Source organism: Thermobia domestica, chromosome 2 (genome assembly GCF_964235325.1).
Source record: "Thermobia domestica chromosome 2, izTheDome1.hap1.1, whole genome shotgun sequence".
Taxonomy (NCBI): Eukaryota; Metazoa; Arthropoda; class Insecta; order Zygentoma; family Lepismatidae; genus Thermobia; species Thermobia domestica.
Window position 1 is genome coordinate 62,830,289 of NC_137455.1, and position 72,089 is coordinate 62,902,377.

General features: G+C 36.1%; 1 pseudogene; it reads left to right on the top strand.

Annotated features, from left to right (window-relative positions):
- Window positions 1-3,588: 3,588 nt before the first annotated feature.
- On the top strand, window positions 3,589-29,191 carry LOC145679032 (MICOS complex subunit Mic60 pseudogene; annotated as a pseudogene).
- The last annotated feature ends 42,898 nt before the right edge of the window (window positions 29,192-72,089 follow it).

The window sequence follows — 72,089 nt, forward strand, 5'->3', positions numbered from 1 at the left end:
ATTAGTTAGTTAGTTAGGAGGGTAAGTGTGCCTAAAGTCAGCCGTCTCCAGTAGTCAGCCATTTTTCAGTAAAAAGCATATTAAATAAACATACAGTAGCTTGTTATCAAACAAATAATCAACTACAACTTAAATCAGAGCTCCAGTATTCAACCTCATTTGTTATGGCCTGGTGTGACTCCTCGTGGCAGAAAAGAAAAATTATCATTTGATGTCTGCTGATGCAAGTGAGCAAAGTGCGCATTTTGTTAATAAAAAAATAAGGAAGAAGCTTTACTTCAAAGTTAGGTTAAAATTATATTATTGTAAAATAGTACGAGTTATTGCTTTCTTCTATGCATGAATGTATCGTAGCTTATCAAAAATTCGTGGTTTATGATACAAAACAAGATATTGCGAAAAAATAAGGAGGGCTGACTACAAGTTGCATTTTTGATAACGTTTTCCGGTAGTCAGCCATTAGGGGCTGACTACTGGAAATGACTCTTCACTTCAATTTCCAATGGTCAGCCCCCTATTACTTTCAACGACGACTACTGGATACATATACTCCAGTAGTCATCCACTTATCATTCATTCAATTTAAATGACACATGACATACAACTAAGACACTTAACTAATACGTAGAAGACTTTTCTAACGATTTAATGAAAAAGTAACTGTTATGATGTCACTAATTGCATCATACAAGTATAATACAGTTATAAAGTACGGGACAAAGTTAAACGATCGAAAATGCCATTAAAACTTACGACGATGTTGGTCGTTTATTTTTGTCCCGTACTTTAATATCAGTCTGGTATTGTAACCATTTCAATTCTTGTATTTTTCTAGAACTGAGGGAAAAAAGGTTAAGGATTTATGGCTGGTCTGAATTATTTCTCTAAAATTTAAAAAGGACAGGTAATGAGTATTTATTTTACCCTAAGCATACGCCCTACATAAGCTTTGGGGGCCCGGGCCCCCTGGCCCTAGCAGGATCGACGCCCTTGACCCTGATCATAGCTTAGACTTTTAATCTAAGGTAGCTATGAGGAAGTAAGGGTTATCCATATCTAATTGATTTATTTTTTTTTAAATTACTCCGCACAATGTCGCGTTTCTGCACGTTTTTAATTCCAAGGCTGCAATTGCTCTTCATCTATTATTATTATTATTATTATTATTATTATTATTATTATTATTATTATTATTATTATTATTATTATTATTATTATTATTATTATTATTATTATTATTATTATTATCTGTTCTTATCTGCTCTGTTCCTAGAGTTGCCTGATTGCCGAAACAATACAGAATAATCATAAATATTTACATTCTAACTCACTATGAGTGTGAGGAAAATGTGTCTAACAGTTTAAGAACGCGTGATTTAGCGTTTCTTTCAACCAGTCCAAAGACATCTACTGGAATAGACTCAGTGTCAGATGTTTTTGCAATCAGGTGCGTTGAGGATACTCTATCCAAAGAGTCTTCTTATTCTACACACATAATGAACACATATAAGGCTATTGTTCTGTCCGAAGAGGATCGAGTTGCTATCAGGAGATACTTGCTAGTGAAATGCTCGATATCTTAGTCCTGGAACATACCAAATTTTAGCAATTGGCCGTCTAGAGCCTACAAATATATCTTCGATATCAGAAATAGACGTTACGTCTGACTCAAACCAGGAAAACAACATATCCGTTATGGCATCTTGTACTGAAGCGACGCAAGGTGAAAGGTCTGCTTCTGTTTCTACAGTCAGTAGAGCCAGAAATAACTCCATATGATCTCAGAAGAAATTCAAAGAAAACCTTCGTAAAATACTTCCATATCATCTGGCTTTGATTAGCGTCTTTTCTGGCTAGCTCCAATCAAAAACAAAACTACCAAACATGTGCCCAGAGAAAAAGTTCAAAGTGCAGTATCCTCCCAAGCATGGAGAAATTATCAGATGGTAAAGAATGAAAAGAAAAGAAAACTAGAAGAGGAATGTCTAAAATGAAAAAGGGAGAGAATACAAAAGAAAGGAAACATTTTAAGTCAAACAAAAAGAAAAGGACTGTCAAGCCAAGTAGCACTAGTAGTTAAAAAGACGAGACGCAAGAAGTTGTTGAAATGCCGTCTAAGGCCTGAAGAAGAATTCATAAGTGATATTGAGAACGATACACTTAAATATATTGGGTGTCACTTTTGTGATCACTGGTACCACTTAAAATGCACGTGCCTCAGTGTATTATCGTACGAGTAACCTGCTAAACAAGTGCTTATGTGTCCTGAATGTGCTTAATGAACTTCATATTAAAGGGTTAATGTCATAGCTAAATATAAATATCAATGTAAATATAAATGTAAATATAAATAGGCCTATATATTAGTTTTAAATAGGCTAGTCTAGGCCGAGGCACATTTTTCTTAGTTTATGGTAAATATCATACAAGAAGTCTTTTTTCCTGTATCGCAATATATTTTCCACCAGGCCTGCTTCTAGCCACAGAGGTTTGGGGGGGCATAGATATGTTAGGGGGGCAAGTCATTAAAAATCTCTTACACATATCTAAATTGTGTTTTTTGTGTTGAGGTCTGGAGGGGCCACGAAAAGTTTAGGAGGGCCAGGCCCCCTAGCTCCCTCTAGTTGCGGGCCTGTTTTCCACGTAGTTTTTCTTTGTAGGAACTCTGAGTGCAATATATTTGTCCCTTAATTTTCTACTGAGGAATTGATCTCTAAAATTCCATTAAAAAAGTCAATTCTATAGTGTGGCTGAGTACTGGTTAAAGTAATGGCTGACCTTTGGTTTTCATAGGCCGACTACTGTTTTTTTTCAGGGTTTCTAGTATTTTCTTTTTCCTGTGTAATTATGTATAAAAGATTTCCTATGCGAGCTACACGAACGTAAAATTTAAACACTGTTCTTTCTAATGACAAATGCAGTAAAAGTTATTAGTAAAAATGATTTTTTTTATACTTTAACAAAGTTTAAAATCTCCTTAAATGGTCGACTACTGGCATATTTACCCTATTACTTGAGATGCTAACTATAGTTGCAATTTTTTGAAGGAATGGTGCCTAACTGGAAAATAGAACTTTACATATTGTTTTGTCTGTGAAACATATGCTTGTTTAGCTTTATTTGAAAGTGTTAATTTTGCCCAAAATATTGAACGTTGGAAAACCGCAATAGCATTTCCTTATAGGGGCCAAAAAAAAAGAGAGCTGATATTTCTAAAGGAGGCAATCGTAACAAAAACGGATAGGAGATAAACATAAATCGAAAATGTTATGTTGAAAACATTTTCATTGATTTTGTCTTCTGCCTCAGGCACTGACAAGGTCAGACAAATATTGTCTATTACGTTTAAAATTGCCTAAAGGAAAGTTGAACAGAATACCACAGATCTTATCACTCAGTAATCAGTTGTGAAGTGCTCCCTTGTAGTCAAACAACATATATCGAAATAACGTGTTTTCTGCCTCTTAGCAAATAAAAACTACAATCTTACTAGCTCTTGGAGTAACCAACTGCGCATGTCGTTTAATAGCTTCAACTAAAAGGGGTCCTCATTCAACCTGCAACTCGTGAAAAGGGTAGAAGTCAGAAATGGCTGAGAATAGAAAAGAGCGTGTTCTTGCTTTAGTGCAAGAAGGCTATTGCGCTGCACAAGCCGCTGAAAGGTGTGGAGTTTTACCAAGAACAGCACAGAAGTGGATAAAGCGTTTTCGAGAGACTGGAGAAACTATGCGGCGCCGAGGTAGTGGTAGGCGTCGTGTGACAACACCTGAGCAGGATGCTCAGCTTGTTGCTGTTGCGCGACTTAATCCCAACATGACCGCCAGACAACTTCGGCACGCATCAGCTTTTCCAGGCTCTCGAGATACTGCTGTACGGCGTCTTAGGGAAGCTAATCTTCACGCCCGTCGTGCTGCGGTGAAAGAATTCCTCTCGGAAGAGCATATAAGACGACGGCTTCAATTTGCGGAAGAAAATGTGAACCGTGATTGGAGACATGTTGTCTTCACAGACGAATGCACATTTTCTTCCTCAAATAATGGCCCAGTAGTCGTGTATCGTCCGAGAGGCTCCAGGCATGATCCCAGATACGTTTTCCACAAACGTCACTGTGGACGCGTATCTGTATCTGCTTGGGGTTTCATGACATTACAGTGTCTTGGAGTACTCCATAGGGTAGAGGGGCGTCTTACAGGTGAGCAATATTTACATATCCTTCGGGATGTTATGTTGCCTTCTGTGCGTTTTATCTACCCCGATGGAGTAATCCAGTTTCAGCACGACAGGTCTCCGGTTCATATGTGTCAATTAGTTCAGAATTGGCTCTCGCAGCAGGCTGATTTAGAGGTCCTAGATTGGCCACCGCGTGGAGCCGATATGAATATAATTGAGACAGTATGGGCAGAGGTCAAAAGGGTGATGAAGGAGAACTGGCCTAACCCGCCTCCATCCACAAAAAATCAACTATGGGAAATCGTTGAAAACAGCTGGGAGGAAGTCTCCCGTAGTGAACGCTTTCTCCGCAGACTTACCGAAAGCATGTCCAGAAGGCTCCAGGCAGTCATCGATGTAGAAGGTCATTGGACCTCCTATTAGACACTTATATATAAACAGCCCTTTTCAGGGCTACGTATTCCCTTCCATTCTTTTTTTTTCTTTGAATGCCAATGAAAATGTATCTACGTCACTTTCACCGTTAAACAATGAAAATGAAAAAAAAAAACATAATAGCAGTGGACAAGATTCGATCGTGCGAACTTGTGTATTGTAATCTCCCACTTATCCCCTGAGCTACGAAGTAACACGTAGATTTTTTGAAAAAGATATTAGTAGTTCATAACAACACACTCCCTTTTTATGTAATTCATGTGCCCCTTGCTGCTATCGATGGCGTGAAAAAAAATGCTACACATTACCCCATATCATTTCACCAGTAGATTGCTGTTTTCTGATCAGTTAAAACAGGATTCCTGGATATCTAAGCGAAAAATTATTTCTTTTTCATGTATTCTACGAAAAACCTAAAGAGTAAACAAAATCGAGACAAGCAACTTTCTCGAACAAACCACTCAATGTATCAGTGTCATTGCAAACAACGTCTCGCTGATGTAATGAATAACAACATGTAGTAAAGATCATGGGGTCTTCAGATCAAATACAGCTTGTCATATGGTTTTGTTTCCTTCAGCACAATAGAATTTTTTAAAAAATTATCCAGTCATGTGAGAAAAACAAATTTTGCAGAAATATAACATTTCGTTGTGAGAGGCGTATTAGCACGAAGAAATAGTTTTATTTCTTGCAATCCAAACCGTGAAGAATGAGCTAATGAATAGCGTTTATGGGTCTTTCAATAAGCACCATCCAGTGTGTTGTCGTCGGCAACGTTACGTTTTTCTTTTTCTTTTTCTCTCGTTTTATCGCATCACATTCTGTTTTTCAATGACTTCTAATGCTAAATTTTAATCCGCTGTTACTTCGTTCGTCGTTTTCACTTCCACCTACAATATTAGATTTAGGCATAGCTGACTATCCTCTAATTTGTATCGAAGTTTTGTCAAGTTTCTAGTGAACGTCAGCTAACCATTTTCTTCCAGGTACTAAAGGTATTCAAATATTTATTTCAAACGGCTGATTTGATTTCCCGTGATGATCGGACAGACAAACACGACGTCACTTTTACATATTGACCGCCTTATTTGGAACTTGCCCCATTTCCCCCTCAAAAGTGGATTTTTAAGGACAACGGAAGATGGGCTCACATATTTTAAAATAAGGTGTTTATATCCATCTGTTCTTCTTACGACATATGTGTTAATGAATCCGACTGGACCAAATGCTAAATACCGTATATTTAAAAGATAATTTCAAGTGCTTCATCCGTTTTGCTGTGAAGACAAGACACAATCTCGATGTCATCATTCTTAAATATTGAGCAAAAACGATACAAATTGCCCCTCTTCTCCATTTAGTACCGAACTTTCTAAACACGGTCGGACACGTGCACACTCGTTTTAAATAAGGAATTTATGTATCACATTTCATCTCACAAACGTGAGAGATTCTATTTTTGGCATACATTTTAACCCCCTCTGTTTGGATACGCATTTCAATAAAAATGGCGTGACAACAACCCAGTCCGAGGTAGGTGTTAACTATGTTAATAAAATTCATTTCAAACGGTTCAGCCATTTTTCGTTATGATAAACAACGTTTTTTTAATTTATATACTATGCAAATATAGGTTAATAGTATTGTTCTGTCTTGTTATTTATTTATTTAAGTTATTTATTGATATAAACTTGAGGTGTTACGTTTAATGTTTAACAATACCTAGCATTTACCATGTTATCAACCGTGAAGTAGCGAATTTTGTGTCTAATATTTATATTACATTCAATTTAATGTGTCACGCTAGTAGCAAATTAAGCATAAATGCGAAAACATTGTTCACTTTCAGTTCTCATGAGAATTTCTTTCCTGTCTTTCTATTATTTTGTCAATAGCTTACAAAACACTGGCATCAGACTTTTGCAATTATATTTTTTAACGTTTTTCCCATAAACTTCCCTGAAAATTTAACCTGAATCGACCATTACCGGGAATCGAACCCGAGACTACAAGAACCAAAAACACTCGTGCTAACCACTAGATTTTTTTAATTTTTATTCCACGTTAATTAGTAACCCCACGTTTCATACAGCCTCGCTGTTGAAAGTGTTACGTGAATATAGACTAGACCAAAATTAATTATTGGTGTCCATTTCAGGATCACTCAGTATTATGTTTTTAAGTGTTAGAGTGTTACAAAATCCAACACTTTTCAGTGCCTTATTAAACAACTTATTTTTAAAAAAAAAAGTCTTGAATGTGTATTCACGGATACAATAAGAATAAAAATCACTATTAGAAACAAACATTTGCAGTAAAAGGAAAAGCAGAAACTATTTGTGTAATAAAAATGTATATCTTTGTCAAAATATTTGTGACTTGGTGTAATCTATATTCACGTAACATTCCTCCACTAAAAACATGCTACCGAGTGATCCTGAAATGAACACCAGTAAAAAAATTTTGGTCTAGTCTATATTCACATAACAAAAGGAACAAGAAACTAAAAATCAACTCAACACTACTTTTATACCACCAATAGCAGCAAGGGGCAGACGATACTATCCTGAAAAAATGCATTTATTCCTTTGATCCGCATTGCAAAGCATCGGACAATTTGCAACATAAATTACAAAAGCTTGAAGAGAAAGAATCTTTATGGACAATAAGTTTCTTACATACAGTATTCAATTATAAAATGCCTACTACTTATCTTTCTTATTTAATTTATGGGGCGCGATGGTTCACTGGTAGAGCGCTTATCTTTGGTGCATGCGGTCTCTGGTTTTATTCCGTTCAAGTAAGCTTGTGGTGGACAACATTATGTCCGTGACTTTTCTCAAAACATTTCCTTTTTCTTCCACTTTCTCATTCCACCAATTCTTATATCGTTTTTCTCACTTTAATTATCTTCTCCCTTAGCCTAAAATAGCAGGATTCTAGAACACTGGTCCGTATACCAATTGAGTGGTGATGAAGAAAGCAATCAACCTGGTTAACCTGCCTTCACTCGCTATCGCTTGCTTGACATTACTATATGAATTGTGTATTGAGATTTGATAAAGAAAAGAACCAAACTGGTTACTAATCCAAATTCTCCTCTATGTGAGGACCAGCAATCTAGAACCTTCCCGCCTAAAGGGCGTAATAGTGGGAGGTTAAATATTTCATTTCATTTTCTAATTTAATTTAGCTCTTCCACATAATATTTTATCTGAAATAATAATAAGATATTATCAAGTGCTCGCAAAGCTGGGAGCGATCTCGGAATCTACCGTAATGTGCGGTAATCTTGTTAAATATGTTTCACTACTAGATCAGTTGTTGAATGTTTCATAATGCTATACTAAATTCCATAAACATTCAAGCGAAATAAGTAAAATTGATGAGATTGACAATTTAAACCGCACAGTATTGCAAAGCTGGCGGTGTAAATATTTACTCCATTACGCAAACTGTGTTTCAAATACAATCATTATTATACAGTTCATTTTCATAAACTTGTTCTTATAGCAACTATATCATTTCCTATTTAAATTAAATTTATAGATAATTTTGTGTTACATATCAGCTGATACTCATGCTATAAACTATACCATAAATTAACATTCGATGTAAATAAATAAGAAATGTATAACGTTACAGATTCTGGAATTGCAATTTAATTCAATTTTAAACTGTATACATTTTCTATATGATTGTTTCATTTACTTTATAAAAATCCAGATTATGATTTACACTAACTGTTTTAATTAAAAATACAAGCTTATACAGGGCGCGGGGAAAGTCCCGGAACGGTCCAATATCTCGCGAAATATACAGATCAGCAAAACCAAAATAACACGTGTTAAACAGTTTTGAAAAATCTATCCAATGATACCAAACGCAACCCTCCATTCCCACACGGGGGTAGCTTTAAAATTTTAAATGGAAATCCCCATATTTTGTTGCACATTTGGATTCTTCAGAATAAGTAACAGTGATTTGACCCAAAATTGAAAACAGTGCTTTCACGGATAGCACTTGAATCGACACATAAAAAATGGAGGCGGCAAATCTGTATGAAAATGTGGCCTCTCAGTGTCGAGCTCTGGGCCATGCGGTTAGCGTACGGGACTGCGGCATGAAAGGTCATGAGTTCGATTTCCACGCAGAGTAAAATTTTCATGTGATTTTTTTTACCCACATAACGAATTCATACATTTTAACTTTCATAAAATAATTCATTTGTCCATATTTATTAATTTGCAAGAAAATACAAATGGTGACAAAAATGACTTATTTTTGTTGTAAATAACCCTACTACTAAGAACTACTTCATAAAGCTACTTTGCAAAACAATTATCGATATTGTATTCCATGTAACTTCATCTTCGCACACACTGTTTTCAATTTTTGATCAAATCTCTATCACTTTTTTTGGAGAATCCACATATGAAATAAGAAATAGGGGTTCCCATTTAAAATTTTAAAGTTATCCCCCGTAGTCCCCAAGGAGGTAGGGATAGGTGATTGTGTTTTCTATTATTGGATAGCTTCTTTAAAACTATTTAACATGTGTTATTTTTGTTTTGGTGATATTTATACTTCGCGAGGTATTGGACCGTTCCGGGAATTTTTCCGCACCCTGTATACAGTATTTTACCTCCCTTTCGCACTCTCACTCTCTATATTACAACTGAGTGTTGCAATAGGTATCAAGAACATGAATAATTTTCATTTTGGACGTATGGTTTAAGATTGGTATTCAGATCACAAATCTGTTCTCATTATAACGGATGTGGTATTAACGTTAATAAGGATCGTTAACGTTCCACATTTTAGTGTCTTCGTATATAGCCTAATTGATGAACATAGTGAATAAATGTGACTGAGCTTTGAAAAGTGATTGTTCATCTGGTCTTGTGTTTTTAAGCACTTCAAACTAGACATTTTAAAAAATATTTCACTATATTGAAAAAAAAAGCGTTCCGTACTCAGGCTCGAACTGCCACCCTTCGGTTCTAGAATTTCAACAGCATTGCTAAACCCGCTTGGCCACGCAGGCATGTTACGAAATAACGCGTTCTGATATTAGAAATAGACTCGCTCCAAGCGCAGGTTTACACTTGGAGTTTTAAATAGCCATTTTCTGTTGTTTTTTTTTTTTTTTCAGTAATTTCAACTGAAGATATTGATTGATTTCCCATATTGGAACTTCACGTGAAGTGTGAATTGTATGTTCATCTCAACAATACATTATTTTCTGTTCCTTCAATTTTACGTATTTGTGAGTGCTCCTAATACCTGTGCACTGTATGGAGTGAATTTCCCTCGGGATATTCTTCGCGTAATTATCTGACAGACTAAAGATTCATAACAATCACAGTTTTTTGCTTATAATTGTCTTATTTTGCTTTATTTTTTCACAAAAATCATAAATAGTTTTTCATTACTACACTGCTTTGTTAAGGAAAGCACAAAGAAGCGATAACATATTAAGAAAACTGAGTTATTAATGAAAATGTGGAAGTTACAGTATATGCGAACTTTTTTTTTTTTTTGCGGATGACGATACCTTTGAGGGATTTTCTGAACGGATACAAACGCTTATATTGTTGTTGCTTTGTCCGTAGCAGTTTTAGGTTTACCCGTACAGGGCCTGCCTTCAACAGCTAACTTATTCCTGAGTTTCAATAGGAGTGTAGAAACTGTTTTGGTTAAGATAGGAGGAAAGTTCAGCTCTCTATCATCTTCTTGCCTATATCTTGCTAACTACTGAAACACAAGCGTAGGGATTTCGTGCACAATACATGCACGAACTACTGAATGATATTAATCGTATGTTAGTACTTTAAGTGTATGGGTATGTGTCATTAATATTACCGTTAGTACTTTGAACTTACATGGAACATCCGTAAAGTGTTGCATGCCGATTTCAACGAAATTTTGCAAGTAGATACTAGACACAAACTAAAGTGACCCGTATTTTATCGTTTCAGCGGAATAACGGTTTGAAAGGGCCTAAGCCCCGCCTGAAGTATGTTCAAAAAATCTCGAAATCTCGAAAAAAAAAAAAACTATCAATTTGCAGAAAAAGGCGAATACACATACTAGATAGAAAGTTAAGGAATACGGAATTTTACTTTTGTGTGTGGGAAATGGTTGCAGGGGGAGCAGCGGCCCCCGTTTAAATATCTTCAAAAATAATGACAAAGGCCAAAATCGATAAAAGGGCACAAACAATTCCAAGGAAACTACGAATGCAGATACTAGACTTAAAAGTAAGAAACAAGTATTTTTCATTTCTGCGGAAAAAAACGGTTTGAAGAGGTCTGAACCTCTCCCGAAATGCTTTCAAAAAAGCTCGAAATCTGCAAAAGAACATGAGCAATTTGCAGAAAAAGGCATATACACATATTGTAGTCGGGAGGCCAGAATGAACTTGACTCCCCTATCACCTTTTTATTCATAGGGGTCTATCTCTGAAGCAAATAAAACGTGATAGAGGGATTTCGTGTTCAAATGAACACAAAAGACGCACTAAGGAATGACACTAACTTTATTGTTAGTGCTTCAAGTGGAGGTGCGATATAATTATTTTATCTGGAAAGAAATAACAATAATATGTATCCATTTTCCAACTCTGCTATTCAGTTTTCGGATTATATTTCTGAAGATATTGAGGTACAAACAATGAGGTTTTATGCACAAACGATAGGATACCGAATCGCATTATTTTAATCGTAAGTGCCTGTAATGTGGAGGCCAGTGTGAACTTGTCCCTCCAGTATTTTTGAGGGAGTTGGGGTTTAGTTCACAATTGATCGTGAACGAATGACACTATTTTCATTATTAGTACTTGATGTCAACGGTCAGCAGAAATTTGGCCGCTCTACAAGATGTCTTTGCTTACACTATATCCCTGAAGTTTGTAAAACACAGACGAGGGGTTTCTTGCAGAAACATGCATAAATGATGCCGGAACCAATTACACTAGTACTGTCGTTAGTGCTTGAAGTGGAGAGGAGAATATAACGTATCATCTGGAAAGAATTAACAATAATTTGTATCCAGTTTCCAACTCTATTTTCAGTTTCGGTTTATACGTCTGAAACTATTGGGTTTCCTGCACGAACGATGGACTAACGAGTAGCATTATTTTCATCATTGCTAGTTATAGACAGGGGACCAGCACGAACTTGTCCCATCCAAACAGATTTTTCTTATTTTTATTTATTTTATTTTATTATCCTTTTTGCTTCTATCTCCAGGTCTAAGAAAGCACAAGAGATGTCGTTTTCTGAAAAAAAAAAAAAACGATCACAAACGAAACACTAACCAATGACACTATTTTACCATCAGTTCATCAAGTGGAGTGGTAATATAATCTTTTTTATCAGAAAAAAATAACAAAAATGTGTATTAAGTCTCCAACTTGGTTTTTAGCTTTAGGCTTATACGTATCCGAAAATGTTAAAGTGCAAAGAATGAGCTTTTGCATATTCGTTAGAAACGGAGGAGCCAGCGAGAAGTTGGTCCCGTACAAGATTTTTTTTCTTACATACGGAACTATGGAAGCAAAACGAAGGGGCTTTGTGCACAAACGAGCAAAACTGAGACACTAACGAATGACATTATTTTAATTATTATTTCTTGATGTCTAGAAACCAACGTGAACTTGACTCCCTTACCAGTGTTTCTGCTTGAAATAATAAAGCACTAACGATGTGGTTTCGTGGAGAAGGGCGCATAAATGATTGATTGCCAATGGCACTAATTTCATTGTTAGTGCTCCAAGACTGGAGCCAAGTTCATGCACCTTCTAATTTTCCATATAAAGTTTTAATAACAGTAACTCTTTAATTGACAAGCATTGACAGCATTATCATTAAAATATTTAGTTTGCTTTTATGGTTGAACCATGTCTTCCTGATCATAATTTCGTAATTTTTGAAGTATTTTTGTACTTTGATTACAAAATACAGGATGTTTATTTCAAAGCAACATTGTCAAAAAACAGGTCTTATATGTTGCTTCTGAGCAGCATTGCCCTAAAGTGGTCAGATATCATAAGCGTATTTTCAGTAATTAGCAGCAGTTTTGTTAAAATATTTTGCTAGAGAGCAAGAAACAAACCAAAAAAAAAAAAAAACTCACGGAACGCAGGAGATAAAGCTTCTACAATACTAAATTTGACTGTCTCCTGTTCACGAAGATTAGAAATATCCAAACAAGCAACCCGTAAATCATGTATACGAATATTGTATGAAAGCAATAATGCCAATTAAATGATCACTGAAGTTATAATTCGTGCGGATAAAACAATAGAATGCGATGTTGCTTGTAAGCAACACTGCCAAATAATGAGTTATAACTTTGAACATTGTTAAGTTTCTAATTGTAGAAAATCAAGTATTACTTGACTACTGAAAACCAAACTTATGCTAATGATCTTGAGTAATTTACAATGTAGTTGATAAAGGTATAACTGACTACATAAAGAAAGAAACTAGAGCAATACAAGCAACCAATAGCAAAGTTTAACAACCGCAATTTCTGACAGACTGAAAGTTATGTTTGTCTTACTATATCTTAAGTCCTTTTACAGTAAAGCAAATGTAAGATAAAGGAAACCTCTTTAAACAGAACATAGCAAATATTTAGTATAAATCACGATAGTCCAGACAACTACATATTCTCCAGGCAACTCAATCTTCCGTACTTATTTGTTTTCATGCACCAGAAGAAAAGTTGCGTTAATTAGTGTTACTGAGGGGGTCATTCGGAATATGTTGTTAGTAATAAACACGTTGAATAATTTCCTTTGAACTCTATCTTTGCTTCTAACATTAACAGTGTTTACTGCACTTGCCATAAATGAGGGCTTCCTGAGGCCACAATCACAAACAGAGAGATTTATAGTTTGACATTGTTAAGTTTCATCAAATCGCAATTATTCGATACAATTAAATTCATTTATACACAGCAAAAATATTAATTAACTGACAAAAATTTTATATGAAGTATTTTTTTTTATTATTATTAGTTCAAGGATTTGTAAGAGATAGCAGTCAGAAATGTAGAATAGATGATTGATTGTAGACCACGTGCAGGTAGAAATGCACGGTGAGATGGAAATGATCACTTTTTCCATTAAATTTTTAACACTTCTTATATATGTACAAACAACTTTGATGGAGCTTCTTCGTGGGTAAGTGGTTAGCGTACGCGCCTATGGCGCGGGAAACCGGGGTTCGATTCTCGGCTTGAGCTCATGTAGTTCGGACTCCACGGTTATCAGTAGGCCCACGTCTTACATAGCTTCGCTGCTGAAAGGGAAACTAAAACCAACAACTCTGAATACTGATATGAATTGTAACTTATTTCAAATAACAATACCTTAATCTTAGTGATTTCATCTCCAGAGCGATATGCTTGCTATTATATTCTAGCTTCTTATATCATAACATACATGAAGTGCATTTTCTTGGAGGTCTCCCGTTCCGTTTTCCATTTTCGCTTATTCTTTATGATTGTATAAAAGTACTTTTCCATTTTTAGCCGACTAATTTACTTCTGAAAACCAAGAAGTCTCAATGTGACTCACTGTGCGTGTGTTGTAGTAGTTCATACGTTGCTTCGAAATATAAACACCTATAATTTTTGTTTGTACGAAAGACTATGTATCGCCTTTAGTTTCACATGTAAAGTGTGTATGCTCATATTTAAGTTTAACTTGTTGATGGTTCTTTTCTTCTTTCAAAGAATATTGGTTCCATGGTCCAATGTAATGTTTAGAATTTCATTAAAGTATTCCGAGTTACATCACTAACCTCCTCAACGACTAATAGTATTAACCCTTCTACGTCCGCCAAGAATTAGATCGAAATCGTAGACTCTCACTTTGGAGGCCCTGGTGATGCCCCCTAATTAACACAAATTAGGATTTATACATCGTTGGAAAGCTTAGGGAACACTGATTTCAACGAGATTAACACTTGTGTAATTCCCACCCTATTTAAAGAAAAAGAAGAAGAAACTGTTCTGAAAATAAATGTAGTTTACGTCATAAAACTGGGACTCAAAAAGTTCGCCAACTTTGTCCGCCTTCTTCCCCATATAAGCAATAAGTACGCATATTGGGTATTACCATATAATGGACTAGTTCATTGCTTCACATAAAATTTTTATGAGTATACTCAAGGAGGGAATAGCCCCTAAAAATCCTAATGCAAAAAACAAAATACACCAATTTTACCCTCTCCTCCTCCGCCGTGCTACCCTCCACATACATAAAATCAATATCGGCGGAAAGCTTCATTCTTTAGGAATTGATATCAGAACTATTTTTGTAGCTTAGTTAGGAGTGAACTATTGAGCTTTAAAGCCTCAAGACAATAGTTTAAAGATTAATGATGTAATATGGTTTGATTTTATTACTTCAAGTTTAAGTTTCTTTCAGCATTGAACCGGTATGAAACATTGATCCACAGTGGTAGAATCTGAACCACCTTGATAAGTTCAAATCTCAATGTTCCTCCACCGGTAATTAAAGATGATACCTATACGATTGAAAGTATAATTTTATATTACACATCAAGTCGTTTAGTTTGACCCGTAATTCAAAAAGATAATGTTTCCTAGATAATACTAATAATACTTAATCAACTTTACATACGTAGATACAGTACAATAGAGGTATTTAATTATTTAAATTCGCTGTCGTTTCTTTAAAATACATAAAATTGACTAAGTATTTATATTACTATAGGATTAGTGATTTTTTCTGCTTTTTAAGGCTTGTTTATTATCTCCTTTTTAGTGCTTCGTTTATTTTCTACTTTAAGCCTTTTTCTAGAGACGTTTAATAATATTCGTACCTTATCGTGAGTTTTTACATTTTGGATACTAATTCAACGCCGAGATTATGAAAGTTAAGACCGATTATTGATGAGAGCTATTTAACTATGATGGGGGGTTAAATCCAGTAAATTTATCGGGTTGCACAGATCATGAAGTAAGATCTCACCTTACAATATCGTTCATTTTCCACCATAGTGCAAGAAAGTTGGATAGCAGGATCATATCACGAGCCCCACCATCGAACTTCATATTCTTACAAGACATACGAAATCATTCTTCATATAATATCAAGAAAATATTAAATTCAACATCAAGAAGTCTATATAAAGAACACATTGATGGGCAGGTAGTAGTGTTTTTTTTGTTTTTTTTTTCAGGAGATGAAGGAACAAATAAGTTTCCTCACCTCGTCTTGTATCATTCTCGAACTTTTCTTACCTTGTTTCGCTTCTCAGGAAAAGTATATTGTCTCGTCTCGTTTTTTAAATTTATGTGCAAAATTTATTTCCTGATTTTTTTTTTAATATTTTCAGAATTTTTATCAGAATCCTTCTGTGGTACATGAGCTCCATATGAAGGTGTGATATAAGAACATTTAGAACATTGAATATTGGAACATATTATGCAATGAATTGTGTATTCCATGCTCTTTTGGAATATGTATGCGTGAGTTCCTTTACGCTGATAAGGACTACCATCCACAGTTTCTCGACTTCGAAGTAAGGTCTGTTGAAATTTACCTTTTTTTTTTTTGACGATTTTGGACAGCCCTAGCTCTGAATCTATGCACTTATCCCCATAGGTCTATATGCACTTTCTCTCTTATTTTGATGTAAGGAATCACCTCTTACCGTTTGTCGGTATAGTTCATTAACACTCTGTATATATATATATATATATATATATATATATATATATATATATATATATATATATATATATATATATATATATGTGTGTGTGTGTGTGTGTTTGTGTCTAATTGCATGATAGCAGCATTGACTGCATTTTTCAAAATCAAGTAGAAAGTAACATCTGATATCTGGTGTCCGTTGTGATTGATTCACTTGTAAAGAGGTTCTTCAAACTTGGCATCCACTCTCTCCAACATACGTAGCTCTGTCAATTTGTCAACTCCCTCGCGAATATGTATCGGGGAGGTTAATGAATGTCCCCAAATCTGGAAATAATAAAACAAGGAAGAGAGTGGATTAACGGCAATTGATGCTCTAGCACAGGGCCGGCCTTAAGCCGATTGGACCGATTGCTCCCAATCGGGCCCCGCGCCTAAGGGGGCTCCGCGCTAGAGCCGTCTACTCTACTGTCGAGACTAATCTACACTCCAGTGCTGTTTTAACAGCATATTAGGCCCCAGAGCAAACAAGTATGTTGTGGTTCCTATGACTTTTTTTTTTTTTTTTTTTTGCTCCTAATACATGTAATTACTACATGTCATTCTCTTCGCGGGACCCCAATGCTTGCTGAGTCCCAGGCCAAGAGGTTATGGTACCGTTAAGATGGCTCTGCTACTCTCGGTTGTCAAGTACACACAACAACATATTGCATATTATATCAATGGACTCCACAAAGGAGGACATGGCTTCTCCCTAACAATTAAATTAATAGCTTGTGTTATGTTTCCGGGCATAAGCAAATATTTTCCGAATTTAATGTTGCAATAGTTTCTTTCTTTATTTTTTTATTTTTTTTATTTTTTATTAATTTTTTTACGTTTAGAGCTTCTGTTATAAAAATAGATATTATGTCCAGGGAGTATTCTGCACACCCCAAACATTTCCCCAAATTCCCTTACACACACCCCTGGGCCTAACAATATGGTTTTCTTTGAGTTTGTGCAAAAAAAGTACCTAGGTATATCATTATTCTGGGTGCACACCCTCTTTTATTTTGAGCAGCCCGCTAAGTAAAAGTTCTGGCATTCTTATTGATTATGTCATATGATACTACCGTCAAAACCGAGATGGTATCAAATAAATCAGCCTCAGTGCGACTTCTTTTCATATTCTTTCTCTTAGTATAGCTATAATAAAAATACAAAACTAGAGGACAAAACCAGAGTTTGCTCTCTTCTGCGAAAAATCCTGTGATTTTTTTTTTTTTTTTAATGAAGTCGGAAAAACTGATTGTATACTAGTGCGTATGAAGGTTTGTCTTCTAACTCGAATAATCCAACGGAAAATATGTCATCCAACTTTCATCAGTTCCTTAAGGTTTGTGATCGTCTCATCATCATTTCATTTTGTCTGCACTCAATAACGATTTCAGGCTCATTATACCTTTCATAAATAGCTACATACGATGTTCTCACTAGCGTACATTAGGTTTCACTGACTTGAATTCTCTTCAAAAAGATACAGCTATTAAGAAACGTTTAAACCAATAAATTCATATTTGCATTTCATGGCGTCTTACAAATATAAACTTATGTAAACATAGAGTTCACCATTGTATTTCTCGTACAATTCTAGCCCTATTCGATATATTACATGACACCCTTCCCATTTAATAAAGTCGAGCGAGATAGAAGATCTCCGACTTCAAGATGGCGGCCATGATCAGCATACCCTCAAATAGATGTTTACTTACTTCCTCCCGGTGTTGGTTAATGTTCTTTGGGTTTTCATACCTTCAGCCGTTTTACAAATAAAATGATTTTTTTCTCAAACCTTAAAAACATTCTTATAGCTTATTCTGATCAATGAGATTTTTGTCCACTGTGGCCATCTTTATGGACGGAAGCACTTTAAATTTTTCTCACGCTCATTTCGTGATATTTCACACTTTTTTACCAAGTTTAGTCAAGAAACTAGATTTCGACATCGATAGATTTACTTGTAAGAGAAAAAAACTATGAAATACTGGTACAACGCCTTCTTGAAAGATTGCGAGCCTTAATAGTGAAACATGTATTTTAACATTCATTCACTCTCTACATTTCCATTTGAGTTATTCCTCTGCAGCATTAGCTGCTATAACCAATGAACAGGGTCAGCGTTTTCACCAGAATATTTTACAAATGGAAAAACCTTAGATCAGTAGGGAGAACGCTAGTCAAAAGTTTCCGGACAGATCAAAAAACAATGAAATACAAAGTTTGTAATATAATGGAATTTTAGACAGAATACTTGCTAGTTTAGAAACACAGTGACAGTTTTAAGATCAGAATAGCATAATGATGTTATCCAACAAAAAAATGATAAATTATTTAAATGATCTTCTCGTTAAAAAAAATGTGTTTCGGCTCTATCACTCGTTTTACCAGTCGCGTTTTACGTACGAGTTTTCGCACATTCATCTGAAGCATTATTCCAGGCGTTCTGCAGAATGTCAAACATATAACCACCAGATATTGGACTGACTTTTCGTATACTTCTGCCAAGCTCTTCCCAGAAAAGTTCGATAGGGTTAAGATCTGGAGAGTCGGGAGGTCATTTCATGATACAAATACAGTATCTCCGTCCTCTTTATTCTTCTTAAGATGATGGGAAAAAAGTTGGACGTTTGTTCCAGACCATTATCCTACTGAAAAGAAAATCTGCGACCAAACAAACCCAATCCTGAAGGAATAGCATGCCTGTTTAAAATGGAATTATAACTATTTTTGAGCAGATTTCCTTGTATTCTGTAAAGCAAACCAACTCTAGAATTTGCGAAACACTCCCAAACTATTACAGAACCTTCTCCCGTTTAATAGTCGGAAACAGATCTTCGAACATAAACTCGACATTTTTGTACAAAAACTTAAAATTTTGACTCATCCAGTGCTCTATTCTCTAATTTTTGTTCTTCAAGGCCCATTGATGCCTCTTTCAGTTGTTTCTACTGCCCCAGCAATGAATTCTGAACAACTCTTCCCCAGAATCCAGCTACTCTCAAACGTAGTTTCATAGCAATAACTGAAATGCTTGCACTGTGACTACGATTAAATTCTGATTTAAGTTCCGATACAGTAAGCTTCTATTTCCTTTGCTAAACACTACCTTGGTACGATCTTCCGTACGTGGGGTAATATGAGGCCTTTCAGTTCGATTCTTGACCACGTTCTTTCGTGTTCGCTGAAAACGCTTGATGGAATCAGCGAGAGTACATTGAGCTAATTTCAATTTGGAACTTATTTGACGAACAGAAAGGCCTACATTGTGACGCACAATGACTCCAGCGCATGTCTCTACACTCAATATCTTATCTCCGTCCATAATTTCTAATAATCGTGACAACACTGAGAAAAGGCAGAAAATCCACACAAATACTGTTCAAGACGTCATTATGCTGTATCTTATAATACTGTTCACTAATAATGTAAACTTTTAACATCATTTATATCTAATAAGGCACAGACACCACAATTAAATTTCAGGATATACTATAAAAAAAATAATTGCTAACGTTTAACATCGATTAGTTAAAATTATTTCATAATCTTGATCACATTATATTTATTTAAAATAATAGGCGACTTTCTTTATTACTAGATGTAAACATGTCAAAAAGGGAGAGACATCCATTATCATCCTCAAGCATTATAGAGGCTTCTATCGTTGCGGACATAAGTCTTTAACCAGGTAATGGCGACTGCTTTGAAACGAATGCAGAGTATGAGAATGAAATCTGTCACATCTGTAGTTTCGTGTGGAGAAGAAACAAACTTCTGAACCAAAGGCTTAAGAATAACTCATGCTATTAATATAAACTTTGCCGAATATTATTAACTTATATAATCATAAACGAAATACGAAAAACTTTTTGAAATGAAGAAAAATAACATCCAACTTTGCAAGCGGAGGCAAAGAAACCTAACGTAGCATAACGTAAATAGTGTATGCCACTGTTTAAGTAAGAATTGCTCTGTAGACTGAAGGCGAATCATTTACAGCGTAGCGATTATGGTTCAGTGGTCACGGAGTTTGGGCGGTAATCTGGAGGTTCTTGGATCGAATCCACGTTGGGCAATTGTTTTTATTTAGGAATTTCGATGGCGGTTGATCGGCGATGACACATTTTATTATATTCAGATATTTGAATACTCTTATGTTTCAATACTTGAAGTATCAAATCTTCAGGAATAATAATAGTAATAATAATTATTATTATTTCGTAGAAGTTTAAAAATTAGAAACTTATTATCGCTCAGATCATACCATAACAAGCAGAAACGCCAAAAAACATTTCGGGTTTCTTTAATATTGCTCCTGAAAATGGGAATTTTTAATCTCGATTCTAAAACAAAACAAATAAAATCCGATGAGAATTAACATTTTACATTCGAGACTGGACAGGACTAACTCAAATTATCGTCTCGCATTGGAGATGAGAATAGGGACGAGGCGAAAAGTATCGTAAGCATTTCTCATCTTATCTTGATTCTCGAAATAGTGTATGCCACTTTTTAAGTAAGAATTGCTCTGTAAACTGAATCTTATACGTTATTTTGTTACTTTGTATTGCAGAGCTCACTGAATTAGCAAAGCTTTCATAATTACATCTGCATATTCTACAAGTTAGTTTATTATATGTTTTACTGTTCAATGATATTCATTTATTTTCATTACAGTTATTTTCCATAATACGAACAGTAGAATACTTTCTACATCAAACTTTAGTGGAATGCTTTCGTTTAAATGTGGGTAGTTGCAGAGGTGTGTCTTGAAGGTACGAAAACCCTTCTCCGAAATCCCTACGTTTAAGTAAGTTTTGCCAACTTTTAGGGCAACTTTAACACTTTTAATACCCTTCTTCTTCTTCTTCTTCTTCTTATTATTATTATTATTATTATTATTATTATTATTATTATTATTATTATTATTATTATTATTATTATTATTATTATTATTATTATTATTATTACTGAAGTGTTGTTAATTTAATGGTTCACCCTTTTTTACCCACTTTCCGCCTACTGGGCATTGTGATGAACAAACTCCTTGTGTCTAGGTTTTCTCCAAGATCCACTTTCTCCCACTTTCTTTATTCCAATATTACTTTTTTATTCTCATCATCGACGTCTTCTGTACCTCTGCCGGCATAACCATTACTTAAAACCAAATTTTCTTATCGTTCTTGTGAGTTCAGTATCCCTAATCTCTACATGAAATTTACCAAGATGCTTTCTGTTTAACATTTAGCTAGTTGTAGGGAGGTATTCAAAGGGTATGTCCTGATCGTCCTGACACTTCTCTCCAATTTCGACAATTTTGCAAATTTTGCCTAACCCTAGGGGCGATTTTACAGATTTTAATACAATCTGTCCTCATACAGAATTTGTCTTCTATATTATTATTATTATTATTATTATTATTATTATTATTATTATTATTATTATTATTATTATTATTATTATTATTATTATTATTATTATTATTATTACTGAATATTTAGGACCTCAATATTAGGTCCTATTTCAATGCAAATAAACATACTGAAGTTAATTTTTTGGACCCTCTCTAAGGATGAACTGCCTTATAAGAGAAACTTTAGAAAGGAAAGAGGGGGGAAAGAAGGTGTCACCTACTTGACAATATGAAAATCGAACTTTCGCATGTCTTAACAGAAACTAAGTAGGGTTTGTCTTCATCACGATACATAGTAACGCCTTTTCTTTGGGTAAAAGACATTGGATTATGTATGCGTTATATTGATACGTTAACAAAATATACGTACGAATATATAAAAAGCATAGTTCCTATATCCCAATTTTGGTTGAACGAATATACGGAACGTGTTGAAAATGGCAAACGATAATACTATTATTATTTCTATTCGAAGTGGTGGTACATAGAAACAATTCCACAATGACGTTCCAGACAAAGTTATGACCCATAAAAAGCCTTAAGGATGACCCTTTTCTATTCATAAATTATTTGCGAAACACACTGTTTTCAGACAGTAAGAATCGAGATTGTAAACTGTGACTTCATGTTGTTAGTTTTCCCTGTGAAGGAATTCGTTTCAACTCTAAGTTGTAAGAACGAGAGAAATTGACTAATTTTCGTCTTATTATACATCAGAAATATCAACATTGTAAATTATATTTTTTTCTGAATTTCCTCGAACGGAATCGAACCGCGGATCAGTGACTCAAGAAACGAATGATCAAGTCACTACCCCAAGATTTCTCTTTTAAGTAACATTGAAGAAACACTCGGGCATTTAGCATATTGCAAACATTTACGATTCCAATATTTTTTTAACGATGAAACACTGATTTCGGTCATGATAAAATACTATAGGTATAGTGCAGAGAATTGAAGTTTAAATTTAGAAGAAGACCGAAGATATCTCCGTAACTTATCTATACTATATTCGGTTATTCTCGTTTTACAGTTATTTCCAGTAACCTTCAACGACAGAGACAGGAACACAGATACATCGAGGACATTTAATATTTCAAAGGCTCTCCCACCGGGAATCGAAACTAAGACCACGCCTAATAAACTACTTGATGGTTGGGGTACCTGGTTCGTTCCCAAGGGAAGTAAGCATGAAAAGGGCAACATCGCGCTCGTGGGATTTCTCGGAACAATCTTACTTTCTCATTCCACAATTTCGTCCATCATAATTCACTTGCTGTAATCATAGTCTTCCTCAACCAAACAGGCATAATCATGGGATATTAAACGTGAAGATTTCATTTTCAAGCTGTTAACCCAAACCAATCCGAACCGAAAAACAGTTGTATTTTCTATTATTCATTAGCGTGCTTTCACAAAAAATGGGTAATCGTAATTCCATTCAAAAATAAAACCAAAAACTCATCATGTCTTACCCTAACACGAAACCATTACATATCGTTTGGAACTTTTCCAAAATATATATGGATATTCTGAAAAGTGGCAATAATTTTTATTTTGAAACTAAACTGAATCAAATTACTGTTTGTTTTCTGAAATAAACACACACATTATGTTTCAAGTTTAAACCGGATCCAAACCAGTTAACCCAGAAATGGCGTGGGTCAATGAAAACTTTACCCACGACCCGCTAACCCAGCACCCACCGTGACCCACTATGACCCATGACCCACCGTGTCCCACTATGACCCACTCCGACCCACCAACTAACATGAACCACTGACCCACCAACACATCATCAATAACTCTGACACATGATCAGCGGCTTCTTCTCTAGCGACTAAAGAGTTTACACTTATACTTCAACCAGGTTGTGAAATTCTAACTAATAAAGTTTGAATTTCTACGGTCAATCGCTCAAGCACCACTCTGTTATAATAACAATGCATCCTGGATCCGTTCCTGATGGTAAGCATATATGGATATATGATGCGAAGCACTGTATCGTTTGTGTCTCAACTAATATCGATCGTTTTCGATTATTTTTACAAATTAACCCACTATCAATTTACCATATATAGAAAGTACCCCACCTCCCCATAAACGAGAAGTTTAAAAAATGCTGGGAGACGTTCTGTTCATTTTCAATAAAGAATTAATATACTGAATTTCAGTTCCGTAAGTTGAATGGCTTGTAAAACACTCAATTCTTTCGCAAAAAAGGATCCCTACTATCCCTTAGGATATTTTTATAATGAAAGCATTATGATAACATCCGGGTTTGGATTAAGGTCTAACTATATACAGAATTTCATTTCATTTGACTGCAATTTGCCAGTAATGATTAGGCACACATAGTTGCATTCATTTTTATATAATAATTTATATATTACAGGATTCAAAAATATTTTATTTTTCGTTAGTTAGCTCCTCTAAAAATTCACAGGCTGTGTGTCTCGAAAGCCAAGTAGTAATATAAATCGTATTGCTATTAGTACAATTACAAATATCAATATACAAAATACCTCAAGTTCATTTCTTACTTAGAGATACTCTTCTCAGGTAAGTAAACAGAAACAAATGAAAAAGGGAAATGGAGGCCTAGAAAGTAAAACGTAGAAAAATCCACCAGTCTTCAGCAGCATATTTGAAAATCACGCTCAACCCTACTCATAGAATCTAAATACGCAGTTCTTGTTACTTGGAGTTATCAGTTTCTCGCCACGTAGCACATACAGCAGAAATCAAATGTCTGTTACTGACGGTTTTCGTGGCAGAGTTACTAGCGCAATCCACCAGTAATTATTATTGCTTTCGGCGTGGGTTCAAACTTGGGCCAAGGTAAACAAATACTCAAAAAGTGATTTGCTGCACGTTACACGTGCAGTGTTGCTATGTGAGTCCATTGTATAAGTAGTAGTAGTAGTAGTAGTAGTAGTAGTAGTAGTAGTAGTAGTAGTAGTAGTAGTAGTAGTGGTAGGAACGGGTTAGAATCCCGCAGGGCTCGTTTCGTTCTACCTTGACTGCCACATTTAACCTCAACTGCTTCTTCAATTCCAACAAAGTGACAGTTTTCTTCTATTACAACCATAATACACAATACATACACCAGAAAGTTTGGAGGGGCCATGAATATGTTAGGGGGGACAAGTGATTAAAAATTCTCTTACACATATTTAAACAGTGTTTTCTGTGTTAAGGTCTGGAGAGGCCACGAAAAGTTTCGGGAGGCCAGGCCCCAGGCCCCCTCTGGTTGAGAGCCTGGTTTGGAGAATCGCCAACTGCAAACCCATCAGAAACATGTTCTTACTTTCTATGTCTAGTGTCAAGTGTTAGAAGAAGTATACTGTTCACAAGATGCTGTCTACAAGGCAGTAAGCACAGTGGGATGGTGGGTTGCAGTTTGTCACGGGGGGAGGTGGGTGCAAGTGGGCCACATGTGTTTTGACACACGACCCACTGGCACTCAGAAAGCTGGACCCACCTAACCAACTGACCCAATGACTCACTGACTCAATCCACCTCTGATTGGCACTTTTCAGAATATCCGTACATATTTTGGAAAAGTTCCAAACGATATGGCTTCTTTTTGAGGTTAAGGTATTGTGAATCTGCTGTTTCACTTTTGAATGGAATTTCGATTTCCCATGTTCTTTTTCATATACTGTTTTGCGGAAACACGTTAATGAACAATAGAAAATACAACTGTTTTTCGATTCGGATTGGTTTGGGTTAACAGATTGAAAATGAAATCTTCAAGTTTAATGTCCCACGAATATGCCTGTTAGGTTGAGGAAGACTATGATTAAAGCAAGTGAATTAAGATGGACGAATTTATGGAATGAGAAGGTAAGAGTACCCCAGCAATCAGATAGTTTAGTGGGTGGGGAGTCAGTTTAGATTCCCGGTGGGAGAGCCTTTGAAATATTAAATGTCCTCGATGTATCTGTGTTTGTGTCCCTCTCGTTCAAGGTTACTGGAAATAACTGTAAAACGAGAATAACCGAATATATTAAAGATAAGTTATGGAGATACTTTCGGTCTTCTTTTTAAATTATACTTGAATTCTCTGCACTATAGTATTATATCATAACCGAAATCAGTGTTTCATCATTAATAAAATATTGGAATCGTAAACGTTTGCAATTTGCTACATACCCGAGTGTTTCTTGACTCTTAGTTAGTTAAGAGACCAATCTGAGGGTAGTGACCTGAGCATTCGTTTCGTGAGTTACGGGTTATAACGAAATATTGGATAGGTTAATAATTACCTGTACCTTGGGTAGAAAGTGCTCATACATAAGCACTATACCTTATAGAATGTTAATTTAATAATAACAAAAGAAGAATGTTTTTAATATCTGTAAGATATTAGAGAGTAATAGATAGTTCGTTGTTATGTAATTGTTTATGGATACCGAATTCTCATGTATGTGTGCACGACAGTGTGAATGAAAAATACATTAAAAGTGTATCAACTAATAAACCATTTAAAACCGTTCATCTACTTTATAATTCTGATAGAGAAGGTGAGAATAGTATTATATATATAATTACTAAAGATATTTTTACATGAAAACAGTTACTACCACTCAAGTTCTTTATATCATCGATCGAACCAGGTTGACGACTACCCTTGGTGAGTCGTTATAAAAATTTTGGTTTACCTCACCCGGGAATTCTTGTAAATTCACTACCCGAAGCAAAGTAAGGGTGAATTTACTTTTGTAATAAAGTTAATGAATACAAATTTTACAAGACTGAGAAGTGGTAGAATAATAATAAGAAAAATGAACGGTAACGCTATGGAGAATGAACCCAATGATAGTGACAACGGTGAACATAGTGTAACACCAGGAATGACACTAGAAGACCGAATCTTGTTAGCCTTACAGCGGCAAGAACAATGTCGTAAAGACGATTCGGCAGCCATGAAGCGATTGGAACAAAATTTGGTTCATATGTCCAACGAATTGAAGCAGACGATAGAACAGAAGATAGAACAGAAGTCCGAAGAATCCAACAAGCAATACGATGAATTGAAACAGACAATAGAACAGAAGTCCGAAGAAACCAACAAGCAATACGAGGAATTGAAGCAGACGATAGAACAGAAGATAGAACAGAAGTTCGAAGAATCCAACAAGCGATATGAGGAATTAAGTAAACGAATGGAACAGAAGTCAGATGAAACGAAACAATCAATTATCCAGGCGATGGATGACATCACCTCGCAGTTCGAGGAAAAGTTAAATAGAATATCTGAGGATTGTCAGAATAATCACGACCACATTATACAAGAAATCAGAAACACCGAGTGAGGGAAAATCAGAACTGGTAGATGTAGATGCGCTAATAAATAACATCAAAGAAGTGGAACAGACCATTATTGAATCATCGCAGGCTGCGTCGGCAGCGTTGGAAAATGCAGTAGATGCTGTGAAAAAGCATAACGAAGAAGTGTATCGTGCAGTCGAATCGTCCGTCGATAGGTTAGCTGGTCAAGTCTGGTCATCACTGGAAGAAACAGCGAAAGCGCAAGAGCAGGCTATAAATGCAGCTAAACAAATAGCAAAAGATGTGAGGCAGAAGATAGATCAGGCAACGATAGCCCTGAGCAGTGCAGAAGCTAAAGCTGACGAAGCAACGCAGAACTTAATTATAGCAGCAAAAGAAAGTGTGGCGAAGGCTCGATCGGTCCTTGAAGATGCTCAGTCTAGTCTAAATAGAGCAATAAGTGAGGGTAATATTACAGAGAAATACAAGGAGTTGGTGGCAGATGCGAGGAGGCATTTCGAGGAAGAAATCGCTGATTTGATTCCCGGTTTAAAACTTGGTGAAAAACTGCCGAATCTTTCCGAGAGTGAGCTGAATTTATATATTCTTCACGCGTATAAAACAGTATTATATTACCAGAAGGAACTATCAAAGCTGGAGACCATTGGCCAGGAGAAGTTAAGAACTGCTCTTGAAGCCAGGGGATCGGGTACTGACGCTGAGTTATTCGAAGCCCGCCTATCGTCTGAATTGGAGCGACAGAAGCGAGAGCTGGAATTGGAATTTCAGAAGAAGACTTTAAATATGCATAATCAGTTTGAATTGGAATTGAGGCAGCAGCTAACGAGGCAGGCGGGAGCACATAGCGATCATCTCCGTGATTCCTTGAAACAACAAGAAGTAGAAATAAAGCGGCAACTGGCTCGTGCTTTAGATGAGCAAGTAGTGAAACAGCAGCTGGAATTCAAGACACGATTGGCCAGCATGATTGGTCGACTTAAAGGAGTAGACGTAGCTTTGAAAGCTCGAGCGGAGGCAGATAAACAAGCTGAAAGAGCTCACTCGTTGTGGGCTGCTTGTCAGAGTTTGCATCGTTCTCTAAAAGCTGGTCAACGCGGCGTCCCGTGGGAAGAACAACTTCGACCTTTGAAGTCTGAAATAGAGCTTGTATCACAAGCAGCAGCCCCAGGAGATCCTCTAGTCGCAGCAGTGGTTAGTGGAATTCCATCAGAAGCATTGGACCGAGGCGTGTTTCCGGAGGATGCGTTACGAGAAAGATTTCTTAAAGTGGAGAACTTAGCAAAACAATTTGCATTGGTTGGTGACGATGGTGGATCGTTACTATTGTATTTGGTGTCAATGTTACAAAATTTTTTGCTGATCGATTCTGCGAGGAAAATTCCTTTGAATGAGATAGCAGATGAACCTGTCGATAACAACACTCTGGATACACACGATATTGTAGATAGAGCGAGATACTGGTTGGACCGAGGAGATTTTGACCAAGCTCTTCGATATTTAAATCTTTTACGTGGAGCACCACGTTTCATTGCCAGTGATTGGATAAAAGAAGCTCGCATTCTTCTAGAGACTCAACAAGCAGCCAATGTACTTTTGGCACATGCTGCCAATTCTAGTGGAGAGTCAGCGTGAATTGTTTCCGAGAAATAGAGTAAAGCAAAAAAGACAAAAGTTTGGACCAAGGATACCTGTCCAGGAGTCCTTTGTGCAAGAGATATTGTGCTGGGATATGATTGGCAAGCAACTAGATGCAATGGTGTGGTGCCTTGTAGATAATTTAAAATGGAAACAAAATGGTCGACTAACACGTGGAATTGGAGCAGAGATAGCACAGCAGAAGTATTTGAAACTGATTTCCTGCTCTCCTAGGTTGTAGTGTAAATACGAAAAAAACAAAAAAATCCCCTTCAGAAAATACTAATTGAAGTTCATCATGTGGAAGAAATAAAAAAAATGTACAGTTTTTGTTACAAGTCGAACATGACCTGATGTCCTGACATCAATATGCATATTTATAATATTGATGTGTTACACATAACTGTTTCATACCATCGAGATTGAAACTGTACTAGACGAATGTTCTACCAACTTGTTGAATTGTTACAGCATCTTTTTGTGTATAAAGATATTAGCATGAAAAAAAAAAAAAAATTTATAACGACTCACCAAGGGTAGTCGTCAACCTGGTTCGATCGATGATATAAAGAACTTGAGTGGTAGTAACTGTTTTCATGTAAAAATATCTTTAGTAATTATATATATAATACTATTCTCACCTTCTCTATCAGAATTATAAAGTAGATGAACGGTTTTAAATGGTTTATTAGTTGATACACTTTTAATGTATTTTTCATTCACACTGTCGTGCACACATACATGAGAATTCGGTATCCATAAACAATTACATAACAAACGCATTATGTTTCCTGAACACATTACAAAATTATTGTTACGAGTGTGTGAATTATTTGGCGACAATTACATAACTAGTAGTGCTACCATCTAGTGTGGATATTTGTACTAGAAACACGTCACATAACATTTTATTCATTTAAATCTCAGAATATGCATAAACCTCCGTAAATAAACTTTCCTTCACATTTCTCTATTAATTTATGTAGAATCTATATTTTAATAACTGTTTTCCTATTCCTTAGGATGTATTCATAATTCTTAAAACTTTTCGTTATTAAAATTGCAAATGGCGACCTTGCTGTTTGTACTTCTAGTAATGCAGTGTTACCAGTAAACAAGTTTCGGAGGGTTAAATTTACCTTGTGTGAAAACCGGTTGATAACAACACAGTGTTTTAAATTAAATTAACCTTCTTGAATTGGTTACCTTCTTCTAACGTATTTTATAGGTTAATAGCAACCAAACACTGGATTGTTTCTACACATTTTCTAGTAACCTTTCTTGATTGATTACCGGCGACCTCGAAAAATTAACCTTTTTGTCTCAGAAGGGTTGTTACAAATTATTAACTGGTTCTAGCAGCTAAATTGTCCATTAACTCCCACTAGGTTACCACTTATTTTTCTCAGTGTATTATCATCTCGCAGAAGATTAAAAATTAGAAACTTACTACAGTGGTGCCCACCCCCCTTATGTGTATGACGCACCCCCCCAATTGTCTATCCGTAGGTGTTCTTCCATGAAAAAAATCTTCTTTTCGATTAATTTTACCCCCCTCATCAAACATATTTATATAGATTTTAACCCCCCAAATATTTCAATGACGCAGTTTGCGTCATAGCCCCCCCTTCTGGGCACCCCTGCTTACTATCGCTCAGATCAAACCATAACAAGCAGAAACGTGACATTTTGCAAAAATATTTCGGTTTTCTTTAATGTTGTCCATGAGAAGAGGGATTTTTCATCTTGATTCTAAAACAAAACAAACAAAATCGGATGAGAATATTTTACATTCGAGACGGGACAAGGCTAACTCAAATTATCGTCTCGCTTTAGAGATTAGAATCAAGACGAGGCGAAAAGCATCGTAAGCATTTATCATCTTATCTCGATTCTTGAAATAGTGTATGCCACTCTTTAAGTAAGAATTGCTCTGTAAACTGAATCTTATACGTCATTTTGTTACTTTGTATTGCAGAGCTCGCTGAATTATGGTCTGTAAATATATTGTTTTAGCAAAGCTTTCATAATTACATCTGCATATTCTACAAGTTAGTTTATTACATATCTTACTGTTCAATGATATTCATTTATTTTCATTACAGTTATTTTCCTTAAAACGAACAGTAGAATACCTTCTGCATCAAACTTTAGTGGAAAGCTTTCATTTAAATGTGAGTAGTTGCAGAGGTGTGTCTTGAAGGTACGAAAACCCTTCTCCGAAATCCCTATGTTTAAGTAAGTTTTGTCAAATTTTAGGGCAAATTTAAAACTTTTAATACCATTCTTCTTCTTCCTCTTCTTCTTCTTCTTCTTCTTCTTCTTATTATTATTATTATTATTATTATTATTATTATTATTATTATTATTATTATTATTATTATTATTATTATTTACGTTCCTTTACGGTACAAATATCAAAATCCTTTTACGTCTTTGCTTATAGGAAAGAGTATCATCCAAACAAATTCTCACTGTTAGTTGTTAAATATTTGTGATATTGGTGGCGTATAAGGGTAGGGCGTTACCCATTAAACGGGATGGCGACAAAAAAAAAAAAAAAAGAAAAGAAAAGAAAGAAAAAGAAATTACATACTAGAAATGAAAATAAATTTAGGTAGTTATTACTTATTTTAGTAATGTATTTTTTAATGTGCTCGTGGCTGAGTGAATATCTGTTACTGTTATTTATTAAATAAGTTATACTAATCAAAATACACGGTTAGAAAGTTGTCGCACCCTGTTTCGTTAACCGAGCAGTCGGTTATTCCAACATACTAACAAGGTTACCGGTTACAGGCTATGATTGATAGTGGTAACTACGTGATCGGTTAGCGTACCCCTATGAGTTATTACACTGTAACCTAGCAATGTTAACCTGTAACGCAAGGTTACGATCACCTTCTCTCGTTAACCTTTTTGGCTTGGCTGCTGGGACACACGACTCTGTTGTCTATATATTGACAAACTAACTTGGTTACTTTCCACCTTTTTCTTGTTTACTAGTAACCTTTCTTTTTTTTTGCGTGTAATAATAATAATTATATTATTATTATTATTATTATTATTATTATTATTATTATTATTATTATTATTATTATTATTATTATTATTATTATTATTATTATTATTATTCCAGAAGATTTGATAGTGCAAGTATTGAAACACCCGAGTATTCAAATATCTGAATATAATAAAACATGTGTCATCGCCGATCAATCGTCATCGAAATTCGTAAAGTAAAAAAGAATTCCTCAGTTGGATTCTATCCAAGAACCTCCAGATTAATGGCCGAGTGTCTTGGCCAATGAACCACGTTCAGTAAACTGTAAACGATTCGTCTTTAGTCCGGTTACGTTCGGTTTCTTTGCCTTCGCTTGCAATTTGTATGTTATTTTTCTTCATTTCACAAAGTTTTTCGTATATCTTTTATGATTATATAAGTTAAAGATCTTCGTCAAAGTTTGTATTAATAACATTAGTTGTTCTTAAACCTTTGGTTAACAAATTTGTTTCTTCTCCACATGCAACTACAGATATGACATATTTAATTTTCATACTCTGCGTTTGTTACAAAGCAATCGCCATTACGTGGTCCAAGATTTATGTCCGCCACGATACAAATTCTTTACTGAACTCAAAATAGTGTTACGACTGGGAGAACTCTGTTTCTACGGATATGAAAATGGCGGCAGAACTCATGCTGAATTGCAGTAATAGACTTGACGAATATGTCATTGGCTAAAACATGGTCTTCTATCATAAACGGATACTGAAGTGGATAGAAAATTGCAAAACTAAAATATAGTAGCAAACAATAATATTATTCGTTTTCACTAATATCTGTCATTCGATCTACCGGATAGTTTAAGCCATTTTAAAAGAACATGCATTACCTCTACCCCATCTTGTATGACTCAGTTTGCGGCAAATAATTCAAAATTAGTTTACATGTTTTACCACTGTGTAAGCGTACATTTCGCATATATCAATATTATTTTACGTTTCAACGTATGTAAAACTGAAACATTTGTAAAATGATTGGTATTGGAATGATCAATAATAATAATAATAATAATAATAATAATAATAATAATAATAATAATAATAATAATTATATATATATATATATATATATATATATATATATATATATATATACAGAGTGAATCAAAAGTCTGGACACGGTGTAATAAATCGAGAACTTAACTTCGGATCGAAAAATCAAAAAAACACGTGTTTAGTAATATTAAAAAATCTATCTGATGAAACCAAACCTGACCCTCTAGACCCACCCCCTGGGGCTTGAAGTGGGCTCAATTTTGACATTTCTAATGGAAACCCCAATTTTTGATTGCAGATTTGGATTCTACGGCCCAAACTATGTAAAGTTTCATCAACACTTTTCCGTCGATGCATAACATGGCGCAGTAATCGGGGAAAATAAATGGCCCCTAAATACTCCCATTTCGTTCATGAGCTTGGTAGTATTTCCGACCTCTGTTCTCGTTCAGTGTCACTGGTTCACTTGTCTGTTCCTTCTCGTCACTGGATAGAAGCACACTACACACAGACAGAAGACACAGAGAAAGGCACACCTTCTTCATTCGGGCTTCGGGCAGTATCAGTGTTTCAAACCAGAAAATTCAAAAGCGGCGAGTAGAGGACAAAAAATAAAACAATTAAAAGTAAAAGGAAAATTGAAGAAAAGTATAGCTATTGTAGTATCTGCTTATTGCACTATGGTGTTATTTGACTTCTGTGTCTAAGATGAAAATGTATTGATATAACTGTTTTCTAATCGCTAAAATATGACATTCATTAGGGTCGATTGTACAGCGGGGGACACTTCTAAATGGTACACCTTAGCCGTAAATCTAAATATGGCTGTACCATTTAGAACTGTCCCCCGCTGTACCATTCTCTGATAAAGATAAATTATCGGAATGATCCAACCTTGTCGCGGTAGTAGATCTCATCTTACACAAAATAACACATGACCACTGCGACCAGTGTTATTTTATGTGACGATTAAAAGATATCAGGATAATGTAGAATTGGCCCTATAATGTAGAATTGCAAATGTAGAATTGCAAATGTTCGAATGGTGTAAAATTATCAAAAATAGCCTGTAACTGCCAAGCTAATTTATGTTTGAAATAACGGGTGAACCAAAAGTTTGGCCACGGTAGAGTAACTGGAGAAATACACTTCTGATCATTAAAGCGCAAAAAAAAAAAAAAAAAAAAAAAAACGTATTTAATATGTTTCAAGAAGCTATCCGATGATATCAAACACAACACTCCGCCCCCACCTTCTGGAAAGGAGGGGGGGCATTGATTTTTCAAATGGGAACTCCAATGTTTTATTGAAGATTCGGAAACTGCATCCCAAATAATGTAAAGTATAATCAAAACTTTTTCGTCGATGTGTGATATCATGCTGTAATCGGCGAAATTAGATGCTCCCCTCTTCGTTGATGAGCTTGATATTAGCTCCGACCGTCTGTACAAGGTGCAGTATTTTGAGAAATACGCGTCGGATCAACAAAGTTATTCAATGGTACCAAACACGATATCGCGCCCTACCGCTAGGTGGGGTTAGCTGAAAGATTTGAAATGGAAGCTTTTATTTCTTATTGCAGAGTTGGATTCTGCGCACAAACCTGTATAAGATTTAGTCGAAACATCGTTGTCGCTGTGTGACGTGGCGCTGTAATAGCGAAATCAGGAGAACTTCCTATATGAACTTTAATTAGCTTCAATGCTGTGGACGTGATGAAAGAAGTATACATGTGATCAAAAAAAAAAAAAAAAAGAAAGAAAATGTGTGACTATTGGGTTTGTTAGGGTGTTTATCGTTCCTTTTCCGCAGTAGGACGCGAGAGATGGGACCTACAGTTAAAAGTGGGATCCGAACCTCTATTAGATTTTGGATCCGAGACGTTCCCCATGAACAATTGCCGACGAAGTTCGTCGGACCATCGTCGGTTGTTGGGTGGCAGCAGCGAAAAGGGTAAGCTAGAGCTGGTTCAAAGACGGCTGCCTATTTGTCTGCTTGGCAGTGGATACCGTGACGGCCCCGTCGCTGTTCAGGGACGGCAGCTATGAGACAGACGGTTGTCTTGGCCCAGCAGTGGCACGATGTCGTCCCCCGAAGCGATGGCATCATGATTTTCACCATCATTTCGCCTGACTATTGCGAACAGTCGGACTGCGACTCACGAGACTGCTCGCAGTCTCTCATAGTTTTAGATGGGTGAAATATTATTGAATTCTCTCTTTACTTCTTCTTCTTTCTCTTCTTCTCTTTATTATTATTATTATTATTATTATTATTATTATTATTATTATTATTGTTATTATTATTATTATTATTATTATTATTATTATTATTATTATTATTATTATTATAGTATATTATATTATTATCTGCTAGTAGTTGTAGTAGTAGTAGTAGTAGTGATAGTAGTAGTAGTCTGTAAAGGGTAGTAGTCTGTAGTAGTATGTTTTATTTTTAATCCTTTCATCCTTTAATTTTTAAATGTCTATAATGTGCAGTGTCGTATTTAGGGGGGTGGCTTCCGGGCTTAAGCCCCCCCCCGAAATCTTACTTAGTATAGTAAAGTAAATGAAATATCTTGCAGAATTTTCACATTTCCAAGCAAAGCCCCCCCCGAAAGTTAGCAAAGCCCCTCCCGAAACAAAATCGTAAATACGACATTATTAATGTGTCATCAATAAATTAATCACATCGGACCCTAGACAAGATTAGATTCTGTCGTTCCAATATAATTTCAAAACTAAAGGAGTTACCACTAAAGAGCATTGTGTGAACAGAGTGCACATTTCAATACATATGTAAGGTACCTTAATTTCGTGGCATGGATGGGGCCACGGTGGCTCAGTGGTAGAGCGTTCACCTCTGGTGCTTGGGGTCCTGGGTTTAAAACCTGCTCCCGCCAAATGAACTTTGTGATGGACAAACACCGTGTGCGTGGGTTTTCTCGGGGATCTCCCGTTTCCTCCCACTTCCTTAATTCCACCATTTCATTCATCTCTCTCATAATCAGCGTCTCCTTTTAGCCTAACCGGCAAAATCGTGGGACCTAAAACTCAAAAATTTCATTTCATTTTCGTGGCATGGAGTCCTCTTAAGTACGTTGATCGAACTTTGTTTCGGGATAGACATGACGAAGGTTATAGGCGTAACCTGTAATTTGGGCATTATAGTGGAGCATTTGTACAAGAAGTGATACCTGTGTGTGAGTGTGTGTGTGTGTTATTCGTTTCATTATTGTTTTCTCTTCTCACATGCAACGTATGGATGAGTGAATTATAACACGTTTAGTGGCACGTGACATGGGATTGCAACATTGGGATTGCATTGCTCGTTCGTTCATTCACATGTTAAAGCGACGTTCATCTGAGCAATTCGTTTATAAGTGGCAGGTCGTTAACGGTGACGGATCTGTTGGTAACGATTCTCGGTCTAACAGCAAAATGTCTTTCTTTTTCACCCCAAACAATTAATTTTCTTTCGCCGATTATGGCGCCATATAATGCAACGACGGAAAAGTGTTGATGAAACCTTACATAGTTTGGGCCGTAGAATCCAAATCTGCAATCAAAAATTGGGGTTTCCATTTGAAATTTCAAAGTTGACCCCACCCCAGCCCCCAGGGGGTGGGTCTAGAGGGTCGAGTTTGGTTTCATCAGATAGTTTTTTTAATATTACTAAACACGTTTTTTTTGGTTTTTCGATTCGAAGTTAAGTTCTCGATTTATTCCACCGTGTCCAGACTTTTGATTCACTCTGTATATATATATATATATATATATATATATATATATATATATATATATATATATATATATATAACAAACCCATTAGTATTCGAAACTGGGTTCGATGCTTTCTAGATTCCTGCGTTAGCACTACGCCATGTGAAACTGACAAACTATACTACTAGTTCGGAAACAAATAAATTGATTTTCATACGTTGCTTTAAAATATTCCCAGACCTAACTACTATTTTTGCACGACTTTATGCAACAGAAGAAATTAAAATATACCGTCGTAGATTTTCTTATTCCAAAGTAGAAGTTAAGCTGCAGGACGAAGCTTAAAACCTGACCAGACAGCTAAAAGTTGAAGAAAAAATTTCTCCTGCTTGTAGAAGGATATGCAACCAGTTTTTTCATTTAGCTGAAGCACGAAATAATGAGCAACTGAAATTAAAAAAAAAAAAAAAAAAACTTTTCTTCATAGGCTTTAGTATCTAGTCTGATCTTACATAAAATGTTTTTTTAACTTTCTAAGAGTTTCTGAGGACCATAAAGTAACTAATTGGGGTAGGTAAGTTGTCACCTCGTTAATAACCGAATACCAAACTCAGAATAACCGGGTTCGAATCTTGCCATATCAAAACTTTCTAACACGCCTCAATTGAAATTTTAATCCATACCCTGTGTAAAAAGCAAGGTCTTAAGTTATAGAATTAAAGATATGTTGGAAGAAAGAGAACGAAGGGCGATTGTAAAGGTCAACGAATGCAGGCAAAAACATAGAAGCTTATTTCATTCAATTATTTTAGAGTTGATGCTTTCAATTTCTTTAACTATTTTCTATCTCATGGAGGATTATAGTGTGTATTTATTGTTTTTTACATGAAGTATGTAATGAAATAATACATTGTATACATTACGAGTTATGATAAAACTGATATGTAGTGCTCGTTGGAGAGTGCACTAATAGCAATAGAGTTTCCTTTTAGAACAGAGACATGGTTCGTACATGATTCTTTCACAGTAAACTTCTTTTACAGAGTTGCCAAGTTCTTTAATGGTGAACAGCTATTATTTATGTATAGGGTTAAATGTATACCCACGCGGTATACAATACTGAGGGACCTAGACACTTATGAAATGACTGTACTAACGGCGTTAACTTCAGAATGACCTTGATAATTAGAAGCTGAAGAAAAATATTTACAGAGTAAAAATTCAAGTCTGGATTCATGTGATGTGAACTCCAATCTTCATGGTATACATACTCAAAAAAGACAACAAATCATTTTCTCATTTTCTCACTTGTCGAATACCCATACTCGTGGGTCCAATCCGACACATGGACTTCCATTTGATGATCACTAATATTATTGTTAAGTTCAGTGTCGAACATGCATTCCCTCATTGATGAATATTACTTTTGTCTTCTGATTCTCTTTATGAACAGCGAAATTTGCCAAGTATGAATGGTTTCGTATGTTGGTTCATTTTATCAACTTGATCCTTTAATTTATCAATCTGTTCTCTTTTAACGAATATTTGTGAGTTTTAAAATCCTCCCCAATATTCATACATTGGTTCTATTCCTGAATTTGATGTATGATGAGGTTGCAATCTTTATAAAGCTTTTCCATGAACGAATACCCAACTCGTCTTCTAATATTTTTCAACTTGCATAATTTACAGAGACAGGAGAACAAGCGCGTTAGATTTCAATTTTTTCAGATTCAGTTAATTCTTAAGTGAAAATTGAAAGTTGAAACTAGATTCTAAGAAAACAACTTCTGAACGCTTTCGTGGGGAAAAGTCTAATTCCCTGTTGCTTCCTAAACTAAAATCTGTGACTTATTTCATTCACGTTACAAATGTCTTTAAAACCAAGCATATTTTATAGTTTTGTTAAACTATTGAGAAACAATTTCGTTACAGCTTCTAAGTTAAGGTAAATGAGACGAACGTTTGACCAACAGTGAAGAAACAAAACTGGAGTTGAACTTTATCTTCCTGAACAATGTATTGAAATAGAACTATATTCTGACTCACATGCTCTTCAAGCAAACGAAACAATTCTAACTGATACAGATAGCATCTTGAATAGATGGAAAGATTTCTTTCACGACCAGTTTGACATGCAGTCAAAAAGGTATTGTTTGTGGAGAGAGGGAAATGGACAAAGCAGAATCATATATTCCAGAACCTAACCAAATAGAGGTAGAAATCACAAAAAATGAAATAAATAAAAAAAACACACATGTCTCCGGATTTAGACGAAATCACGATTACTTTTAGCTGGAGGACAGAAATTGTGTAACAAGATACACAAACTCATTCTCCTTATCTGGAACAAAGAAAAATTGCCACAGAGGTGGAATCAATCATTGTTCCAATTCTCAAGAGATTATAATAATTATCGAGGGATTCATCCTCTGTCTACATCTTACAAAATCAGCTCAAACATACTGTAAGCAATGTTAACCCTATTTGCGAATGAAATTATTGGAAATTTGTGGATTTAGGCTAATTCGATTCGCTATCGGTCAGATATTTCGACAAATACTTAAAAGAAATGGAAATACAATACCCTGGTTTATCAGATTTTTTTTTATTGATTTGAAAAATCTATTACTCAGTTAGAAAGGAAACATAATATTAACTACTCACATAATTTGGAATACTGAAAAAGCTAGTTAGATTGATTACGATATGTTTAAATGTATCCCAAATTTAAGTCCTAGTAGAAAAGTTCTTGTTTACGAGCCTTCACGTCGGAAATGACCTGAAACAAGCAGATACGTTGTCGCATCTACTTTGGTTTGGAGTACTGTAAGTAAAATGAAAAATAGCAAGCAGAGCTAAATACACAAGTTTTGCGGCATATGCTGATGATGTAAATATGATAGGGGATAATAGGGAAATGATAGAGAAAAAAATGCAAAGATCTTATTAAACGCTTGCAGGGACATAGGTTTAGAAGTGAATGCATAGACATAGAAACTCACCGGGATCATAATACTGAAAATTATGGTTGCATCAAATTCCTAAATAATACTTACAACAAACTGGATACTCTCAAATATCTAGGATCAATATTAACAGAAAATATCCATATCGACGAAAAAATTAAACGTCTACTGAAGGCAGGTAATTCGTCTTATTATTCAGTTCAAAATATTTGTCTTCGAGAAATCTGCGAGAAATTTGAAACTTCAAACGTGGAAAACGATAATAGTGCCTGTTTAGCTGTATGGTTGCGAAACATAATCGCTTATTCTTAGGGAAGAATGCAGATTGAGAGTATTTAAAAAATATCTTAGACGAATATTCAGACTCAAAAGGAATGGGAATGGGGAATGGCAGAATCTTCATAACGAGGAATGGCATAATTTATAAAGTTTGCCAAACATTGTTAGGGTCATCAAGTGTAGGAGGCTCAGGTAGGCAAGCCGTGTAATCAGAGAGTAGAGCCACTTTCAAAATGACAACTGGAAAGCCAGTCGGAAAATGACAATTAGGAAGACCTACGGAGAAATGGGAGGACAATATTAAGATGAATCTCGGAAAACTAGGGATATGAAGTAGAAACTGGATCCTTTTACTATGGACATAAGCCACTGGAGAACTTTCGTGAACACGGCATTGATTACCGTTCATATGCCATGGAGCTAGTTATATTAGTATTTCATGAGCGTTAATTCTCTTCATTACGCTTTGGGAGAGTGATGTACCCTCGAGACCTTTCATTCATTACACACTAAAGCAGGGACATCCGTGAAAGCATTTGGTAAAACATTATAATTTTAAAGCACATTAGATGGGTTCCTGTGCTCATTATTTTGAAAAACCGTAACATGCATGACTACCGCTATCGTACATCATTGATTTATGACGTTTGAGGTGACCGTAAAACACAATAAAGTAGAAAACAAAATGTCTGTTTTAACCTTGATTTTTTGTTTTTATCAACTCATACCAATCGTTTGTTTACGCAATCAGGAACGAAATAAACAGAAACTAATAATATATGCAAGAGACCTATTAGTAGAATAATTTCGGCATTTATTATTCAAACGTGGAACAAAATAAGTAGTTAATGAGGCGCCATAAATATATTTTTATATCGTCCGCTTATCGTTATTGTATTGCAAACTTCGTAAACCCGTCACTAAGATAAAATGTATACCTATTTGTCGCATACAAAATACATTACTCTAAATTATATGTGTTGGCCTATGCGTTATAGCTACACTAACATCGAGCATTTTATAACCACGGTAAAGAAAACCTTTATATGCGTAAGACACTGTGAGTATATGATAGCATCAAATCATCTTATTTTTATAATATTAATAATAATAAGTTCTTTTACTTGTTAATATACTTTTTATAGTTTCAAAAATGTTAACGTTTTCTTATTTAAGTCGGAACATACGTTAAATAGCCTATTTGAAATTATTATTATAAAGGTAACTAAAACGTTCTGTCCCTGTTTCACCCACCATCTTCGAACATTGATATGTCACCTAAGACGTACCTGGAACAGCCCTATCAGCATCGATGATCTCCTGCCAACGCCTTGGAAGGCCATGGATTCCATCCGGTAGAACTTGGTGGTCCGTGAAGCGAAGAAGATATCAAGTGCATTTTGCACCTCTACTAGGGATTTGAACTTGCTTCCTCTAAGGTGATTGTCCAAGGACTGAAAATGGTGATAATCGGACGGTGCAATGTACAAAGAGTATAGCGGTTCAAGTAGTGTACCCCATTCAAGGTGTAGAATGGTGTCCCGTGTCATCCTAGCCACGTGGGGCTTATCAGGAGGATCACTTTGTAATTTAGAAGTGCTGGCTCCAGAGTTCTGATTTTTTCTTGAACACGGCTCAACTGCTAACGGTACACAGCTGCATTCATACTCTGACCAAGTGGCAGCAGTTCCCGATGCACGATGCCGCAAGCAGTCCACCAAATACACAGGGAAACCTTCTTCTTGTGCAGTGCTGGTTTCGACTGTTTTGGAACCGGTTCATGGAATGCTAACCAAAGATGAGGGCGCCGTGTAGCTTCGTACAGAACTCACTTCTCATCACATGTCAATACCCTGTTCAGAAATGGCTCCTTTCTCAGACGAGACAACAAAGAAGCACAGGTGTCTGCTCATGTTGCCTTCTGACCCGGAGTTAAATCATGTGGGACACATCATCCCAACTTGTAGTGCTTCTCAAGTTGGTGGAGGTGCTGGCAAGTGGTTTCTCCACTCACACTGAATTGTAGTCTCAGTTTCTCACATATCTGGCCATTGTTCGCCTCAATTGCTGCCTAAAGATTTTCAATAGTACACGTGTTGGTCTTCCGACATGTGGTGCGTGTTCGAGTGTTTCGTAACGGTCCTTAAACTTGTAAAACCTTCGCTGCACTCTCCCCGTTCTCACGACACCCTCACGAAAGGCCTGGCATATTTTCCCCTCCGCTGCAGCGGCATTTGACCTCAGTTTGAACTCGTACAGCGTATACGCCCTTATGATTCTATGTGGTGGTCCCATTTTCTCTGCCCTTACCCAAGTTCACTTTGTATCTGAACTGCCACAACCAGGAAATATGTTGGATATACTCACACCAGCAACTGAACTTAGCCTTATCTCCATTCGCATTCAATACACTGTAAGGGCCAATGGAACACACACCTGCACAGGTTGTTGGTTACTTTATACAGTTAAAGGCATTGCTTGACTTCACGTGAATAACGATATATATTCATGCTAAGCGATCACTACAAACAAAACATTGCCTATATTTCATGTCAAGTGTGAAGGTGATGGGTCGTACGGTAGGGTGTAAATGTGTCTGGAAGAAACCAGCTGCGAAAGGATGATGGGTATAAAGAAAAAGTACTGTTTATGGAAAATACACAAACCAACTTGTGCTAACTCTCCACTACAAGCAGCAGACCGTTCGTGCTTTTATATACGAGTTTCTTACTGCAGGTTTCGCATATTTTCATCGTGTTAGACATGTAGGAAATAACTCTCGTGACACAAACAAACTGTCTGTTCTAAACATCATTGTAAGTACTCCGAATTATCAGTAGGTATACGTCTTCTATATTTCTTGCAATTTGTTAACACTTGTAAACGTTGTAGAATAATATTTCCCGACATTGCATAGAAATATTCCACCGATGGAAAATAATATCTAATATAGTCTTCTTTCGTATATACTTACTCGTTTTAATTATATAACTAGCTGAACCTGCGCTCTCAACACACCAGACAGTTCACATATGAGCGTGAGTCTCCCTGTCATTCCACATAACATCTGTACATGTCCCTTTACAGACACAAGTGAAACACGTATTGATAAACGTCGGCAAGGAGTACTATAAAAGGGAGATTTTTCGATTATTTTTTCAATATCTTACACAGTTTGCATGAACACTTTCGGTTGTAGTTTCTGGTTCATGTATGGTCAGTGTTTTCTTTCTTCTTGCATGCAGTATGTAATAAGCAAATACATTACACATACAACTAATTATAATGGCAGTGTTATGTATGGTCTTCGTTGGGCAAAGCACTCCAAACAATAAAGATTCATCTTATGGTTAGACTGGAGAAATGGTTATCTTTCGTTTTTCATTATCATTTGGACATGAAACAAACGCCGGAGAGATATACTACTCCTGTATACAATTATGTGGTGTTGGAACCTATAGCTCGTAGGGTATGTTGCTTTACTTTTTAAAAATGTCAACATTTCCAGTGTACTCCTAAAAATGTAATAACGAAATAATGACCATGTTTCTTAAATATTCAATTAAAACTAGACAATGAGCACAACATTTGGAATCGACCTGTAAAAACAGCACGTTTCTAACACTTGTGGTTTCCGAGATCTCATTGTCGAAAAATTGGAAACAAACATATAAACTTTTCTTTGGAGACATATAAACCTTGCATTTTAATATATAGACTAGCTGAACCTGCGTTCTTTACACAGCGCATCATTCATATATGAGCAAGAATCTTCTTTTTATTCCTCACATCTCTACATGTCCCTTTGCATACACAAGTGAAAGAAGTCTTTCTAAAAATCGGCAAGAGATACCGTAAAGGGGAGATTTTTTCGATTACTTTTTCAATATCTCGTACCGTTTGCAAGATTTGAGACTACTTGTAGTTGGAGTTTTTAATTCATGTATGATCTGTGTTTCCTTTCTTCTTGCATGTAGTATGTAATAAGCAAATGCATAAACTAAGTAGCTCTATGGCCTATAGAACCCGGAGGTTCAATGCCGCGTTCACAAAAGCTCTCCACTGACTTCTATCCTTAGCCAATTGGATCCAGTTTCTACCTTGTATTCCTATTTCTGCGAGATCCATCTTAATATTGTCCTCCCATCCGCGCCTACGTCTTCCTAATGGTCGTTTTGCGGCTGGTCTTCCAGTTAATATTTTGAAAGCGTTCGTTCTTTCTTCCACCCTGGCTACATGACCTGCCCACCTAAGCCTCCTAGATTTGATGACCCTAACAATGTTGGATAAACCGTATAATTTATGTAGTTTCTCGTTATGAAGATTCCCCCATTCCCTATTCCCATTTCTCTTCGGTCCGAATATTCGTCTCAGGATCTTCTTCTCAAATACTTTCAATCTATGTTCTTCGTTCCGAGTAAGAGGCCATATTTCGCAACCATACAGAACAACAGACATTTTACAATAAGCTAGTACATTACACATACAAGCAATTATAATGTCAATGATATATGGTGTTCATTGGGCAAAACACTCCAAACAATGAAGATTTAACTTAGAAATGGTTATCCTTCGTTTTTCATTATAATTTGGCCATGAAACAAACATCTGAGAGATATGCAGCTCCTATATACAGTTATATGGTGTTAGAATGTATAATAGGTAGGATATGATGCTTTATTTTTTAATGTCAACACTTCCAGTGTACCCGTAAAAATGTAATAAATAACTAATACCCATGTTTTATTTTTTTAATATTGAGTTAGAAGTGGACAATCTACACAAAATTAGCGATCGATCAGTGAAAACGTCATTTTTCCTAGAGCCTGTAGTTTCCGAGATCTCACTGCCGAAAGGATTTGCCACAAACATATAAACGTCCAGAAACGTATAGTTTAAAAAACTCCAAAGATGGCAGCACAATTCATTTGCACTTATTTCGGAGAAGACTTGTTAAAATGAAAAGGCTTTGAACAATAATTTAAAAGGATAAACTTTGTGAAAAAGATCTCTTTAAATAATTTATTTAAAGTACACCTTTCTAAAAATATGTGTCTTTGCTATACACGTGAAATCACAAATAACCGCAAATCAAAGGTTTGAAATCAAAAGTTATAGGTTCGAGCTCAATCGCTCTTAATTCATACTCTAGATCGATCTCGTTTTCGATCATATCAGCTATAGACGTACCATACGTCAAGAAGCTGCCTTTTGTACTTGTGTTGTTTCCTGCCTATTCCTGATCCTGGGTACTTCGTCGTTCCTTATCACGAGAACCTGCTGTCAGACTGATCCAGCCAAGGGCGTCTGGTTCTACGGTAAAGGAGACGGGAGCTACTCACCCTAGACTACTATCCGAACGGGTAGTCTCACCTTTGTTAATCTCATTCATATACATAGTAGTCTACACAGATCTAATCTTGGCCTTCGGGCCCACACATCAGGACTATGTCCATACCTTCTGGTCGGGACCTCGGTCATCATCAAGGCCTTCCCATGATCGTATCTGCTCCTACATCTATTGCTACAGGTGGAAAACGAAAGGGTACCAGCAACCCTAGCGCCAGCCGTGAAACCAGTCCCGCTCGGTCTCTAAATGGCCAGCCATACTCCGAAAACCAGAAATCACCACCACCTAAGAAGGTCCATCAGGGCGACATTTCTGACACTTCAAGTGAGCCCGGTCTTGTCATAGACCACGAGCAATTCCCAGAATTAAGAGAAACAGTTCGTCCTCAAATCCATCAATTTTTACTTTCAAATTTTGATCCTAAATACTCCCAGGCACATCATTTGTATAAGCAATTGGTTAAATACATGCCACGAGCCAACATCACACAAATTATTCCCAGACGAAATGGCACAATCTTACGAACTCCAGATCCCAATTTTGGTACCACACTACGCAATAAGCACGGCTTCGAAATCCTTGGAAAAAACACCACTCTCACTCGGCTCGCTCAGAAGCCTCTCAAACAGCCACCTCCACCACGAAAAGAACCTTTATTATCAGTTGTCATTCGTGGGGTAGACACTAATATTTCAGACCAAGAAGTTGCCGATGAGCTCAAGGAAGAAGGCTACACCATCTCCAAGTGCATCAGGATTCGCAACAACAACGGCGTAACTTACATGGTCAGAGTTCTTACTGAATCCAAAGAGACCATTGACGATCTACTGTCTAATGGGGCATTTATATATCGTAAACGACATAGAGTTGAGCCTTCTAGGTCACAGCCCCCACTTCCACTACGTTGCGAACGATGCCAGCAATATAACGCTCATTCAACCGATAAGTGTCCAAATCAACCGATCTGTGGTTACTGCTCCGGCCCTCATAATACTCGCCACTGTCAAAATCTTCAACAGCCTCCAAATTGTTCAACATGTCATAAACAACACCCGGCGTTTAGCTACAAATGCAAACAACGACCACCTCCGGAGCCAAGTAAACCCGAAATGACTGTTCCGCTGCAACATCACAACAAAACCACGATGTTTTCTCAGGTACCTACAGACAAAACTCAGCCGGTCACCATTGAACAATTTCTCGCCTTCATATCTCTCACCCTCCAAAATGTTCATCCTTTTCACCGACCCCACATTCTACAAAAGATTCAGTACTCGACACGTGCGATCTTTCATATGAATTTCTATGCAACATATAGCGGAAATAAAGTATACTTCCATGTCAATCCGTTGGAAACCGAAGTCTAAACCTATTCATGACTCCTTTTCTATCATCATGGCGCTTGCTTTTATATTTGTAAACATCAGCTATATAATCCAGCACAAACCACTCTTCTCGTTGCTTTTGCAGGAACAACGAACTTCAGCTTTTCTCCTCAATGAGACGCACCTGACACCCCGAGCTACATGCAAAATATCTGGTTATACCATCATCCGTAAAGACAACACTATGCCAGCTCGGCGTGCAAATGGTGGAGTTGCTATAGGTTTTCCTCCCTCTATACCCAGTCGTCACTTTCACCTTCCACAGTTCAATCTACCAGAATATCTCATACTCACGCTTTACTTCAACAAGCTGTATATCACTCTTGCAACAATTTACGTTCGTCCTGGTCATATTATCCCAACAGACTTCTTTCAGTATATCTCAAACAACTTCAAATATTACGTAATTATGGCTGACATTAATATTCATAGTAGAACAGTTCAACAACGGCAAGATTTTATCAATTTTCTTACAACTCACACCACTGGGACTCTTCATCATCTGCCAAAGCCTACACGACCATCCTCACAAACCACTCCTGATGTTGTTATAACGTCTACTAACCTGCTACCTTCCTGTACCATCGAAATACTGGACTCAATCGGCAGTGATCATTTACCGATCAAACTTACTATCAATCATCGCCATCAACATCCTTCAAACCGCCAAAGTTTAATGCGTTCATCACTTAACTATAACAAGGCAGATTGGATCGGATACCGCACTTACATTACGGACAAACTCACAACTCTTCAAGAACCCACCTCAGAAGACTCCATGTACGAATCTCTCAACCTCATCACTGAGACGATAAACCAGGCATCCAATACCTACATTCCAACAACTACTTCGAATCCGTCTCGTCCAAAACTGCCACCTCATTATCTTCCACTCATTCGCAGATCTCGTCAATTCTACCGAGACTACGAACGTACAGGCAATAGAGACTCATTACTTCATCATCGTTACTTACAACGTGTCGTCGGCAATTACATAACAGCTTATAAACACCGGCAGTGGGTGAAAACTTGTAACACTTTATCTGAAATATCACATCCGACACAGTACTGGAAGCGATTCAACCAACTCACTGGAAAACGTTCGATCACGACATATCCTCTCATTCATAATAATCAGCCTCTTCTAACAGATACCGACAAAGCTAATGCGTTTGCTGACTATCTACAAGATATATTCACTCCACCTTCCCCACCACCTTACCCACGGCGACATCCTGTAGATCGCATCAACTTCCACTCTCCTCATCTGCAACCTGCACTAGACCACTCCTTAGCCGAAAATCACGAACTCACAGCACCTATAACTATCGATAACATCCTATCTGTTACTAAGCGAAAACGAAATAGTGCACCTGGCATGGATAATATATCTTACCGACATATCAAAGAGGCTCCCTATTGTCTTCTCCATTTCCTGGCCATACTTTTCACATTTATTCTTCGCACAGGTCTCTTCCCTATTACATGGAAAATGTCAAAAACTCTAATGTTTCTAAAACCTCAAAAACCCGCAAGCCTTGTTTCGTCATATCGCCCTATTCAATTAACCAGCACGCTCAGTAAACTATTCGAACGAATTCTAGTACATCGCCTTCACATTTACTGTACCAACCACCGCCTTCTACCGCTTTATCAAGCCGGTTTTCGCCCTCAGTTCAGCATAAATGACCAGCTACTTCGACTCGTCAATCATATCTCCAATCAATTCCACTCCACAAAGCCTTCTTGTCTTGTACTCTTTGATCTTGAAAAAGCTTTTGACACTGTCTGGCATGGCGGGCTGGTTTACAAACTGAATAAGTATCATCTACCTCTTACCTACATTCGTCTAATATTCAACTTTATCACCTGACGCATAGCTTATATCTCTATTAATAATGCATTATCCCATCCAATTTTCCTACATTCCGGAGTCCCGCAAGGATCTGCATTGTCTCCGCTACTTTATCTTCTTTATGTGGCAGATCTCCCTCCTTTCCCACGCAGCATCAGTATTTTTCAATATGCGGATGACACAGCATTTCTGGCACTTGGTAAAACTATTCAACAAATAAACAGAAATCTTCAGGAAGCTATAGATCTGTTCTCTTCTTGGTGTCTCAAATGGCGGCTTAAGATTAACGCTGACAAAACCCAAGCAGTTGTTTTTATTCCTCCTGGCAAACGTACTCGAGTTCATCGCAACCCAACCCTGCTGAATATACAAGTTCTAGGCACACGGATTCATCCTTCTAACACAGCAAAATATCTTGGGCTTCTGTTGGATAAACACCTCACATGGAGACCTCATTTACAATCTATTCTGACTAAAGCATACAATAGGCTTAATTTACTCCGTCGCTTGAATGGCACAACCTGGGGCCTCAAACCTCATACAGTTCTTACAACCTATAAAGTATTTCTACGTCCCGTACTGACATACGGTTACACAGCCTGGATCAATGCTGCCCCTTTCTTCTATACAAAACTCCAAATTATTGAACGTCATGCCTTCCGAGTCGCCTATCGTATACCTTTGCCCAGTCCCACTGCCGACCTATATAGCCGTATTACGTTTCCTACTCTCCTTGCACACATAGAATCGCTCCGACTGAAATTTATAACTCAACGCCTGACTACCAATCATCCGCTACTTATGGACACCGTTCACACTGCAGCAGACTTCGTTACTCTCACACCTTTACGCCCCACTCCTCTTTCTCTGCTCTTTACTCTGTATCGTTTCACAGTTCCTCCTGATCATCCCGATATTCCTCTTCTAGATGCCTTTCAAATTCATTTTCACTCACCTTTCATATTTCCATCATATCAAGCACAGTAATCCTAGTGTACTAACAGGGCTCCCTCTGTCTTCCATCAATGCCCCGCGTTGCCCCGGGGCGAGAAGATAACCTCACTCATCTCTTTAACACTACCTATGTGCTGTGATGTGCAAGCACCTCTTCATGCTTTCATACCTCATTTTCATCACTACCCAACCATATGTTTATGATCTAAAGATCATAAAATCCTAAATATGTTAAAATCAACGAGAACTTACTAAATAAATAAATAAATAAATAAATAAATAAAGAACACTTATCCCAACCAATGTAACAAACCTTCCCAATTTTCCTATAACACCTCTTCCCAAGTCGAGGGCATAACCCTTGGGTGGGGCTAGCTTGCGCTAGCAAAAAAAAAAAAAAAAAGCTCTTAATTATATAAAAAAAAAACACTTAGCCTTCACCATTCAGCTATCCCTTAACTTTCTCTTCATGCCCTTCCCGAAGACAGGGTGTACCCCTTGATCGGTCTAACCTTGCAAAAAAAAAAAAAAAAAAAAACCCTCTTAATTGCTATTGCAGCATTTTAATGGATAGATTACCACTTTTACTTTAATATTTAGATTATCACTTTTACGACGGATTAGTGTAATTCTACACTGCATTTTTGCAGAGCATATTGAGCGGAGATATTTAATCAGCGCATAACTAAGAAAGAGTTCGAAATGTACTTCCGTTTTTCAAAATAAAAACATATGCATGAATTCAGAAAAAATAAGTCAATGGTGTTTTCCATATATGTTAGAACAGATTTATTGTATTCGAACTTTGTGTCAAACATATTACAGAAGAATATGTTAATATATATATAAATTACAGAGGAAAAGGGGAAAAAAGCTTTTAAAAAAGAAATACCAAATCCAATAGGAGACATCTTGTAACACTACAATCTCAATTTGGGAAATTCATAGGAAGAACGGAACTTACATTAAGAACCACGTACCTTCACGTTCTGGAGAACTGAAAAGACACACATTCGTCCAAGTACAAAAAAAGATACAGAAAAGACCTTTATAAGTTGTAGCCATACTTATATTACGTTACTTTCGATATCTCTTAAATTCAATTTTATTCTATAAACTTCAAATTCGAAAACTAGCGTATACGTATGTGTGGGAGAGGAGAACACATTGATCGGTTCCCCCGATATTAATTATAGTGGTTTCCTAATTCCACACTGAAATATAGAAAGAATACGTAATATGTTATCGCCACTAACAAGCAATGCTGTATATATATATATATATATGTGTGTGTGTGTGTGTGTGTGTGTGTGTGTTTGTGCGTGTGGTGTGTGTGAGTGTAGGGTTGCATGTATATCCAAGCGCTTGAAAGAAAAATGAGATAGATTTCAACTAATGGAATGATAACACTCTGGGTTCCAGATACTGATGAAGTGACTGTATCAACGACTGTTCTGTCAACTTGCAGAATTACCTTAGTAACCAGAAGTTTAGGGAAAATATTGTCAGAATTAAAATTCAAATCTAGGTTCATGTGTGGTTAATTTCACTCTTCATGGTATACATATTTTCTTATTTCTCATTTTTTTAATGGTCGAATTCACGTACCCGTGAATCGAACCCGACCCATTGATTTCCAATGACTATCGCTGTGGTGTAATAACAAGATTTTTTTTAATTTTGACCATGTCACCGAGCATAATTCAGTGCAGATATTTTACTAACATTTTTTAAATCTCTAGGAGCAGTACCAAGCATACATTTCCCTTACCGCTGAATATTGAATCTAACTTCTATATTTCTTTATGAATAGTGTAATTTACGAAGTATGAATGATTTCCTTTGTTCACACGTTGGTTCACACGTTGGTTCCATTCTTCAATTCGGCTAAAAGGGTTTTCATGGACGGTGTTCAAGGAAGTACCAAACTCGTCTTGATTTTTTTAAAATTTCGCCTATATCCTTCTTAATTTCTAGAAAGCCTAATAAGAAAAATCGCGTTACTCTTGGACTTCTTAAGAATCATTAAATTGTTAATTAAAATTGAAACGAGATTCTAAGAAAATAATTTCTTCATATCTAAACTCTTTCGTGGAAAAACGTTTAATTTACCGTTGCCATTTAAAATTAGAAACCTGGCTTATTTTATTGAACTTCTTTTTGAAATGAAACATTGTATATTTGTAGTTAAAGGTAAAATTTGAAGTTCACTTACAAATTCCTTTAAAAGCCAAGCATGGTTTATGTTTTTGTTTAACTAGGGAAAAACAATTTTGTTAAAGCTTCGAAGTTAAGGTAGATGGGAAGTACTTTTGGCAAACAGTGAAGAAACAAAGATAGTTTTGAACTTTTATCTTAATGAACAGTGTGAAACGTTTGACCAAAAGTAAAGTGAAAGCAGTTGCTCAGCTGTTTCATCCATTTCAAATAGTAAGCCCGGCAGCCTAAATTTTTGGCGTAGTCAGTCCCAAGCTTGGACTAGTAGTGACATGTTAATTGGGTTCCAGAGGCCGAAGAGTGGAGACGTGCTAATAGTGTCTGTGCGGGCCAACATTAACTTTTGTTCTAACCTGCAGAACAAAAAGTGCCAAAGAAGCTCACGAAATGTCAAAATCAGTGTATAATGATGAAGCGATGAAGTGGTTCCATTTAAGATTTTTTACAAGTGGTTTGATCGACGACGATCCATGAGCGACGATCGAGATGCCCTTCGACGTGAAAAACAAAGAAATTCGTGCAAAAAGTGGCACAAATGATTTGTTCGAACGCGCGAATGACTATTCGAGAGCTTTTCGAAGAGCTGAGCATCTTGTATTTGTCCATGGAATACATTTTAACCGCCAATTAAATCGACAGTTAGCTTCCTTCTTCACCATGGAAACGCGCCGTGCCACATCTTGCTTTTGATCCGCGAGTTTTTTTTTTTTTTTTTTTTGTGAACAAAAAAATATTCCTATCTGTCCACATTCGCTGAGCTCTCCAGACATGACAACAAGCGACTTTTGACTCTTCTTCAAAATTAAACCGCGCATAAAGGAAAACGTTTGGACACCATTTCTGACATGGAAAGGACCACAAGAGAGCAGCTGAACGGCTTTCGTAAAGAAGCGTTCCAAAAATAGTTCCAATCATGGATTCAACATTGGTTAAGTGTATTGATAGCCAAGGACAGTATTTTGAAGGAGATTTTAAAAAATCCATATAAGCTTATTATTTTGTTTCGAATAAAATTATTTGTCATATTTTTGACCACACCTCGTATTGTAACCGATCTGTGCTTAGACTGACATATTTGTACATCTTTCATACACATTTTTTTCAGGTCCCAAATGACAATAGCATGTATACTATATTTAAATACAGAAAGATTTTAACATGCCTTCGCAAAGTCCAAGATTTATGAGCAAGACTGTCTTCAATAGTTGTTATCGATTTTTCAACTTCAATTCTGAATGGAAGCATTTTCGTTTCTCTAAATTTCATTACATGATAGCTATACCAGTCGAGATTCAATATTCGTTTTAGAGTCCAATTTGTAGGAAATTCAAAGAAGTGACTAGATATTTAATTTAAACGTAATTTAAACGAATTCTTCAAGAGGCTATCATCAGCACGCTTACATATCAAAAGAAAGCCGTCGGAACAATTGTCAGAGATACAGGTAGCATCTGGAAGAGATGGGAAGATTTCTTTGATGATCTGCTTAATATGAAGCCAAAAGCTAGTGTTCTTGGAGGAAAGGAAGTGCACATTGTAGAAAAGCGTGTTCCAGAGGCGAGCCGAACAGAAATAGAAATTGCTATAGAGAAATTAAAGAAACACAAATTTCCGGGTGTAGACGAATTGCAGCTGAGTTACTTTGAGCCGAAGGGGCAAAATTGTGGAACAAGATATACAAAATCATTCTCCTTATCTGGAAGAAGGAGGCATTGCTACAAGAGTGGAAAGAATCAATTCATGTTCCAATTCACAAAAAGGCAACAAATCTGATTGTAATAATTATCGAGGCATTTTTCTTTTGTCTACACCATTTAAAAAACCAAGAATATTTTATTAGAAAGATTAACACTATACACAGATTAAATTCTTGGAGATTATCAGTGCAGATTTAGGTGAAATCGATCTACTATTGATCAGATATTTACCATTCAACCAATTCTCGAAAAGAAATGGAAATACAATATCCCAGAACATCACTTATATCGATTTTAGAAAGATCTACGACTCAATTACAAGAGAAACTTTATACGAAATTTCTTGAGTTTGGAATAGAGGAAGAGCTAACTAGCTTAATTAAGATGCATTCAAAGTAATTCTAAAGTAAAGTCAGAGTAATGCTAAAGTAAAGTAAAGCTTGAAAGGCGATAATGACCTGAAAAAAAAATGAATGCGTTGAAAACATAATTTTTAAACTTTTTTTTCTGAAGTAAGCTACAAGGAAAATCAAACATAATAACCAGGGTCTAGATCTGAATGATATTTACCAGATAATGTGTATGTTGATGATATCAACCTGATAGAGATTTACAGGAGAACAATAGAAAGAAATGCAGAGGTCTTATTAAACGCTTGCAGAGACATGGGTTTAGAAGTAAATGCAGAAAAGACTAATTACATGGAAGTTCTCCGGGATCGTAATACTGCAAATTATGGATGCGTCAAAATACCAAATAATACTTTCGACAAAGTGGATACTTTCAAATATCTAAGTATCTTTGACAGACGATTTAATATTAACAGACCGAAATCATATTCACGAAAAAAATTAAATATCGACTGAAAGGAAGGAATTCGTGTTATTATTCAATTCAAAATATTTTGTCTTCACGAATTATGTCGAGGAATATGAGGCATATAATATATGAAATGCTTATCATGCCTATTATCCTGTATGGTTGCAAAACATGGACGTTTAAAGAACGCAAACTATGCTGAGAAAAATCCGTTCTCCGGACAACGGTATACGGAATCCTCATGTTTACTACAGAAATCAGTACGGAGCATACATTATCCATATGATACTTACGTGCTCCCCTGTCTCCCGCTTAGATGTTACATCGCGCCATTGCAGGATGTATGACATCAAACAGTCTTCCGTATATAACATATGAATATGCATCTTACATACATCAGGTCTATTTTACATACGTCCATCTATGTGAGATCCTCACCGACTATATATAGTTCTTTTGTACATACGGAAAGTGCGTTTATTCTGAACACTTATGAGGAAAGTACGTATAAAACATACTTTTTTTAGTTATACGTTTGCTGAACGTTAAGACCAAAAATTACAGGATTTTCATATGTAATCCACGTTTTTAAGTAAGCCACATATGATTTTTTTCTCATTGTAAAGGTACTTGAGAATGCAATCCTGAGGCGAATATTTGGACCAATAAGAAACAAAAGTGAGGAATAGTGGAAACTTCATAATGGGAAACTGCATAACTTATACTGTTAACCAAACATTGTTAGGGTCATCAAGAGTAGGAGGCTCAAGTATTCAGGTCAAGTAGGAAGAATGTAAGAAAGTAAAGCCACTTTCCAAGTTTTGACTGGAAATAAATCGGAAAATGGCAATTAGGAAGACTTGGGTGAAGATGGGAGGACAGTATCAAGATTGATCTAGGAGAAACAGGAATATGAAATACATACTGTATCCAGTTGGGTAAGAATAGATGTCGATGAAGAGCTATTGTGAAGTCGACATTGGACCTCCGGTTTCCATACGCCATAGAGTTTGTTGTATCAGTATTTTATGAGTGTTAATTCACTTCTTTGCCCTTTGGGAGAGTGATGTTCCCTGGGGACTTTTCATTTACTACGCACTGAAGGAGGGACATATGTGAAATCATTCGGGAGAACATACTGTGACACATTAGGTGCGTTCCTGCGTTCATCATTGTGAAGACAAACCGTGATAGGTATGACCACTACTATCGTATATAGTTGATTTGTGACGTTTTAGATGACCCTGAAAAAGAATAAAAATACGACAAAAATGATTGCTGTTACCTGATATTCTGTTTTTATCGATTCATACCAATGGTTTGTTCACGCTATCAGGAACGAAATAAACCAAAACTAATTATGTATGCAAGACACAATAAGAAATAGAATAATTTCCACATTTATTATTCTAAAATGGAACAAAACCAGTAGTTATTGAGGTGCCACAAAAATATTTTAATATTTTATTTTGATATATATTTCGTTATACTATTGTATAATATACACATAAGTAACTAAGATAAAATATACAGACAATTCTTGTATATACAGAATATAATACATACACACAAACATATGTGTTTGCATATTGTTATAGTTACACCAACATCGAAAATTTTATGACTACGGTAAAGAAAGCCTTTATATGAATGAGACACTGTGAGTATATGATAGCATCAAATCATTATTAAATATTGTAATATTAGTAATAATAGCTTCTTGCATTTGTTAATATACACCCTGCTTCAAAAAGAATATAGGTATTACGAAGAATTATTTTGTCCAAAATATAGATCGCTGCGTCTCGGCTCGGATGTTGGAGAAATGAATATATAGTCTAGTTTATATTTATAGCCGCTAGATGTCGGTTGTTTTCTGTTTTGCTTGGTAACCGTCATATGTTTACAATGGCTACAAAATGAAGTTCATGTGTAGGTAACACACTCGTGACAATAATATGGAAACATGGTAGCCATTGCTGCAATGGAAAGCGAGAAAAAATTCAGAACCAAATTTCTAATAAAAACGCCATGTAGGGGAGAATGGGGTAAAACCGGGAAGTCGGGTGCAAACCGGGTACCCCCTTCTGGCTTTTTCATACACTGCGATCGCGTGGAAATAGCACGAACTACGTTCTACCTTGACGAAGGAGTCCTAGCTATTACCAGAACGCAATAGACTCGCTACTTTTGTTGCTGTGAAGAAAATTAACTTTGAGTGGTTTTCGCTTACGATTTTTAAAGAAAACTAGACGGGTTATACTGCGTTCTTGTTTCTGCAAGAGTAAAGGTATGTAGCTGTTTTTGTACAACATTTAATTACCTTCATTATCATTCTAAGTAACTGTCCTTGGCATTTTGTATAGTCAAATGACGCCATGTGTGATGAAAGCTGTACCTGCGGGGCAAAACCGGGTACTACCCGGTTTCGGCCCTTGGGTTTTTAAAACCGAAAGTCTATTATTATATATGCCGAAATACTTTTATTTGACTATATTAGTCGACAATGCAAAAGGTTACGAAACAAGATATATTAAACAACAATAATAAAATATTATTATTGTATATATGCCTAATTATTATTGTAAAATATTCTTATAGTATTATATTAATAACCTTGAACTTTTACAATAATAACCTTGAACTTTTCGCTCCCATGAATTGGTTGGTTCCAGTTCTACGTTCTGTATCAGCACTGTGTCTATATGAGACGTGGTCTACTGTTTAAAGTGACAGCTCAGCCAATACTCGGGTTTGTATCGAAGGTTTAAGCCCCGAGCGGGATTTGAACCACGAACGAAAGAAACCGCAGTGGAAGTTCTAAGGAATCCTCAAAGCCAGCATCAAGACTTTTACAAACAAGGAAGGTTTAGTAGTAAGAGTCCCTAAAGGTCCTGCAGCAAGTGTTCCTAATGTGTCAACACCATCAAATCAACAACTTCTGAACCCGAACCACTCAATTTATCCTGCTGTTCTAAGCTCTTGACGCCTAATTTTAAATGTGTTCCCGAAGCAATATTCAGTATTTTACCCTCCGAGTTGATGCCTCCCCCATACACTGAGAGAAGGACGCAGCCGAAGGAGAACAAGGGAAAAGGAAAAACAGTAATTTTGAGGCTATCCATACAAACATCAATTTAAGGCAACATTAGAAGAAAAGAAAAATGAAGGAAAGTAGAATAAAGATGGACTGAAGGCAAATAAACGAATCAAAGAAAAGGAAATTTTTAAAGATGCCACACGAAAACAACAACAGACAGAAAATAAAAGACCAAAACTAGAGAAAGGAGCAAATGTGGGATGACTCTAGTGAAGAGGATGACAATACTGCCTGTATTTAATGCAATAAGCATTATTCGGACTCCAAGGGTGGTGAGTGATGGATCCAATGCATCCAATGTTGTTGTGGGGCCCATGGAAGCTGCTCTGGGGCCGAAAAGGAAGATGACTATTTTACTTGTGCCAATAGGCCTTCCATTACAACAAAAAAGTAAAGACAAAGACAAATAAATTTATTTCTGTCCTTTTAGACTTATTTCTATATTTTATAATAATTTATCTTATATCAATAAAAAGAAACTTGAATTTTGTGGAAACTTTTAAAATTTTTATTTTTCCATAACAATAACACTAGTTGTGTAAAACCGGGCAAAATTATTTATTTTACAAAAACAGTACCTACAATTACAGAAACAATTAAATCATGTTTTTAAAACTGTGGTTGCAAAAACAGATAAATAGTGCACCTTTTGCAAAATGTTGTTCTTTTGCGGTAAAAACGGTAATTTCTGAAAGCCTTCAAGCCTTAGAATCCCGGTTTTACCCCACTCTTCCCTATATCATTTCCGAAGGGCAGTTGAAGACCTTGACGTTGTAAGCCCTGGTGATCCCCCTAATTATCACTGAGTCATGATTGATACATCGTTGGAAATCTTATGGATCACAGATTCCAACGAGCTAACACTTGTGCATTCCCCCTTTATTCGTAGAAGAAGAAGATGAAGAAGAAAGAGAAAATCCGGAAAAAAATATGGAAAAAATAATTTGGGAGGCCCTGGCAACCCAAAATTGGTCAACTTTGAGCTGCTCTTATTCCACACACACACAACCAACAAATACTTTTGCGGGGTATGAACGTATAGTGAAATAATTTATTGTTTCGCATACCAATTTTTATGACTATGCTCAAGGGGGGGAGGGAGGATGCCCACAAAAAACTGATGAAAAAACAAAAAAAAAGAATTTTACCCTTCCCCCTTTGCCGTGACACTTTCCACAAACATAAAATGCATGTCCTTGGAAAGGGCCATCCTTCCCAAACACATTGATACAAAAATTATTTTCGTGCTGGCTGAGCTATCAAGGTTTAAAGCTATGACGCAGATGTGCGTCAACAGGCGTTTAAAGGTTATTCCTTGTAATTGTTTCACACTTGTAAATATGCAATACTGCTTCTCTACACTGTAGAGAAATATTTCGCCAACAGAAATTAATATCTAATATAGTATTTTGTATATACTTACTCATTTTCACTGTACAATTACCACTTTTCTTGACGTATTACTGTAATTCTCCACGGTATTTTCGCAATTGATATTGAGTGGGAATATATTATCGGCGCACAACAAAGAAAGTATTGGAAACGTACTCCCGTATTTAAAAAAATAAATAGTGCATATGACATATTTAGAAAAAAAATAACTCGATATTGCTTAAATTGGGGACTTTTGTTAACATTTCCAAGTGCGGTGGAAAAAGATTATTGCATTCTGAGAGTGTTTCAAATTCGAAGAAATTAGAGACGAAAATGAAAATTCTTGAAAAATGAAATGCTAATTCCAATGTTAGACATCTCACACTGCAATCTCAAGTGGGGATATTCATAGAATGAAAGGAAAGACATACATTCGTCGATTTATTGTAACTAATTACAAAAATTACAATTATAATCAGTGGCGTACATAGGATTTTCTTTCACTGGGGCTACGCTTAACATGGGGAAGCAAGGGTAGGACAATTGCTCCCTGAGTTTCAGAATTAAATATACTTTAATCGATTGTCTACTAATATACTAGGGAAAAAGGTGAAACTCGTATGTCGGTGGATGATGTCACCCCCCAGGCAAATCTGAAACGACACTCCTGCAAACACACGTTGAATACTTGCAATCTCGTTTCAAATTTTCAACTGATTTCATTTTAGAAAAAAAAATTGAAATATTCTGATTTATCTGTTTACGTTTTTACATAAAAGAAAATTTTGAGACAAGTTCAAGCTGAAACGTACTGATTTCAGCTTTAATGACAAGAATTTCAGATCGGTGAATCTTATGTGGTATGACATACACAAAAATTTAGTGAATCTAACTTTTTATTCTTTCATAGAAGAAAAAAGAAGCATCCCGTTGGCCTACTTAAGTTCCCGGACTATTTATTCTCCCCCTCTTGATTTTCTTTCATTCAAACACTTACCATTCTTTACACAAATTTGTAATTACAACTAACAACGGTTGAAACTATAATAGGAAAAACGAAAGAAAGTAACAACTAAGAGAAAGAAACAGAGGAGTACAATGGACGAAAGAAAGAAAAAAGAGCGTAGTTCTTACATGGAAGGAATTTGACAAATAAAGTATTATTTCTGAACAAAGAGCATAAGAAAAATGGAAAGTCAACGAAATTCTTAGAAATGGTAAGGCGGGTTATTGTTACACGTTAAATGCGAAAAACTAACAAATATATTTCAGTGGGGGGCTGGTCCCGATACCCCCTAAATACACCGCTGATTGTAACAGTATGCGTACATTGTAACAGAATGACAACAAGTATAATATAATTTCGTAACAGAATAAGAAAGACAGGAAAGATCTTTTTAAACTGCGAAGTGAAAAGTTAATATTTTAACTGTGTTTCTTTTTTTTAAAGTTTTAAATCCCACGATTATGCCGGTTAGGCTAAAGGAGACGCTGATGATGAGAAATAAACGAAATGGTGGAATGAAAAAAGTGGGAGTATAACAGCAATCCTGCGGCGTGGACCACCAAGTTTATTATATAACTTCCACTAAATCGCACAGTTCATATATATTTAATGTACAACTACAAGGCTACTGATTTTATCAAAAATCCATTTTAAACACTGTATCTAGATATTACCTTTTATTATATTGCGTGACAAATTAAACATTTACACACTCTAAAAGTTGTTCATGTAGCTTACATAAGATGGATCCGGAATTATAATGATTTATTTTGTGTTGCTACGACAACTAACTCACATCATCAATAAAATATCATCGCATAGGACCCGAAAAGGAATTACATCTCATGTCTTTTTTATATTCTTCTTCTTTCTTTCTTGAGCTGCTTGTGCACAATTTAAAAGTACTTCTGCCCACAAATACAATAAAGATATAATAAAAATGTTTAAAATACAAATATCGTTGCATATGGCACCTTAATTTTAGAACCCTTTTAAAAAAAAAAAAGAGAGAGAGAGAGAGAGAGAGAGAGAGAAATCCTGGACTGTAAACTATTACATACTAGTTACTTGAGTTTCCGAATGACCCTCGTATATAGAAAAAAAAAACAATTCATAATCTTACATCATATTTTACTTTATAACAATGTTATTTTTATATTTTATCTTAATTCTTTCAATTAATTTCATTTCAAATATTCATATACTTTAACGTCGATAACATGAGGGTACATTCAGATTACGGCATAGATGTTATTTTAATTTTAAGGTCCTTTTGGCCATTGATACCAGGACCGTGCTGTGGAAAATCAGCGCACGGGGTGAGAGTATACGACGGCGCCACATACATATATTCCAAGCAATTTTTGCCAACTTTTTTCCTTTTTTATCCCGATTTTTCGTCCCTATTACTTCGGCGCCCGGGGCCGTTGCCCCGCTCGCTTCTCCAGGGCACGGCCCTGATTGATACATAATATAAGTTCTAGTTTAACAAAATTTACTTTAACCTATCGGGAAGAACTAAAAGGATTCCGAAAAGGATATTATATTTACATAATTGCTACACGTTACATAATTGCTAATCAACACACTGCATCACGTTCTGTAAAAGCACCATCGAATTGTTTACTAACGTCACTTTGGTCTTTTCATTATATGAACATTTCAACAGTTCCAATCTAATCGACCAATCACTACCAACATTAGTGAGAATACACGTTCTCTTTCTGAATTTCAGGAATACTGGAATCAATTTTCTTCCTGCTACATGAACCAAGGTCGTGTACGTATCTTTGAGCGGTTCTATTACCATTACTTCATCTCCTGGATTAATATCATGTTGAATATATCATGAATACAAGCAGTCAGTAGCATTCACTAGACGAAGATGACCATAACTTTTCGCATATTGATACATACTAAAATCTTCTTTACACACAATATTAGTAACGCAATCAAAAACATTCGAATGAAGAGAAAAGTCAGGATAATCTGATCCAACCAATACCACCGTATGTTTTTGCGAACACTCAGTAAATTCCATTCACACATTTAAATCAATGATGTCGTATTTCTTCGTTGATGAAAATTTAGGACCTGCATTTTCTGTTGTTTCTATGGAAGGTTCAGGTTCATTTGGAAAACACATGTTAACCTGTGATGACATTTCGTCGGTAAACCTACGTAGTAGTTGTTACATTTTAAGATCACTTTTTTCAATTCGTAGATTCGTCTGGTCGATTTTATTATCAAATTGTTTCATTTGTTCACCAAGATCTTGCTTCAATTGTCCCAACTGCTGATTCATTTGTTCCATTTGTTGATTCATTCGCTCACCAAAATCTTGCTTTAATTGTACCATTTGTTGATCAATTTTATTGCCAAATCGTTCCGTTTGCTGATACATGCCATCACCAAAATATTGCTTTAATTGTTGAATGAGATCAGCGAGGTCAGAAAAGTTCATTTCCCTGTTATCATTTGATTCTGTTGCATTTCCAACGTCAGGAAGACTCATTTTGATAGTTCTGAAAATTTTTGTGCCACTTCGTAATAATATATACTCCGTTTTGATATTTCTTTCAACAAAATCACTATGTAGCCTTAAAGTAAATCTCCACAAACGGAATTTATTATTTAGGAGATTGTCTACTTAACTTCATACGAATCTCCTAAGATCCTGGCGGCAAACCACCAAATTTAGAGATAACGTAATCCTTGGCGGAAATCACCAAATTTATATAACAGCAATTCTGCGGCGAGGAGCACCAAATTTATATATAAGTACCATTAATCCCACAGTTCATATAAATTTTATAGAACTACAAAGCTACTGATTTTATCAAAAAATCCATTTTAAACTCTGTATCTAGATATTACCTTTTATTATATTACGTGACAAATTAAACATTTACACACTCTAAAAGTTGTTCATGTAGCTTACACAAGATGGATCCGGAATTATAATTATTTATTTTGTGTTGCTATGACAACTAACTCACATCATTAATAAAATATCATCGCATAGCAACCCGGAAAGAAATTATGTTTTTTCATATTCTTCTTCTTCCTTTCTTGAGCTGCTTGGGCATAATTTAAAAGTACTTCTGTCCACAAATACAAATAAAGATATAATAAAAATGTTGAAAATACAAGTGGCGTTATAGGAGGAAACGGGAAGAACCCCACGAAAAAAATCACAGAAATAGTGGCAGCTATTGAACCTATACGGAAATGGGAATTCTTATCTCGCTTTTAAATCATGACATTTCATTGAATCTGGAATTTGTACGCAACTGGCAAGGATTTTGACATGTACGGAAACGGAAATGTACGCAAGTGGGAGAACACCTGAACACTATCTCAGATTAAAAATGAGTGAGAACATACCAAGCTGATTTATATGTAATATCTATAGAATTGGAGCAATGTCCAACTTAGATCTGAAAGAAACGATCAAGATTTATTTTTTGCAATGACGAAAATGAAAAGACGAGCAAATTGTTGAACACTCGGCGGAGTTGCTTCTTGTCTTTCCTTTGTATTATCATTAGTGTATAGAAAGTGTAGCTAGTCCGTTATTATATGTATAAATCCTTGAGTTGAGATGACGTTAATTTTAACGTTCCTGTCAGCAGTGAGGCTATATGAGGTGGGACCTACTGCTTAACGTGGAATCCAAACCACATGAGCTCCCACCTGGAATCGAACCCGGGTTTCCTACGACAAAGGCCCAAACGCTAACCGCTTAGTCACGAAGGAGCTCTTGTATTTTGTAATGATTCACGTTATTTCTTCATTTTGTTTGATTAAGTTATATAGAAGATTAGTTTATTTTAAATTATTAAAACAAACAAAGAAAAAAATCATGCCATAATCGGTCCGATGCTCGGCAGAAGTCAAAGGGATGGTTTACACTAATTTGATCACTTTTTCTCTTACTCTACGAATAAAATTCTATTTTTTTTTTTTTGGTTGGAGATTATCAAAATTTCCTGAATGGCTGGTGCGACCATATATATATATATATATATATATATATATATATATATATATATATATATATATATATATATATACAGATGGTGATCAGAAAAATGGAAACATCTGTAGATGGCAACACGCATGATGTATGGGTTGGCAGTGGTGTCGTGGCGCCCGCAGCGCCGGACCGCTGGTGGTGGTGTGTTAGGTCGGTATCCATACTACGTCAGGCGCAGTGGAACAGCAGTATCCAGTGGCTGCAGCAGACGGAGGTAGTGTAAAATGGGAAACCTCTCAGAGTTTCAAAGAGGGCAAATTGTTGGTGCTCGGTTATGTGGAGTGAGTGTGACGGCAGTGGTTACTGTGTTAGTTGTGTCGCGTGAGACAGTGTCGAAGGTGATGACGGTCTACACAACACACGGGAAAACCACATCGGGGAAGCGGAGCAGTGAACGGAAGAAAATCATGGTGTTTGTCCACCATAAAATCCACACGGTGTGTTAACATACATTTATAAAGATAACAAAGAAAGTTCTATCGCTATTTCGAAGAAGGAATCAAATGCATTTTGGACCTCTACTAGTGATTTCAACTGGCGTTCTCTAAGGTGTTTGTCCAAGGAATGGAACACGTGATAATCTGACGGTGCAGTGTCAAGGGAGTATGGCGGGAGTATGGTGTTTCTCATCCAAGGCATAGAATGATATCCTGGGTCATCCTAGCTACGTGCGGCTTAGCGCTGTCCTGTAACAGGAGGACCCCTTTCTGACTCCAATGTGCTGGCTCCAGGGTTTTGAGTTTTTCTTGAACACTTCTGAGCTTCTGATAATACACAGTTGCATCGATACTCTGACATGCTGATAGCAGTTCCCGATGCACGATGCGTGAGCAGTCCTCCAAACACACAGGAGGACCGTCCATCAAACACACAGTGCTGGTTTCGGCTGTTTTGAAACTGGTTCATGGGATGCTAACCAATGATGACAGCGCCGTGGAGCTTCGTACAAGATCCACTTCTCACTACATGTCAACACTCTGTGAGGAAATGGCTTCTTTCTTCTGCGAGGCAGAAAACAAACACAAGTGTCTGCTCGCGTTGCCTTCTCGTCTGGAGTCAAATCATATGGAACCCATCGACCCAACTCGTAGTGCAAGTTGATTGAGTTGCTGCCAAACGGTTTATCCGATCAGACTTAATTAAAGCTCCAGTTCTTCACAAGTCTGGCCACTGTTCGCCTCAATTGTTGCCTAAAGATCATTTTGTACGTGTTGGTCTTCCGGCACGTGGTGCGTCTTAGAGTGTTTCGTTACCGTCTTTAAACTTGTTAAGCCACCACTACAATGTCGGTGTAGTCACGATACCCTCACAAAATGCTTGGCATTCCTTCTGCTGTGCTGCATTTGACCCAGTTTGAACACGACCTTATGACACTCTGTGGAGGTTTCATGTTCACTCTGTTCTTACGCAAATTTACGGTGTAACTGAACTGCCACAAGCAGATAGTATGTTGAATATACCCACACCAACAACTGATCGTCTTATCTCCATTCGCGTTCAACTCATGGTGTGAAGGCCAATTGAACACAGACTTCCACAAAAAGCGACAGAGCTTTCTTGGTTACATTTATTTTTTTTTTTAAATAATCCAACGAACTTTTTGACGTAGTAGATAGAGCAGCAACTCAGTGACTTGTATGTTGTTGGTATGGCTGTCGCTTTAGTGGCGGATTATTTTTGTTCACTTTTTGTGGTTTATAAGGAGTGTGGCATTGTAATTCATGAACATTTCTTTGACCAAAGTAGTTAGATTGACACTCGGAAAATATGCGTATCTGAATTAAGTTATACTGATTGTGCTTAAAAAGACTATAAGATACTACTGTTAAAAGTTGTCCATATATAAGATTAAATATACCTAGATCAAAAATAGAGAGAGGAGAGAGATAAATTTTAACTTTAAATTCAATCCGCCTTCTGCAGAATCTTTTCGACGTATGATTAGCGCCGTACTAAAGGCCAAACTACTGCAGGAAACATGTGTTAGTCGAACTCTTTAGTATGGCACTAATTACGCGTCGGAACGACTCTAATTAAGGCCCAATGAGTTTGTCATGTTCATATACGCGCACTTGAGAAGATAGATTTATGTATACTTGTTTCAAAGCTCAAGTAAAAGAAAGAAATAAAATGTTCAACAACTTCATCACTGGATTCGAACCTGTAACGTGTAGCATGTTAGCCAGAATCAGAAGATAATTTGTCGCTACTTCTGATATGTGTTAACTCTATGAAAGTAGTGTATATTGTTAAAACTAGAAAACGACTGATTTATTAAATTTTTGATTTCCATAAATGAATTGCAAACGATGTTAAACATATGCTTGGGAGGCTAAATTCGTATCAAAACCCGTTTCTCGCTGTTTTACAGGTCGAATTTCACTCGAATCTTAATGTAACAAAAAGAATAATTTCAGGCATTAATAAAGTGATAAAGATGTGGAAGGAATCTGCTTCTGAGACAATAAGTCAATTTTTTAAAACAATCACGATATGTACGATTATTGGGCTATTTCGTTTTATATTGAAACATGAATTGGTACATTTTACCATCTCTGATTGGGAAAGAGAGATAAAATCGAATATAAAAAATATACTTAGTACACTGAATTCACATCAGAGCACCATATCTTGCCATTTTCCCCTTCTCTGTCATAATTCCCGTTGATAGACAGATAGACATCAGGTAATATCTGTCTATCAGCCTTCCCATAATTGTGAACATTATAAAAGAAGGCGATATTAAAACAACCCAATTTTAACATGGGCAAGCAGTGTCAGCATTATAACTACTTTAGCGCGTTCAGCAAGAGGCTGGTGTTACGGTTAACACAGGCCTGCTGTTACCGAGTTGACAAAGATACGTTCTTGAATGAATGAAAACAACAACGCGATGGTGTTACTGAAATAAATGAATTAAAGAAGGAGTGCCTAAATAGGAACACCGTTATATTGATCTTTCGATAAATAGCATGTGTTATTAGGAAGGTTCCGGCTAGTATGGTGATACAAATCACTATAATACTAATAATAAAAACTATATTAGTAGACAGTGATCAGCACAATCTTTCATTTGCTAAAAATAATGACTTGTCCAAGATATTGGTCACCTCAAATTCCTGTGTATCATATGGACACACACATGTATACTGTAATATTAAGCATATGCAATGCCTTCTAAGGTACCTGAAGGATGCCTTGGAAGTATATAACAAATTCCATAGTACCTGATATCCAGAATTTATATGACTATTTTTTGCTATAAACAAATGTTCACGCTATATATTTCACATTCATGCCAAGTAACGAACAACCTAATATATTTTATGTAATCTTTCAATGTAATAATAGTTTTGTCAGCGTAAAAAATTTCTCACATTTTCATTGATACCATCTGTTGCTGTTATTTTAGCTATGATCCTCTTAAGCGCCGACTATATTTCTTTTCTCGGAACCACTTATAAATACATTATGCCATTCTTTATTATCCCTCATAAGAGTTATGTCTGTTTAATAAGGGAGAAGTTGGTTTCGTTAAAGTAGTTGATACTCAGCTGTATGTTAAACAAATCCAATGATGTGTTATTAAAATAAGTTCTGACCATGATAAATCGATTTAATGACTATGTTTTTTTTTAACATTTTCAATGTGCGACTGAGTTGAAGTAGCAACAGATATGTGTAAAACTTTAACATAACTCGAGTGACATAAAGTCATTCTGTTGAATTAACATAGTCATTTAATTTGGTATATTGTTTGGAAGTGTAAAAACTATCATATGTGTTGCTGTGACACAAGGTAAATTTAGTACCTTTTAATGTATAAAACCTAATGAGCTTAACGCTAATCAAGTTATAACAAAAGATCGTATTCCAGAACACACGACATTACATTCAGCTTCGCTAGATTTCAATGTAAATATTTTTTACTGCAAATATGTGTTTTTATTAATTTTTTTAGCTACAACACAGTAATAACAAAACTCTTACCTCCTTTAGTTTTGCAAAGGGACAACTGATGCCAACTTCTGCATCAAAATGAACAAAGCTTGTTATAAATGAAACGAATATTGTGTTGTGCATAATTAAATTTACAGTACATAAACATAACCTTTTTCCACTAGTTTTGTATAATAAGAAGATTAGTTATGTGAAACTTCTGCGTTTTATCCAGAGTAATAATTCCTTGACTTTATACAATATGTATACTTTCTCTAATTGGATGTTACATTCCAAGAAGTTATTACAGGATCATCATTTTAGTAGTTAATTGTAAAATGACATTACGCTTAGGATATTCGTAAAGTGACAGAATACTACAAATTGAAAGGGAATACAAGCAGCCTATTTTTGGTTGGTTTTAAGCTTAAGAAACAAACGAAAGAGACAATAAAGGCATTTGAATGGTAAATGCGTTTAACAGTTTGGTGAAAAACGGATTTGTGAAATCTGAAAAGCAAGATTAGAGATAAAAGCTGGAGAAGAACAAGTACTGCGACTTTACTTTTTTTCTCACAGGAAATTTTTAAGTTGTCTGTTTTTTCTCTTTCATGTAATTATAATCGTTAAATGTAAATCACTAATAACTCTACCCAGATGATTAAAAGTTTCCATGGGTTATACAAGCTGTTCCATTGGTCGCTCATGATTAAGCAATATTCTTACACGTTTTTCGTGAATGCTGAGAATATATGGGTGTGTGTGTGTCACTGTTAGGAGTATGTGTCAATATTAATGACAGATGTAGCTGTTGAGGGAAGTTTTACTGGTACAACAAAAGAATATCTACACGAAACAAAAGAATATCTACAACATATGGACTGCGTAGTTACGATTACTTCCATATATGATAATAAAGGTAAGACTGCACACTATTCGTGCATGATATGTTAGCAAACATTCCACAGAATAGTAGGAAACGAATCTGAAAACCTTACCTTGTGATTTCTTTTTAGCAAAATATGTAATTTCATTTCTTCTTCTCTCTCGTGAAAACAACAATACGTAGACAGTAGGCATTAACGTCCTTCTCTTCTTCAACTAGTGGCGTCACAAACTTGGTCAATCATTTCCTGCCATTTATGTTCAATTGGCTGTAAATTACGTTATTCACTTTGTCTCATATATTCACTCTGCCTCCCCTTCCCCTGTATGTAAGGTTGCATTTCGTAAACTGTTTTGTTGCTTTTCATAACTAAATTTAGAATTCGGTCCTTCTGAAACTTCATTTCAATCAAACTAGCACGCCCATTTCTCGTTTGATCATTCATTTATGCTTTCTAGTGGCGTTGGACACACTTAAGGTTCACACCTAATTGACGAACATTCAGGGACACACGCAGAAACTTTTTCCATGAAGGACAAGACCAATTCCAAGGAGGGAGAGAGATCGACAAACAACAAGTTGCGAATGCACGCACGTTGATGCTTGGATGCAGATAAGGCACCATATAAAACAACAATAATCTTATTAACTACACTAAATAAACTGTGGTATTTAATATATAATATTATGCACTACAATATGCGAGTAAGAAAACTTATATGTGTCAAATGTACTTAAAATATATTGAAAAGTAAAGTAGTACAAACTATCAAAAATATACGAAGATTAAGCCCACTGGAGATGACGATATATCAGCAGATCTGCTCAAGAGATTTGCCAAGGAAACAATACAACGGAAGTATTAACTTGCGTTAAAATTATTAAAAAGATCTACCTGCGTGAAGAACGTTCAATAGATTTTCTTGCTGTTACAATGGTACATTACCCAAAAAAATGAAGCAAATGATTGCAGAGATCACAGAACCATTAGCCTTATTTTTCACACGGGTAAGATTATTGCGCGCATACTGATTAGGCGCCTGGGAAGTAAGATAGAAGAGATATTGGAGAAAGATTAATTTAATTTCGAAAAGAAAAAGACACCACAGACGCTATTAGATTGATAAGAATTATGCCAGAACGAGTTCTTGACGTAAAGGAAGAGTTGTGTTTGCGCTTATTCGACTGGTAAGAAGCTTTCGACCGGATCAATGGGACCAAGCTTTTGAAAATACTTAAAGAAATCGAGGTCAACTGGAGGGAGCAACGATTTATTCGCAACCTATACCTAGGGCAACGAGTGAAGTTGTGCTTGAATCAAGGAGAAACCAATAGTGAAGAGGCTGGGAGAGGCATCAGATAAAGATGTAGAATGTTGCCTCAATTATTCAACATTTGCACTGAATGTTTAATTAAGGGAGCATTAATGGGAATTGGAAATTTCAGAATTAGAGTACAGATCATTAATAAAAGCAGGTATGTAGATGATATGGTCATTATAGCTAGAACCGTATAAGAGCTACAGGAGATGATGGGCAACATACTTGACACTGAGAAAATATATGGAATGAAAATCAACATTGAAAAATAGAAAATCATGAGAATATCACCTTATAGGTGAGAGTAGAAGAAAGAGAACTTGAAGAAGTCGATAATGTCAAATATCTGGAAAGTATTCTTACGAGAGATTGTACCAAGAACACCAGGTCAAAAGTTGCCATAGTGAAAGAAGCATTCAATAACAAAATATCACTCTTATCTAACAGGCTTAATATTGGAAGAAGTTAGTAAAGTGCTATGGAATACTGAACCTTATAGTTATGAGATTTGCACATTACGGAAGATAGAGAAGAAGTGTTTTAGAGAATTTCGAAATGTGGTATTGGAGACAGATTGGGAAGATAAAATGGAAGGCAAGAGTAACAAACAGAAAACGGGTATAAGAAATGAGGACACTTCTAGTCTACATATTTTTGACGGAAGGCCAATTAGATTAGATACATCTGGCTTTAAAAAAAAGTGTCTTCTTCATACCACCATGGAGGGAAAAAAATGAAATTTTTGAGTTTTACGTCCCACGGTTATGCCGGTTAGACTAAAGGAGACGCTGATTATGAGAAATGAATGAAATGGTGGAATGAAGAAAGTGGGAGGAAAGGGAGAACCCCGAGGAAACCCACGCACCATGGAGGGAAAAGTGGAAGGAACGCAAAAAATAGGACGAAGAAGAACATAATGATCGATTGATTGAAACATAGAAGAAAATATTGGGAATTAAAAGAGGAAGCTGAAGATCGAGAAATGTGAAAGAAATATTTACAGACCCAAATCTTAATAATAATAATAATAATAATAATAATAATAATAATAATAATAATAATAATAATAATAATAATAATAATAATAATAATAAAACCTTATTAGTTCCAGAACCTCCCAACAGGCAGAATACTTAATAGCAACAATAATATGTACTTCCTTAACTACATTCAAAAGAGCAACTTTTTCTCCTTGCTCCCGTATGAGAGCAACCATGCAAGTATTGATACTCTAGCGACTTTACATGTGTAATTGTTATTCTCAGAGAACTTTAACAGTGATCGGCTGTCTTCTCCTTGTCAATATTTTGCTTGAGAAATCACGTTTCTGCAATTTCTCATTGCTTGGATGGATTTGTTTCTTACAATCAAAGCAACTCTTGAATTAACTTCGTGCTTGAAAGAGCAGTTTCGATGAGAAGAAAAGCACATCTTTACCCCCGTTTGATGAAGGTTTCTCGTAGATCCATTTTAGGGCATCTTTATGTTCTCCTATTCAAGTCAAAAGAAATATAAATGAATACGAAGATTTACAACTAAATCTATACTGACATTTTTACTTACCAATGTCTGAGTATATCTTTCTTTTTTTCTTTATCTCTCTTCGAAATTCCTATTTCATAATGATTTACTTTCTACAACAGATTTACACGCTATTTAGTAGCGTCCTTTTATATACGAAGTCCATTTAATAAATAACTGGAAAAATTTTATTTAAAAAAAATACAAAACTTCGACAAAGTTTGTGCTTGTTTGTTATTTTTGGTGGTGTTCCAGAACTATTATCAAATAGGCTTGGCACGCCTGCCTTGCTGAGAGGATGTTGGTAATCAGTGCAACAACATGGCGGCACCCTTGCAGGTTTGCACCAACGTAAAGCGGCGGAGTGCCATTAGGTTTCTGCCAGTCGAAATTCACCGTCAGATGGCAGTGCGATATAATGAAAGTTGTTTGAGTCGAGAACAAGTGCACTAGTGTGCAAATGAGTTCAAGCGGGATGTAAGCAGTGTTAAGGAATCGCAAAGCCCAGGACGCTCTGTCTATGCAGTCACGGAGAACAACATTGCGAGAGTTAATACAGGAAAACAGGCGTATTACGGTGAGGGATATTGCAGCAAAGATGAACATCAGTACAGTAATGAACAATGCGGTTGGCTGATCCGACACTAATGTTCACTCAATTGGTTTCAATCCTTCAACTAACAGAAATCTAATGACACTCTGCTGTCCCACTTTAGTATAAATCTACGAGAGTGCCGCCATTTTGTTTCAATGATTCCCAGTGTCATGTTCGCGAGGCAAGCGTGCCAGGTTCTTCTGATAATAGTTGTAGAACTCCACCAAATGAGCCTTGTATATACGGCAAAAGAGAAGTTATGAATTATCATTATGGGCAGCGAATGATATATATTTTAGCGCCATAG